This window comes from Cygnus atratus, chromosome 6 (genome assembly GCF_013377495.2).
Source record: "Cygnus atratus isolate AKBS03 ecotype Queensland, Australia chromosome 6, CAtr_DNAZoo_HiC_assembly, whole genome shotgun sequence".
NCBI lineage: Eukaryota > Metazoa > Chordata > Aves > Anseriformes > Anatidae > Cygnus > Cygnus atratus.
This window is the reverse complement of record NC_066367.1, coordinates 29,592,115-29,664,203: the sequence shown is the minus strand read 5'-3', so window position 1 is coordinate 29,664,203 and position 72,089 is coordinate 29,592,115.

Sequence of the window (72,089 nt, the reverse complement as noted above, 5' to 3'; positions counted from 1 at the left end):
AGAGGAGAGGAGAGGAGAGGAGAGGAGAGGAGAGAAGAGAAGAGAAGAGAAGAGAAGAGAAGAGAAGAGAAGAGAAGAGAAGAGAAGAGAAGAGAAGAGAAAGAGAAGAGAAGAGAAGAGAAGAGAAGAGAAGAGAAGAGAAGAGAAGAGAAGAGAAGAGAAGAGAAGAGAAGAGAAGATGCCACAGAAAGTTTGCAGACCCCAAATAATAGCCAGTTATGCAGTGAAACAAGCCATTTGCATTACTTGTGGCTGGAAGAGCTGTTATTTTTGCATATAGCAAATAGGTTACCAGACCTGGAGCTGAACACAGGCTTCTTGGATTCCAGGTTACTGCATGACTCACAGCCTCTCCCTCTATCTGGTGTGAGTGCAGAAGAAACCCAGCTGCAATCATACAGTGCTGTGCCCAAGGCACTTCCATTCTAAAGGAAAAACAGGGTTTTACACCTTTGGATGCATTGATTCAGCCATGCTGCTCTCAGACCAGGAAGCCTGACCCCTTGATACTGCCTGTTGCTCTGTGAACTTACTGCCTTAATTAGGACTTGCTCAGAGATCTCTGGCCTGCCTTTCTGTTGCTGGGTGGAGACATGCTGTGAGCTGAGGCTTTTTTGGGGTCTGAATTTTTTCCCTCTTTCCTTCCAGCAAATTGCAGCAATGCCTGTTTCATGTGGTTCCATGGGGCTTCCCTTTATAAAGAAAACTCATCAGCATTGCTAATATAATCATTCAGCAGTGCCATGTCAAAATGAGAGTAAATGAATAACCACAGTCTTTTAAACACATCTTTCTGTGCAAACAGATGTTTAGAAAGAATGCAATATGCTGCAGGAAAAAGCGTCAGCAAGCGATAATGTCTAAGTAGTTGAGGTCTGGAGCCTTACGCTAAGGGTATAGCCACTGCAGCCAATGGGGAGAAACGGAGAAAAACAAACTTCCTGAAAACTGAAGTTCTAAATTGTCAGCATCATTAATTTTTAGATCCTGCCCAGTTTCCATTTCACTGCCACCTCATCACCCCTCCTACAGTAGTGAAGTGCCTTTCAGTTTGTGGATTCTTTTATGGGTTTTCCAATGAAGGCATTGACTTCGTTAGAAATGTCGCATGAGAAATTTTTGTTTTTGTTTCTGGTTTTGTTTTGTTTTGTGTTGTTTTATGGCAGAGATGAACTATGTCATTGTACTCATCACTCATGTCCCTCTTAGGAGTAATCCACTGAACCAGACTGAAAATCACATACCTTTACTTGCAGCACTGTGCTTCAGAGCTTCTGCATAGTCTGAGTGTTTGTTGTGAAATAACCATCATGACGCCTTCCAGAGGACGGAATGTAGTGCTTCTATAAGTGGCATCATACCTTTTGGGTATGAATGACTTAATTTAAAAGCACCATAGAGAGAAAGAGGAAATGAAATGTAGCGCTGTCAATCTATTGCAACTACTTCTGTGGCCTCAGTGTCTGAAGTACTTGAGGATTTCAGGTTTGTAAGATATTTCGTCTCCTAGTAAGCATTGCTGTTAATTTCCCATTTTGTGGAGTACAATTAAAGTATAACTCTCACACTTCAGTCTTTCCTCCTACCCTAATTTTAGTTGTCTGCAAGGAAGATATTGCAGGTTAAGCAAGTTTTCCAAACTTGTTTACAAGGAGTGGAGAGAAGTCACTTTCAGAAGGTGATTCCCCTGTCTAAACATACATGTCTAACCCATTCCAAAATATTTCCCTGGAGATTCCTTTATTGGCCCTGTCATGATCTTTAACACCTTATTGTTAATGCACCTTCCTGTTCAAAGAGCTGATATTTGCTAATGGAATGTGGGAGTCCTCTGATATAGTATTTGTTGCTCCTATTAAAACAAGCAAACAAACGAACAAACACACACTCACACACACATACACATGAGAAAAAAACCACCACCACAACAGATGGATTGTGTCTAGGACATAAGAATCTTTTGGGATGGTTGATTGACATTCTAGATACGTAAGGTAATTGTGAGGATGATTACTAATGAACCCAATGAAGTTTTAAGAAAAAAAAATATAAGACAAAAGGGTGTTTGTTTATTCCCAGCTGGGCTTCCATAGGGTCAAAGTATTACACCCATGAATCCCTAGTGTGTTCATATGGCTCTACATTAGTGTAGAAAAAGATAAGGTGGTGCCAACATTTCCATTATGCTGCTTCATTTGCAAAGTTTTGAAAGTCAGCCATAAATTAAAGCATTCTGGAAGACACTTTGGCAGATGGCATCCTGACTTGTGAGTAAATCTGGTAGATTTTGCTTTCCATTTACGTTTTTTGACATTTTTTTCTTAAAATGAAGATGAGAAAATGACTCTAGATAAACACAGGACCCAAAACATTATGACACAAAAGCATTACTATGGGCTAAAAGACCACTTAGCAGGAGAGAAAAATAATGATGTGCAAATATCTGAAGATCATCCAAGAAGAAAGATCAGTCATTCAGGGAGGTCCAGGGTGGAGGGGGGTTAACGCAAGATGTAGAGAATTAAGAGCAGTGGGTTGAGGCTGAGCAAAGGAAAAATTAGCTTGAGGAAAACTTTCCTAAGATTGGACTGGTCTCCCAGGGGAGGTGATGGAAACCTGATTGTTTGAGTCACACAGCCCTGGACTGGCCCTGTTTCTGAAGAACATGTTGCGGTGAGCTATCCCACACGGGCAGGGAGAAGGCCTGTGTACCTTGGAGATTTCCATTCCCCACTTGGATGACTCACTTCAAAGTGCAGGATGAATTTTAAGCTGGTGGGTTAACTGCCTGAGCAATGCCTGCCAGGACACGTGTCTCTCTCTGCTAGGAAGGGAAGACTTCATTGCATAGAGAGTACTGTTGTTTCACCTGCTCCACAAGCATACAAGGAATCATCAGTTGTTAAGCCACCCCTACCCAGCAACACAAAAGGTACATGGAAAACATTACCTTCCCTCCTTCTGGCCCTGAGAGCTGATGGTGTAAAAGAGGCCTTCTGTTTGAAGTCATAAAATAAGTAGGAATGGAGGGGAGGAAGCTAGTTCAGTGCTTACGAAGACTGGGGATGTAACTTTTAGCAGTATTAAAAGCATTTGTAAGAACTCCAAGAACCATTTTCAAAAGCTGTTCCATTCAGCAGACTGAGTCACACCAATAGTTCATAGGTCTTCCTTTCTGTCTCTCTACAGTTGCCTCGTGTTGTTCAGGAGAGGAATCATCTCTGCTTATGCAACCCAGATGAACCCCATCTTTTGATTGACCCTTAGCTACTAGATCACATACTGCTTTTGACAATTTAATCCAAACCTGATTCTATCCCTGGACTGTGATTTTTTCTAGGTGGAAGGCAGAATCTCCTTTCTTTGAAGACTCTACTGTTATTCAGGCAACATAAAAACTGTTTCAACTACAGGACCCTCACTTTTCTCTTCCCTTTTCTTTACAGCATCTTGGAAGGCATTTCTCCAATTGCTCACTTTCTCCTACTGGTGCTGGGAACCATTGGAAGCAATTGTTTGTGTTTGCAGTGGGTGGACCTACTTATTAATTCCAGCACTAAACACAGAAAGGCCGAACTCTTCGTGAAATGAAAACCAACTCTATGACACCTCTTACCTATTCTTCCATACAAATATAACACTTTGAGGTCTAAATGTGATTTGTGTCCCAATACACTGGAACATGTCCCAGTATCCTCAGAGCCTTAGGAGCCTGCTGGTATGGTATTAGCCATCTTATTAGGCTAGTGGACATCTCCAGAGAAACTGCTATAGGTGTGGAAGACAGGTAAGTTACACAGTGTGTCATGATCATAGCTGTTGCTGTGGTCCAGGTTGGAAGGTTGGGTCTCAAACAACCTACCCTTCAAACCAAAGGGGTAACCTGAATTTTTCCACACAGAGGACTTAGCACAGGGCTGACAAGGCTGAGTGAGATTTCTCCAGGCCTTCTCTGAAATCCAACTCAAATGGCGTATTTCTTTCCCTGAGGAGACTATTTGCACGACTTTTCACAAATCTCCCAGCAACAATGACATAAATAAAACCCAATACAACTGTAGACTACAGAACAGTCTTGACAACTTGTCCTGCCCTTTCCTACAGGGGGGGCTTGTTCCATGCGATGCTACTTATATCGACATGGAAACTTTGGAGGTGTTTTTTTTGTTTTGTTTTTTTTTTTTTTTATCTTGGCAAGGAAGCAGGAAAAGCTCTACCAAGTTAATGATTAATGCAAGGAATCACATCCTCACATATTGAACAAATAAATACAAGCTAATATAAATAGGAAAATACTCTTGGAATTTGTCAGTCAGTGGTCTTATTATCTTGAGCTCCAAAGCCAAAATTGCAGACTATGGTTTACAGATGCGTTTTCACCCTCCTCCTCCTTTTTCTTTTCATTTTTTTTTTTCATGGCAGCTCAAAGGGGCTTGTGGCTTCCTTGCTAGGAATTGCTCCTCTGACAGAAAATTTGGAATTTGGTCCCCTTTTCAAATGAGTTTGGCAAATGTTAGTGAAAAGGTTGCTAGTAAATATTCTTTGAAAACATTTATAGGTTTCTGAGGGTGCATGAAAACAGTTTGGGCTGCAGTTCACAAAACTTCCACCCCACCAGAGACTTGGGAAATTCTTCACGATGTATTTTGCCCCAACTACTCCTCCGTTCCCAGAACACTTTCTCTTGAAAAGTCCCACATGTGAAAAAAGAAAGGAAGGAAGCAATAAGGGTAAAAGAATGTAAAAGGGATACAAGTTTTTACCTTTTTTTTTTTTTTTTTTTTTTTTTTTTAATCTGCGTATTTGAGTTTGGAGGAAATTACAACCAGTGTTCCTACACATTTAGGTTCTCAGATCTCAGAGACAAGTTGTTATGGGCTTTTGTCTGGGATCACTGATAAAGTAGATTAAGAAGGTTCTTTCCTATGTACTATGTTTTGTTAGTTTGGGCGGCCTTTTTCTGGTTTTGTTTTGGTTTTGTTTTGCTTTTGTTGTTTTTGTTGTTGTTGTTTGTAGCCCACTAGAAAGACTCTTAATTTCCTTGAAGCATTTATCCTTAATGCATCTTTTTCCTAGCTTTTAAATGATGACAGCCTGATTTAGGTGAGTTTGGAACTACTCTGGGTCTTCACTGTGGCTCCAAGTTAGAAAAGTTACTAGGTATGTAGGCATATTTGTCAGAATGACTATTCTCAGGATCAGGTTTGAATCGGTGCTATAGAAGCAGAAGTTTCTGTGGCAGCCATCAGTATTCCTTCCGTACTCTGTGGCCATTAAGAAGGGAGAAGCTGGTGAACCTGTTCCTACTTTAGGGTTCATGAGGCTGAACTTGTGTGCCAAAATCTGTGTTTTGCATTATTAGAAAATTTTCCTCTAGATAATAGCCATTATCCCAACATTACACATTAAAGAGAAAAGAAAGAAAGAAAGAAAGAAAGAAAGAAAGAAAGAAAGAAAGAAAAGGAAAGAAAGAAAGAAAGAAAGAAAGAAAGAAAGAAAGAAAGAAAGAAAGGAAGGAAGGAAGGAAGGAAGGAAGGAAGGAAGGAAGGAAGGAAGGAAGGAAGAAAAGAAAGAAATCCAACATACTACTGATTGTTCAGCAGAGAAATATTATCCAAGAGCTCCTCTACATAAGATGTTTTTATTGAGTTCCTCTCCTTCCTTTGCTGCTTTGCATCTCTGAGTTGCACTTTGGTAAGACGAACCTTTGGTTGTAAGTCCCTCCAGGATCTCATGAAATGAGCATGATGGGTCTCAGTGCCCTTCTTTCGGGGCCAATTGTTAGGGTCACAGAAAACCCTCAGTACAATTGGCAATCTCCTATTAGAAATCTCAGCTGGGAGGCCATGTGAACCACTGGCCAAAGCTGCAACAAGATTTGAGCCTGTTTCAAAGTTCAAAGGGGAAGAAAAACAAAAAAACTTTGCTAATTCCCAACATTTCTGCTGACTCAGCATCCAAACAACTGGAAATTTCTTCTTGACTGGGAGAGATGTGTCCAAACATAAAGCCTGGATCTGGCCACACTTCTGTGTTGTAAGAAAGTTTGTAACCAGACCTCCACTCTAAACTTGGCTCTCCGCCAATACTCACAAAGCAAAATGAAACCCCTGTTTGATTGTTTAATGCAGCCCAGGAGCTAGACACAGCCATGGTTTCAGATGGGAGAATGGGGCTGGGAATATCATGGGCCAAAGAGTACACACTGCAATAATGCCAAGGGGTAGCAAACAACAGTTCAGGGCCATAATAATTCACATTCAGGAAAAACCCAAGGGTCTGCTTCAGCCAGGGACTCACCTTTCTATTCATCCAAAAGAATCAAAGTCTCCCCACAAGACCCAAGTCTTCCCAAATTCTGATGTGAATGTTGTGGATTCAGCAGAACTGCGCTGAAACTTTGAACTCTGGGAGATTTCCATGTCAATAGTTTTGCTAGCTCTGTCCTTTTTCTACACTTCCCTCAGGGCCCTCTCCAACATGTGCTCCAACTGTTTTAAGAGCCTGGGTTGCTGGGGTTTGCCACGTAATCAATTTACCATCCCCAAGCTTGGCTGACTTTGATAAAGATGATTTAGGGGGTTAATTTGAGCCCTCATATTTTTGAGGGGACGCTATACTTAGGAAACTTTCTGCATTGCACTTCAGCATGGATTAGTTGTTCTGCTTCCCATAAAACCTTATGTCTGCCAGCTCGCCTAGGATTAGAACTAAAATGAAGTGTGTAGATCCCATTGCCACAAATAGAGCTTCTGCAATAGGGCTGCTTGGCTTGGGATATGAGCCAACGTTATAAATATTGACGGCCTGAATTTTCAGCCCATCACAGTTGCAATATATATATGTATGTATATATGTGTATATATATATATATACATACATAGATATGTGCTTATGTGTGTGATACTTCATACCCATGGTCACCCTCAATGCACACAAGCAAACTTATCAGGCTGTCCTTCAAACCTTCAAATGCCAGGACAGAGACTTGCTACTATTAGAAATGTTTTGGGACAAAAAATAAACTGGAATTTTTTTGTCCTCAGTGAGACGGACTTGATGTTTTTACCTCTCTAAGGACACATCTCTCTGTGACATTGCTTTGTGTGGCATTCAGAAGCAAAGACCACCTGGAGACCTGCTTGAAAACAGTGGCTTTTCCACTTTATGGTTTCAAGTAAAATCTCCAGCTCCGAGTAGCTGTGCCTGTCTGCTTTCCTGAGGGAAGGGTCTTCCTTGGGAGTACAGAAGGAAAATGTCAGAGCCTAGTCAGCTTGTTACTCAAAGGCTGTTGTCTCTTCTTCTGGCTTGTTTGTAGACCTTGATTAAATCTTGAAAAGGGCACAGCTGTTCCTGGTACTAACTGCCAACCTCCTCTTTAAATGAGCAACATTAATTCTCTGTGTTGGTTATGTTACCACTCATGAAAGATGGTGAATGGGCTGCTTGCCAGTGGAGGTCCACAGACGTGAAGGCTGGTGGTGCAAACATTCTGCAGTGTGTCTCGAAGAACCAGTCTGCAAGGGAGAAGAGCTGTCAGGGCCTTGAGGTGCTGCTGGTCATGGACTGATTGTGATGTGGCTAACTCAGCTGGAAAATGTCCTAAAGGACACAGCATTGAAGGCAGAAGTGGGAGGACCAGTGTAGTGAAGTTTAAAACTTCATTTCTGACAACCTACCGGCCTCGCAGTTGCTCTGAATCGCTGTTGGGGCTGCATAGGCATGCAGGTACTGCTGAGAAACATAATTAATCCCCACCTCTCTGAATTCCCACTGTCCCAAACAGGACTGAGAAGCAAGAGCATCTCCCACTTTCCTGCTCCTGAAGCCTTGGAAGGAAGGAAGTGGAGGCAGTGCATGTGAAAAAGTACCCAAAGCACAAACCTCAATGTCATCACAGGCAGAAGCAGGGAATCCTCTCCCTTCCCAGCCTAATCTCACCTTTTCTTGCAGACCATGGTAGTCCAAAAACCCTGCTAATGCAAAATCCCAGGTATAGGTGAAAGGGCACAAAGACAGATTGTTTTCCCTTTATAAATCCAAGGTGGTAACACCTGAAAACCCCAGTCTGAGCTCAGAACCTTCCTGTGGAGGCTATTATGCAGATGGGTCAATGTGAAAACAACTAAGCATGACGCTAAAGGTTTATGAATTTGAAAGGATATTCCATGCATCTGTCTTAAATCTGCCCGTTTCTTGCTGTGTGGGTCACCCTCATGCCAAGTTTTCCTTGTAAATCAGGAGCAAAAAATATACTCCAGGCTTAGTGCCATGCAGTGAAAACACATGTCTTGTCTGTACATAATTGTACAGAAACTGGAGCCTTTTATTTTCCGTGAGAACAGACCCCTGACAATCAAATCCTGTCTTTCTGAGACACTTATCTGGCGTCTCGTCACATAGTTCCAGAGGATTTCATAGGTCTGCCTGCATTTACCTTCCCCAAACTCCTGCAAGGTTAGGAGGTTAGGAGGTGCTGTTGGTTTTGCAGTGATAAATTATTATCAGTATATATAATTCTTTATTAATTTTCTCTAGTTCCATTTTGCCATGCTGCCAATGTGGAATTTTGCAGGTTAATAAATAAATAAATAAATAAATAAAGTCTCACATCTCAAAATCATTTCTACTTTTATCTTCCACTTTTTCTTTTTTATTTTTATATTTACCTAAAATTAACTTTTCTTAAATAAAGATAGTACCTTTCTCCCCACCTCTTTCTAGACCTTGAAAATTAAACAAAACCTCTTATATTGGGCTGGATTAAATATTTATATTTGACCTCCAAATAAAACAAACTGCTTTTTGTTGTTGTTGCTTTAATGGAAATATTTTAGATGAGTCCCAGTCTACCTGTTTTTAATGTTGATCTTTTAAGCTTGGCTAATAAATCAAAACCCTTTTGTCATCCAGTTATCACCTACTGTATCAACGAAGGTTGTGGCATAGGTGATTTAAATTCCTTACTTAAGGTCATGCAGGACACTGGTGACAGAGAACAGCATGGAGATCTTCCAGTCCTAGGCCACTAAAGTGCACGAACCAGGACAGACCCTTCTCTTCAAAGCCTCTCCAATTATCTCCTCACTCTGCAAACAAAGTGAAATTCTTTTCAGAACTCACTCAACGGACTGGTCTGTAAGAACTGGTGCCAGGGATTTTTCATGTTCTGAGGTTTACTCCTCTCCTCTCCTCTCCTCTCCTCTCCTCTCCTCTTTCTCTGAAATTATTTTTCATGGAGTTAGGACACACTTTTTCCCTCACCCCTGCATATTTTCTGTGTTTTTTTTTTATTATTTTTTTTTATTTTTTTTAACTGCAAATCTGGAAGATTTCTGATTTGAAAAGCATGTTTTCTCTTCTGTTAGAAATTGGTAGAGGTCTGGCAAGCTTAGCCTTGCCATCTGCCCTGTTAGTGAAAGCTCTTGTGCTTCCAGCATAACCCGTGAAGATGACCTTCTCCCACCCTCTCCTTCCTTAGCATGAGATCTGGGGGATGTTGTTGCACATAAAGTATACAGACATGACTCCACCTCTGTCAAGATGAGATCCACAAAGGTGAAACCCACAGAAGTCAGGAACCGAAGTACACTTAGCGTGCCTAAATATCTGGCATGGCTGCACCCAACTCATCTGCTACAAGTGGGAGACCCTGCTTCCACTCCGTAGCTACTTGGTTCAGTATCCTGAGCAATCCCCTGCTGAATTTTCCCACCCTGTGGAGGGGAATTAAATTCTCTCTTGGAGCAGGGAAATCCCCAGAATGGCCTTAAACCATGCTCTTCAAAATGCAATCGACACTTTGCAATTTGCTCTGTTCATGCCCGCACGTGCATGTGCACACAGCCACTTGCTTTGCAGCCCTCCACTCAGTCTTCCCCAGGGACAGCCGTGAGAGTTTATTCTACAACAACTCCCATACAGTGATAAAAAAAAAAAAAAAAAAAAAAAGATCTCCCAGCCCCTATTGTGTTTCATATCCCTCCTCTGGTCTGATGCCAGCATTCTGAAAGCAGCAAGAGGTATACATATCCTTGGTCAAAGCCATTGCCTTGGTGCAATCTTCTACCCTGCTTATTCACTGCAGCTCTGTATTGGACACACCAAGTAGGCTGGGAGGACCAGGCAGATAACCCAGCTCCTCTCTTCTCCACTGTTTTTGCCAGAAAACAATGGTTCCCAAGTGGTCCACCCTCCTGACACCACCAGCCACTTCCACCAGGTACTTCAGGGGTCTGGATGACAGAGGTGCCTGAAAAAAAAAAAAATCACAAGCTGACCATAGTTCCTCAGGAGTGTGGTGCTGGGTCCCAAAGTGACCTGGTACTGCTCCCTTCAGCTGGGCTGTGTGGCTTGCTTCCCACTCGCAGGAAGGGCTGAGAGCTGCCCCACACCTCTGCCAAACCTCGGGTATAACCATGGCGCGGGACCAGCTTGTGAGCCTTTTTGTCTCTCTCCCCATCCTCCTCCTGCTGGGACAGCATGGGTGTTGTGCCATCACAGTGAGCTGGGGGATGCACAGGTGGGGCCTGCACCACACCAGCGACCATAGTCCCTTCTCCTGTCCCCGTGTGGGAGCCAAGCACAAGAGCTGGGTGCTGACCACAGGTGGAGCTGTTTGCCTGCTCAGGCTGTGAGCTTCCAGCTGATGCTGGGAGATGTCTGTGGGGCACTAAATCACCTGGCTGGGCTAAGAAACAGATGGGATCCATGTGGCCTTTAAGGAACGTAATGGTGCTTTGAGGGTTTCCACACAAAGTCAGGGACGGGACCCTGTGCACCACTAGTTCTGGCTGGCAAAAATATTTCAGGTGCTCTGACAGGTTCCATAGGAAGCACAGGCTCCACAAAATGCTGTTGACTGTAAATTCTGGCCTTCTATAATTCAGTACAGGCTTTCCCTGCACTAACCACTTTGCAGACCTCCTCTGGTTTTGCTCTAAGTGTGTGTCCCAAAAAAAGGATTTGGGGAGGCAGTTTTACAAAAAGGACTTATCTGAAGTGGTGCAGTAGAGTGGGGAAAGGGGTGGCATTTTAGCAGAGACAAGGGGCAAAGCTTCCCCCAGCGAAAGGCTGGCTGGGAAGCCATGCCGTATGCATCCTCGAGATGTATGAAAGTGCTTTCCCAGCTGTGCTCACCTGGATGTTGCCTAAAGATCCAGCTGAGGAGAGAGCCAAAGTTTAATGAGAAGAGCATGCGGGCTGCCAGCTGGGTCAGCAACCGTTCCCATGGTCACACAGAGTTTACAGGACAAAGCAAGAGACATGCATTTGCCGCAAATATCTGAGAAGAGGAAACAAGTCCAACGAGGAAGAGGAGGAGGAGAGAGAAATGGCAGCCAGTGGTGAGGTTTGGCTTTGGGTAGAGGTACCACAACCTCTGAGAGAAAGGTAGTGAACTGGGGCTTGCAATAGCACGAGCAGGTAGGACTGCTTTCACCTCTCCAGCCTGGAGTAGGGGTGAAAATACAAGTGATGGTGCCTACGAGAATAACATTGAGGGCATTTAAGCTTCAAAACTCTTCGCAGGGGCAGGTGAAGGCACTCAACACCCTGCAGAAGCCTGAAGGAAGGCTCTTCAATAACGCACCAAGTGCTGGCACAAAATGCCCCTGTTCCCATTACTAGGGTAGAGGAGCTCAGAGCAGAGGGCAGTGCATTGTCCAAAGGCATGCAGCAAGTAGACCTCCTATGAGAACTGCTTACTTTAAAATAGCAAAAACAAAAACAAAAGAACACCAAACACCCCACATTTTAATGGCAAAACTGTGCTCTGCAACAATGCCACCACTCCTCGCTAATTCACATCACTGAGGCTGCTTGTCCCGGTTTGTCCCAGGTCTGTCCCGGTTTGTCCTCTTCCCTCCAGAGACCTCTTCACAGGTAGTTGCAGAGATATTCTAGTCTTATACTCCATGGGGATTTCTCCTGAAACTAAAGTTTCAAGGATTCACTTGCCCTCTGGCCTGAAGGTTTGGACACCTGCCTGCAACATTAAGAGGCGCTGGCTGGGATTTCCCCATCGGCCTGCAGGAGTCAGGTGCCTGGGCTGCCCGCAACAGAGGAGTGCGTCAGTTCCTCGGGCTCCCTTCAATTCCCCCGGGAAGAAGACAAAGGCTTCTGGGACCAGGTGTTGTGCTGGCTCCAGTGCCCCCAAATCCAGCCCCTGCCTCCTGAGGGGATGGAGAAGTCGTCGGTCAGTGCTGTCGGCAGCCAGCTGAAAACCACTGATGTCCCCAGCCTGTCTGCAGATGTGCCTTCCTCTCACTCCCGGACCTCTCCAGACTGGTTGAGTTTGTGGGGTTTTGGTGTGGTTTACACAGATTCTTTAGGAAAGTTTCTCACACCAACTTGCCCCTAAGTTCCCATACTAAAATAAGTAAATAAATAAATAAATCCTGGCATTACACTTGCCAGAAACTTTCAGCTAAAGTAAAAGCCAGTAGCTGTTGCCTTTTTTTTTTTTTTAAGTGGTTGTTTTAATTTTAAAAAGATAAATAAATTCAAAGGCACCAGTCCAGGCACTGGTTTTAATTTCTGGGAGGAGAAAAAAAGCATCTAAAATCACTAGCAGTTTTCTTTTTTCTTTTTTTTTTCTTTTTTTTTTTTCTTTTTTTTTTTTCTTTTTTTCCTGAGACTTGTAACTTAGAGTGACCAAGAGTGACTAATTTTTTTTTGACAATGATCAGAAATATGTCCTCCAGGCATTCAGATCAGAAACCTTTATGGACCATCCTGCTTGCAGATGTGAATTTGGTGCTGAGCTATTGAGTACATTGCACCTTCACCTGCACCCTCTCTCTCCCCCTATTTTTTCCCACCAGATTTTACTGGAAATAGACAGAATCCCCTCCTCCAATCATTCTTTGGGCTCTGAGGGAGAACAGACTTATTTCACCCATCTCTAAAGTTAAATGGCAAAAACTGCTGACATGTCTGGAAGACATTACATCCACAAGCTTTTTTTTTTTTTTTTTTCCCAGAATGTTGTATTTTTCTGTTTAATTGTTTTTATTCTATTTCACTATTTTGAAGTGGCTTGCAGCTGATACATTTCTGCCAGTAACTGAGTTCAGCCTGAGTCACTGTTTTATATAGATCTGTCCATAAAGCCATGGAAATGACTCTTGACATTTCTTGCCAAAGAGGAGGAAAGTTCAAGGCAGGGTAGGAGGAGCTGATGGAGAAAAAGGGCACAGGACCCTCCAGCCTTTCTGACCCATTTTCTGTGACGTTTACATCCCTGTTTTTAGAATATTGACTGGATGGGTGACCTCATGGAGCTGTTGTGACAAGTGGCACTGGAGGGGCTGTAACTAGTAGAGGATTACAACGGTCATGCTGCATGCAGCATCAGAATGGAAGCTTTAGTCATTTTTGTACTGTCTGATATGATGTTGCCTACAGCCAGCCTGGGAGGGAGAGGTTTGACTCCTGTGGGAATACTGCCAGCTCTCTGCCCTTCACCTGCTTGTTGTGCTCCAGCTCTAAACACAGCCACTGAACACATTGTGCCATCTCTAGTGATGAGCAAGTACCTAGCTGCTCTTTAAATGAAGATTCTCAGGCCTTGTATTTTCCAATGAGGGATTTCCTAAAATTTCAAAGCAAGGAACTAAGTGGAAGCCTTTCCGAGCTTTGCAGCTCTGGCCACCTGCAGCTCCTGGGCTTTGCCCCACATTGCCTCATGGAGGAAGGGGGCTGGCTAAGGAACATGTTTTTTACTCATGTTTGGCCCCAAATCAGGATTTCTTCAGCTCCCAGAGTCAGATTCAAGTCCATTTCTCAGAAAGATTTGTTCAATTACAAATACAAACATTTGACTGGCCAGGTTGTACTCGACAGAGGTAAAAAGCAAAGCAGAAAGGCCAGTGGCTTGGCCAGCAATTTCCTGTGGCCCCAACAGTCTAAATCTGCACCTGATGAAGCAACATTGACAAGGGCACATATTTGCAGAAGTTGTAATGTTACATCAGCTTCCAGACTTGTCTTTTCCCTGAGCTTTACAAGGCATGTTCAACTCACCAGAAGGAGTTTCAGAACACTGGTAGTGTGGTAAGGCAGGACTTTCTCTTGCCTTTCTTTTTCTCTTCTCTTCTCTTCTCTTCTCTTCTCTTCTCTTCTCTTCTCTTCTCTTCTCTTCTCTTCTCTTCTCTTCTCTTCTCTTCTCTTTTCTTTTTTCTTTTCTTTTCTTTTCTTTTCTCTTCTCTTCTCTTCTCTTCTCTTCTCTTCTCTTCTCTTTTTTCTTTTCTTTTCTTTTCTTTTCTTTTCTTTTCTTTTCTTTTCTTTTCTTTTCTTTTCTTTTCTTTTCTTTTCTTTTCTTTTCTTTTTTCTTTTCTTTTCTTTTCTTTTCTTTTTCTTTTCCTGAATTATTTTTTAGGGCTGAGTGGAGATGTTTAAGGCGGGACTCAATCAACTCAGAACAAGGTCTCATCAGAGATGGGCACATCTACCAGGAGACATGAGAAAGATGATGTGGAAATGCTTCTTATCACCTCTAGCAACACACCTTCTAATTTGTTGGAGGCTGAAATGCCCTTTCAAGTCCTTTGTGTTAAAGAAAAAGAGCAATAGGAGTGCTAAAGAAAACCCTATTACGACCAGGTCCCTGCTGATGTTCTAACTGGGGTAAAAGGGTTATCCCTGCTGACTGCCCACTACTGAAAAGGTCTGGTCTTGGGGGAGGTGGCACTCTCTAACTAAGCTGGGCAGCATCTGGGGCTGCCCCGTGTGACGTGTTCTCCGAGGACTGGGAAAGCTGGAGGCTTGCATGCTGCCGGCCCCCGATGTACTTCAGGAGGAGGCAGGCAGACGATGACCTACGCAAAAAGCCACAGCCTTTGGAGATGGGCTAGACACATGCTGTGGGCCTTTTCCCATCCTCCTGTGTTCCCCTCAGTGGTTTGCTTGCAAACTGCTTCATAAGACAGAGGACATGGAGGTAGATCTAAAACTAAATCCATTTCCCTGTCCTGAAAAGAGAGGGAAGCTTTTGCTTGTGTGTTACCAAAGTAACCAAGAAAGCAACCTCTTGACACTGCCGTTTGAGTCCTCAGCTGGTTTAATAGCCTTTTGGCAAGGTTCTTCCCACCAAATGATATTACCAGAGCCCGCAAGCAGAGCCGCTCTAATGAGGAAAACTCCTGCCTTCTGCAACTGCTAATGTCATAAGTGGCAATTTTATGGCTAAATCAGAAGACAAAAAAACAAGGGGAGAGAGGGAGAAGAAAACCTCTCCGTTTTAAAATGCAGCCAAAGAAATCTGCAGGAATCTACTGCTGCCAATTATTTTAACAGCTCCAACCTGTTTCCCCAGCAGAAGGAAAAAAATAAAAATACCCCCCCCCCAGCCCCTCCTTCCCTGTCCTTTGGGAAGAGAGGGGTTTGGATTAGCTCTTCAGAATGAAAACAAACACATCGGGTCTTTTATAGAGCCAAGCTGTTCCTGTGCCTTGAGAGCGAAGCGAGAAAAGATCTAACAGGTGCTGCGTGATTTTATATGGCAGCGTCGCAAGAGGCGCTGGTTCTCGCTTGTGAAAGGAGTCTTTCTTTGCCCTTCAGCTGGTGCCCTCCTCTATCCCTGGAGCTGATGGTTTTAGTTTAATGACCTATGATGGTTATTTAAGCTTGAAGCAGCCCCAGAATGCTAAGCTTGTGTCCGTCACGTTCCTTCCCCACTGCCAAAGGCAGCTCCTGGGGTGAGGGACCCCCTTGACGGCTGGTGGGACTCCTGGTCTGCTCCATACCCCACCACGGGTTCTCCAGGGGAGCCTGGGCATAGTTAATGTAAAGGCTAGAAAATCTGATTTACCAAACAATCCAGCTCTACCAACCCCCCAAGCTGAGGTCTGCATGAAGGTAATCCTACAAAACCTAAAAAAACAGCCCTTAACAAAGCCTCATTTTGTGTCATTACACAGCAATAGCCTTGCATCCTACAGGAACAAATGTCTCTGGAACACCCATGAGCCCTGAGCAGCCTTGGGACATTAGATGCAGGAAGACCCTGGATAGAAAGGGCCAACCAGCAGCAAAGCGGAAAAGTTTTCAAAATCTATTAGCATATAGATGTAAGCAGTGACATAACTTCCAGGGAGTCCCCAGATGAACCCTACAGGCCCTGACCACTCCTTGCAATTTGCTAAGCAAGGAGCTGCAGAGGTCTCCACATCCTTTGGAGAGGCCTAGCGTGTGGTCACACACATCCCCATGACACACGGCTACCAGGCAGAGGTGACGCAATGGGAATGGAGGAGGTCGGATCACGACTATTTTAGAGGGTCTGTTGGGGCAAGCGCTTGAACTGAGCCACATTTGGGGCTGGCCTTTTATTGTCTTGTAGCTTTTGCCATAAAAATAACCACCAAATTAGCCCCAGGTGTTAGCAGGTTTCATCATTAAAATTTTGTTTGGTATCTGAGAGGAAATGAGCCACTTGAAGAATGATATTGCACTTTTTTCTCTTTCCTCCCTCTCTTTCACACCCCCCCCCCCCCCACATATGCCATGCCATGTAGACCTGGGTGTCTCCACTGGGGCTGATGAGCTACTGTAGATAAAACAGCAGACATCATTCCACAGACTGTTTGATTTCTTTTAGGATTCATTCCCTTCCTTCTTGACACGCATTCTCATGCACACAAGTGAAAGAACAAATGCACTGGGGGAAAATTCAAGCTATAAACAAACCTTCAAAGTTTTAGTTGCATTTTTATTTGTCTGGAAATGTGGCAATACCACGCAAGGCTGGCTATTGTTGTGCAGATCGGCTAAACAGACTAATAGAGTACAGATCAGCAGCAGGGAACATATGCAAGACACTCAGCTATGCGTCCAGATAAATATGGAAGCCCTTCAGCGCCTGGCTTTCTTGCAGCCTCAAGAGCCTCTTCAGCTGCACCATACTTGGGAGAGTAGAGAAGCCCTGTGCACAGGCAGGAGCATTTCTGTTTGATTAAACTAGTAATCCACAATGTTCTGCTTTTCCCTTGTGCCTCTTGGCACCAGGGGGGAGAGATGAGAGCGTGTGTATCTGGGTAACTTAACACAAAAGCAGGTTGCACTGTGCTCTGTTGCAAGTTTGTCTCCTGCCCAAAAAAAAAAAAAAAAAAAAAAAAAAAAAAAGTAAGTTTTGAGGACCATCTGAAGGAGTACATGAAGAAACAGGAGGTACTGAGAGGGACATCCAAGTCTCGGAGCAGTACAGCTGGGGGTTTTCTGCATGTCCCCTGGAAGGTTATTAGCTTTATAAATGGCTGTTGTGTTAGGCTGAGTTGCATCTCAGTCCAGTTCTTTGCACTGGGGCCCAAGTGGCTTTGTAGCTAACTAATCATCAGGGAGGGTATTTCCTAGCAGCATGAAAGCAATTTCCATGGAAGTGGTGGACACATCTTGCCATGATTGACAGTGGACTTTGTTTGGGATCTTGCGACAGTTTTGTTGTTGTTTTCTGTTATGAAAACAGAAAGCGTTTGTGGAAATGTACTGATCTAAGGGGAAAAATAATGTCTTTCACACACAGTGGCAGCTGTAGTCTAGAAAGGAGAGACAGTAGGTGCTCATTTGAAGTGGGGAGGTTCAACCTCAGATTCTGGCTGTATTTCACTTGTTTTCTGTGTGCAAACCAGGGTCACTTACCTTGGTGCTCTCAGAAGAAGACCCTGTTCACTGATGGGTTCTGCTAGACAGCACTGCCACCTCAGCTGAACAAGACCACATAAAACATAAACACAGCTGAAGAGGCAGAAGTCTATGGTAGAGTCACTGCAGGATGAGTTATAGGAGCCAGAGACAGCTAAAGCAGCTGGTAACTTCCTTGGGGACAATCCACTGGTGCCCCTGTCCCAGGGGTGTCTCACTCCTGTTACCAAAGGAAAGCTGTATCTTTACTAGAATGTGAGAAATAATATATTTTATTCCCTCTGCTCCACAGTCCAATGAATTCTGGGTCATGCAGACTTTATACATGAGCAGGAACCCACTCCGGAGCTGTGTTTTCTATAACTGCGGATTGGTTTTCTGCTCTCCAGGAGGAAGGTGGGGAATTCAGCAAGGGGCAGGAGGCAGGAAGGGCACTCACTGCCTCTTGACAGTGTTTAAAACATCCCAGCTTCATTCCACATTGCAGTGAAACCTTGTTTCTGAAACCTCAGCACTTCTTTGTGAAATGACATTCTTGGTCCAGAGCCAGCCAGAAAAGACAGTCTCTGAGGTTATCAGTTCAGCTTCAGCCCGGGAATGATCAGGGAAAGGAAAAAAAAAAAATCTATTACTGCTTGACAGCTGGTTTTGACTCTCTCTGGAATGGGTTGGTGGGCTAAGGCCAAGTGGAGCAAAGTAAAACATTTTTGTGTGTGTGTGTGTGTGGTTTTTTTTTTCCTAAATGACAGTAGTTGGCAGAGGCCAAATGCTGAAAAAAGCACAGAACCTGCATCACCTCAGAAAAATGGGCCCTCCAGTTACAAAAGGTTTTGAAATATATGTCTATCCCCAGGGACAAGTCCCATGTCACTCCCCAGTAAATCCCATGCATGTTGAATGGATATCTCTGACTACAAATATAATAGGTAAGGAAATTCCTTAGCTGGGTTTAAATAAAGAAGCGAAGACTAAAAGAGCCTGTTTGTCACTGAAGCCTAGTCTCCTGCTATTCCCAGAAACTACTGCGTATCACCATTTCCACAGGTGGATCTAGCAGCCAGAGCTATAGTTTCTCGGATATCGCAGTAGTGAGTCCATGAGAATACCAAGATAACAAAACCCTGTAGAAGGCCATGTTTTTTTTTGTTTTTCGCCTAACCCTAAATACATCCATTTAGAGGAAGTTAGTTTTCCCTTACTGGGAAGTTAGTTTCCCAGTTTCCATTTTGAACTGGACTAGAATCAGAATCTCTGAGTATACCAAGTTAGAAGGGACCACAAGGATCATGAATTCAGACTCCTGAAAGTTGGACTCCAACTTCCAACTTGAATCAATCTTCTTCCAAGACAATATTTTGAAGGTAAAACAAAAAATTCATTTTTCTTTTCCTCCCCACTTTTCTCCAATATCCAGAGAAAGTAGAGCTGGGAAAACCTCACTAAATATTTAGCCCATGCAATCAAAGTACCTGATTTGTAGTGCGGGTTCATCCCTGAAATGATATCCAGTCTGTTGTTGTTAGGTAAGAAGATGAGCCATCTCTCCCAGCACACTCCCTCTCATCAGCCTGTCTCCAATGTGACCCATGGTGTATGGGTAAAGGCAAAGCATAAAACCAGGTCAGATATAATGTCAACTTTCCCCACAATATCCTCTCAGCAATCACTTGTTTAGAAAGCTTTTGAGCTGGAAGCTGGATCCAGACTGTTTTATTTTTTAGTTACCAATGGACATGTTCTCCATGAACAGATCTCATTCGTTTTTTAATCCACTTCTACCTTTGATTTCCACAGTAACTGGTGGCAGTGAGTCCCACAACAATCATTTTCGGCATCTTTTTTTTAGAAAGTGAGCAGATTGGAAAAAACATTAAAAAAAAAGTTGTTTTGGTGGTGCCCACTGCTCATAAACTATCAAGTATCTATCTTTTCAGGGCTTCAGTTACAAAGAAGACACACCAGCCTTTTTCTCCACCATTTTTATTTTTTTTAAAGCATTGGTATGTAATGTTTTTACTTTCTGTGTACAGCAGCTCTAATTCTCTAAGGACCCTAATTTTGAAGGAGACAAACAGGCATTTTAGTTTTAGTGTTTTTCTATTCTGCTGTCATATTTTGCCAAGTCTTTTTTTGGGGAAGAGAAGTGCTGACTTTTTTGTTCATCTGAAATCAGACTTTTTCAGGTTGAAATTGTCTCTTCTGTTTGCAAGCAGAAAAATGGAAACATTTGTATCTTTCTATGCACAAGAAAGATTATGCTTATATATACACATCTGAACATTGTATAATCTGAGCATTTCATCTTTTTTTTCTGAAGTAAGAAGTTTTTTTCTTAGCCAAACCATCCCTGCCTCAGACTTCTCCTCCTTGAGAAGATTTGAATATTTTCAGACTCTTCCATATTTATTCTTGTAGACTGAACTGAGCCAATAACCAATAGTGATTACGGTTAAATTTCAGCTGATTTTCACTCCAGGATATGACACCAAATAACCCTGATCTCTTTTAAAGAGCAGCCACCACCTCCATGCAGTACAAGTGGAATCTGAAGCTTGCAGGTCCCTTGTACTTTTTCTTTTTAGCTTGCAAAAAAGAAATCCGAAACAATTATAGGAGAACAAATTATACTGAAGCATAGTCCTACCTGTCTAGTTTAACTGTGCAGTAAGTCTTTAAATTTCTATTTCTTCCATGTGTTTATTCACCCCCCACCCTCCATCCCCCAATTAGATTTGTGCTAATCTGAATTAACCCCACCTGTCTGCAGGGGATGAATGAATTTCCAGCACACTCACTCAGCACTCTACGCTTGCCACTGAAAAAGCCCCTGAGATTTAGTGACCGAACAGTCAACACTACTAAAACATATAAAATATCTGTAAAACATTCTCCTTCTAGGAGCTGACAAGGTGGGTTTGCCTCCTCATAGCCTCTTTCAGGTCATGTTGAGGTACAATATTAGCCCTGGAGAGTGGGTCTCTGAGGTACTTTAAACTTAATATCTAATCTATTTGGGCTCAGATATAACCTGGGATAGATACGTTCAGACAACCCGAGGTTGGGCTGACACTCAGCACAATTGGGAAATGCATTCACTCTTTAGCTTTAGGATTTTGGTGGTTCTGGTTAACCAAGTTGTCAGTACTTTGCGACATGTAATGTGTTTTCTTACACATTAACTCCATTTTATGGGTGGAAAAAATGATAGGCAGCTCCTTATGACTGCTATTGGAAGCAAGATCCTTGCCTGAAGGGCCTTTGATCTTTCATTAGTCCTGCTGCTGAGAGCTCACAGTATGTGGTGGTGGCTGGTGAGGTCAAAGCAGGCTGCAGATACTGGATGAGCAGTGGGATGTTTGCATGGGTTTGTCTTGTAGAATTGTAGCCTCCTCTTTCCCCCCCCCATCCCACCAAACCAGTGTTCATTTCCTAGTGTCACTTTTCTAGTGGCTCCAGTTGACACAGCTACAAGGGTAGAGGGGAGGTAATTCTGAGTGCTGAGGACTGGAAAGAGAAATAAGAACTGGACAGTGGTGCTTCTATCAAGAGAAGACTCATGGGTAGTAGGGAAACTGACTATAACAAGAAAGAGTAAGTGTACACTGGGGTATCTCCTTTGATTCCTCCATAACTTACATCAGGAGAGGACTAGGGGGAGAGGACTGTGGGGAGAGAGAAGGAAGGAGCAGGCATGACTGAGTCCTTATTCATGGCTGAGAGGGAGACGTAGAACCCAGGGCTCCCGATCATGTCAGCCCCCCACTGCCTTCCCTTGAATTATTGCCTTGATTAGCATGATGTCTTGCCCCCGGCAACCATGTGCCATTGAGTCTATGGAAGAAAATATATGAGTGTTGAGAATAATTGGTTCTTTGATATCAGATTGCACAAAGGTCAAAGAGTACCGGGGAGAGTGAGACAGCTGAAAAGTCACATTCCCTGCAGGCGCTGTGGCACTGACCTCTTGTGCCTGCAAAAACTGGGAATCACAGATAATCTGTTGCAATGTCATGGCTTCCTGCACTGGGGAACTGCAAGATCTCAGTGCAAACACTGTGGTTTCTCAGCTGGCAACACTGGACCTCTTTGTAACTCCAGGTCAGGTTGTGTGCAGGGGGAGTTAGATAAGATTTTCATGTTACATGATCTGTCTTGTTGCATTAGTCTAACAAACGGGACACTGGAAAGCTGCTCAGCTATCTGAGCATATCTCTGCATATCTCTATGTACTGCCCCAAGGACATCTTTCTCTTTACCTGAACTCTGGCAGCTCAAATTTACTGGGGACAAATCTGGTATCTGTGAAAGATCTTGCTGACTATGTTTATGGGCTCTGTGGAAGCCCTATGGGTCAGTGTGGCTCATGTCTCTGTCAACAATGATAGAATTTCCTAAAAAGCTGAAGACCTTTTCAAGCTGCTGTCCCCAGACCCCTCAATGTGAAGCTTCCTGCCATCATCCAACATGACAAAGTTTGCCTCTGCAATCTCCCTTATTTAGTAGCACCTCCCATCTTCAGAAGTGTTCAAGTCTTCAAGATAGGGCCTCTTTTCTGGAGTGACCAGAACAAGGTACAATAACAAAACAACAAGAATTCAGATGAATGACCCTGTGCCCAGAACACACTGAATTTCCATGAAGAGTGCACAGAAGAGGTGTTCAGGATCCATCCAGGAGGAGGTAGTGCTACATACAACACCTGCCATGCTGTAGCCAGTTTCAGAGTAATAAGTAACTGATGTCCTTTCTAATAGGAGAACCTGTAGGGGAAAGCCTTACAGCTGGCTGGCAGACAGAATCTGCTTTGCTTTATAATGCTCAACAAACTTCTTTGCAGACATTGGATAGTTCATTTTTGTTCTTAGTGTATTTGCCCATTTTGTGCTGTGTTGATAGTGAAGTGGGAGGTGGCTGGTGGAGATATATTGCTCATCCATCAAAAAGACAATGGAAATTGGTATTCAGGCATTCAGATCCTACAAAGCAATGGCTGAAAAACTAGCCATGTTTTCTAGTGAGATACAGAGCCTCATATTTAACCCTCTTCTTGTGCAGACCTGCTATGTCCCAAAGCCTTCTTACAATTCCTGTAACACTTTTATTCACACACAGACTCAGAGATCATGGATTTACAGCACTGTTGCACAACCCCTGTATATTGGCCCTGGCTGACTTGCTTCAGTTTTAAGATAAAAACCTGCCATGAATGTTAGACGGGATATCAAAGCAGGGAGGAGACTGGGGAATGTATTGTCATTTCCTCCTAGCCTAGGTTAGCCTAATTCCTTTATTGTACTCTGCTCCTTGAATCAATGCCTAGACATATTGGGGAATAGATAAACTTCATGATGATTTGAGCTAAAGTCAGGTTCTACATTGAGAAGTGTCTTTATTTCTTTCCTCCCTTCCTTGACTCTCTTCTCACACAGCTGGAGTACTGACCTTATCCCACCTCTTCTTTAGGTTCTACAGGTCATTTTTGTAGTGTTTTGACTTAAGCTGAAATTTTACAAAGAATTGTTTATGGAAGAGATTGGGGTTTGAAAGGAAAATGTTTTTTACTAAAAAAGATATCCTTGACTTTGGTTGCATCTAGTAGTGGAGCTCAGGCTGATTTCATAATCAATCCCCATATTCTAGTCATCACAAGTGTTATGTGGAGGCATCAAGGGTATGAGTTTCCTGGAAGTAGTTGTTTCTTCACAAAAAGGAACCTGTAGAGGAAACTAAAGGCATGCTGGCTGTTCTTCCTGATGTTTTCCATGACAATGCCACACAACACGCCAGGGAATGCCTTCTTGCAAGTCTTGCTTTCCAAGGCCATCAGTTGGTTGATGGCTCGCTCAGGGCTGAATGGGAAAACCTGGACATGAGGAGTCATTTCCTCCTGCTGCACTGATCTCTGTTCAGGTCCGCTGGCCACCGACGCATTAAAGTCAAGACCGTGCAAAACTTCTCCTGGTGTAGTGTGAAATTTTCTCCAGAAGAGCAGAAACATCTGGCTAGAGCCAGGAAGTGGTTGCTGGCTGGGTTTGGCAACAAGGGAACGTGTAGTTAATACACTCTTACCTCATCAGTAGGTGTCACTGCAGCAAAAGACAGGGTCCAGTGGAAAGTTTCAGAGGGGAATAGAGAGGAGTACTTCGGCCAACCAACCAGATGCAGAGTCGGTTCAGTGCTTCCTGACTACAGCCAGAGAACAGCTATGGATCTGGGTTTATGAATTGCTTGTAATAAGGCTATAGGAAATGAGAGATTAAGGAAATGAGTCATTAAGTGATTACAAAGACATGTGGAGTGCACACAGTTGTGGCCGCCAGTAACAGAGCATTGAGCAACCGTAAATTTCTTCTACGGGGGTTTTGGGAATGTTCCTGCTGAACTTGTATGCAGTAGTGAGTTATGGTTCGGTGGATAGGGTTGAAATAAACCAGTAGCAAGTTTCAGTCACTGTTAGCACAGAACCCACAAAAGAGTTTTCTTCAGCTCAAAATCACCCTTTTGATGCCAGGCCTGGTGACCAGTCACAGGAGGAATATTGCGAGCAATTAATAGACAGCCACCATCTGACACTGTGGGGTTGAGGTCTAGGTTTCAGAATGAATGCAGAAGCTTTAACCAATGCTCAGGTAAAACCTCTTCATCAGGGCAAATATCCGAAAGATATCTATCCCTGTGCTAGACTGGCTTCTCACCCCATTGTCACATTGCTGACAACAGAGCCCCCGCAGCCGCTTTGCCTCCTGCCAGGTGCTCTGCTGGGACTGGCGCTCAGCAAGGTTAGCACAGGGAAGGATGGGGAGCCTGGCCTTGGGTCAGCAGCGAGCAGGGCTGGGCTGGGGAACAGCACGGCTGCACTTGTTCAGCAGGTGCACTACCATCAGCTGGCGAGCAGATGCTCTCTGGTGTGCCTGCAGGCCTTTGTTCACACCACAGTGAACCTGCTTCCTTTCCCAGCCTCTTGGACAGCAACCTTTCTGGAGAGGCAGCCCCCTCCCTCTTCCCCCGCAAAGCCAGTGCTGAAGATCCATAAATGAGCTCTGTTCATTTTAAGAGTCCGGCGCTTCCGAGGCAATATGGGAAGAAGGATTCAGAAGCCGCTGCTCCAGGCAGCTGGGATAAGTCACAGAACCCATTGAAATGGACCCTCCATGTGGTTTAGCACCAAAAACCATCCTTTTAATCTTGTTTTCTGAGAAGCAGTCAGGAAAAAAAAGCCTGAGACTCAGGGCAGGTCAACCCTGCTGCCTGCTATCAAACACAGACTCTCCTGCTCTGCAAAAACTTCTTGCAGGTTCTTGCTAAGGCATCCTGATTTAGAGTGTGTTATGCAGCAGGTCCAAGCCCCTTCTGCAAACACATTGACAAGTCATACAGTCCAGAGGGGAGAGATGAGGCAGTCAGGCATCTTTTGAAGCTATCCTAAAGCTAAGTGTTTTTTAATGTTGGTTCCCTTTCCCATGTATCTCACTCTCCAACCTTGACAATAGCCATATATATATATGGAGAAAGACTCAAGTCCAAAAAAACGCAGGTAGTCCCTCTCTCCACTCAGAGATATGCTATTATGTGGTAAGGCCTCTCAAAACCAGCATCCTGGAGAAGAAGGAGAAAAAAAAAAAAAAGCCCATTTTTATTCCCATTCTCTCAGTTTTATTTCTCATATTTACACCCAGCCCCCTCAGATCCTTGCTGGTCTTGCTTGCAACCAGCATTTTGGATGTATATAGTTTCAGGTCTTCTATCCCATGAATAAATTAATCACATGTGAGCAAAGATTGGCTGCAGTGCTTATGGTCACAGTTTGATTTCACACACGCTCTCCAGACAATGTAATCTCTGCATGCAGAGTGCAAGCAAAAAACTTTCCTATTTGACTTCATTTCCCTGTTTTAGCTTCTACCATGTAGCTAGCTGTCTTATGAGGTGGAGACACTTCCAAGTTCCCTGCAACGGGCTGGTAGATGGGAGAACATGGAGCAAAAAAAGCCACTGCTTGTGGCTAAAAGCAGTAATCCAAGCACTGGTGTGTAAATAAGAGACTCGGTATATGAGAGCTCCTGACCCTACTACTTTAAATCTAACTAGATAAGAGAGCCAGAGAGTGGGAGGTGAAACAGAAGCCCAGAGAGTTGAAAAGATTTGTCATAGCAGATCTGGGACTGGTGCCCAGGCCTTCTAAGCACAGCTGGGTGATGATATTATTGTTATTATTATTAATAATAATAGTGAATATGCCAAAAGACAGTGTTAGAGTAGGACTAAAAGAGATCACCAAAATGGGCAGAGTGTGGTGAATATTTCTGACCAAGGAACATATCAATGTTGACATCTTTCAAGATTTCTCAGCCATTTTCAGAAGAAAACTTTCAGAGAGTTTTTAAAATGTGACTCTACAATTAATAATAGGCATTGCATTTAAAAGCAACAAAGGAAAAACTTTAAAAGATCTAAGTTACTAAGAAGTGTAAAAAGCCTTTCATTTTCAGTGCAATGAAACATTTAGTCAGATCCAAAATCAACCCTTTCTTCTCAACCAAAACCTCAGAAGATTATTGTTTTGGTTGAGACTGTTTTTTCCCTTCTGATTTTCCATTTTGGTGACCAGACCAAAATATGTATCACTCACCAAGTTCCACTCATAAATCCTAAGAAAAAAAATGTGTCCCATGGACTGCATTAAACTTTATTATGTAGAGTTTTCGACAATGAAAATCTCTCTCCCAGGCATTTTAACTACATCACCACAGTAACTATCCTACCATGCTACAACTTCTACTACAATATTTCTTTGTTGCATAGATAACTGTGACCAAGCCCTTGCAAACGTAGTTCATGAGAGGGAGCAGCATGATTGAAACAATACTCACGCTTCAGGGTTGACCTCTAAACCTATCATAAGTCACAAGTGTCAAAATCAAGCAAGGTTATACAGGGGAGGTTATGAAATTTCATCACTTGTACAGACGTCAGATTTTCTATGCCATAATGACAGTCAGGCAACTTACTTGATTGTGTATGTCCCGATGAAAAAGAACAGATTGATTTTGTTTTCTTTATATTCTTTGTTTTTCGTTTTTAGATGATGCTCACAATTTCTGCGGTAGTAGTTTTTTGTTTTTGTTGTGATTTTCTTTCCCTATGCTGCTTTTTACAGTTTATTTTTGTTTTCTTTGTTAGTATTGCTTGGTATGAGACAATGTATCAACACCTTTGACTCTGAGAAAATGCAGCCAAGAGCCATATCAGGGAGATATTTGCTCCCTGATGAAATTTAGGGAGGAGTAGAAGTAGCTGTTTCACCGCAAGTGTTTCCAAAAGATCAGGAAAGGAAGGAGAAAATTCATGTGCCTGCTGCTGACAGTGAAAGCAGAAAATTAAAGCAGAATCAAAGTAACTGATCTAACAAGAATCTTACCCAGACAGTGATCATCTACTTCTCTTGCAGAAAATGTCAACTGATCCTAAATGATCAGGAGCAACTGGAGCTGCAGTTGAATCTCTTCGCAAAAGCTCCCTCAGTGCTCTCTGCTGAACCTCCCTTTCTGTTTTGGGAATACTTTCTGTTCTCACAAACAGATCGACAAGTAGGATGGTTTAAAGCCCTGTTTTGTCTGATGTTGACTGAGAGAAAGGTACTCCCTGCTAATGGCTAAACCTCTTCTGTTGGCCCTTCCTTGCCCTGCAAACAGTGTATTCAAACTGCCAGGCCTGCAAAACAGAAGGGTAGGTATGCATTTTCGGATGTATCCAAACCCAGGTTAGAAGAACACAACTGGACAGCCCCAGCAGAGTTCTCTACCTCCTTGGATTTTCCTGGAGTCATCTAATTACTTCCAGGGGTTTTGAGAAATATCCAGAGTTTCCAAACAGAGTGGCCATTGAGAAGCTGCATTACGTGGGACTCAAACCAGGAGCCCATTAATTCTGTCCCGTATGAAGTCAAGTTGTCCACAGAGTGATAACACACTGAAGGGATAAATCACTTTGGTGGAGTTTTGCCTTCAGCTTGCACAAACTACGGTACAATCCTGGGATTTCTCAGAAAAAAAAACACATTTATATTGAAGGTAGGGTTTTTTTGTTTGTTTGTTTGTTTGTTTGTTTGTTTTCCAAGGAGAATTAAAATGAATATCAATAAATTTGGGTGTGAGAACACAGAGGGAAATAGAAAGCAATAAAGGTGAAAGCAAAGGTTCAGTGGACGATATACTTATGGCTCCAGAGATCTACCAGAGGAATAAAGACCAAGAGCTGTCTGCCATAGATGCACTAACATACAGGCAGCAGTTACTTTTCTCCATTGATTCCAGAGGGAGCCAGGCTCTGACAGTCCGTCACTCCAGTTCCCTAAACATGATCCCAAACTGACTGATGATAAAGCTGCCTGCAATGTTTGCCATCTACGAGTGGCAGTGTGGCATGTATGAGATAGGATGGATGGTCGCTCTTACAGTACTTTGATCCTGAGATGCCAATAAGACCTATGAAGATTGACTTTCCCCTGCAGCACATACAGTTCTTACCAGGACAGTGTGGGACCACACCAGAGCAGCAGGGAAAGGGAATCAGCAGCTTAAGTGAAATAAAGAACCACACAAAGCACTTGGTTTCTCACTTCCTGGCTACATTTCTGGAACAAAATATTCAGGCTCAGTAATAAGCTGAAGTTTGATGGTCTACATTTTTACAGGAGGTGAAATCCTATATTCAGATGTCTTCTTCTGGCTTTACAAATCTGGATGATCTGCAGAAGATTTCCATGCACAGGGCTGACATTCTAACAAATGGCAGAAATATTCTCTCCTCTACACAAAGAAATGTCATGCAAGGGTCAGTAGATGATGTGCTACTAACTCATTCATCACTCCTGGCACTGCATACAGTGCCAGACTTCATGTCTCATCTCTGGCCACACCATTCTAGTCCACTCCTCTCTAGCTAAGCATTTGAATGTTTCCAAATCTTGTAGAATAGAAGATATGAATGACATTTCAAAGTAATTCTGGAACTGTAAATAAAATGAACAAACATGATTGGGATTTGCAGCCTTTGAAGGCTTCAGTTCAAATCCTTTTTCACTTCATTTTTCATATCCTTTCCAAGGCTCTACATGGGCATTTGGGTGATATTTAACACTAGCTGTACTGAACAGTGTTTGTTGCTGCTGTGGATTCAACAGGCACCAGCTGAAATCAGGGGTCAATTATATGTATGTGGAATGGCCCTCAGCTTGGAAAAACACCAGGATGGTGTCACAAGGCCCTAGAGGGACAGCTAAACACACCACTCTAGGTGCAACAGGTAAGCCTGGGGAATGCCTACGCTTCTCAGATGGAAGCAGCCTTAACAGCACACAATGAACAGGTTGTGAGGGGACAGAAGGGGACGAGAAGTATCTTACCATACATTCCACCTCACTCTCACAATGGCTGCATTAAAAAAAAAAAAAAAAAAAGGGGGGGGGGTGGAGGGAAGGAACCTTAAAGGGCATGTGGCATGTTCCTACCCAAAGACAAGATCAGATTTACTGTACAGACATTCTTAAAATTATCCAGTGATGAAGACTCCATAGCCTCCCTAAGAAAATCTGTCTCAGAGTTGCAGTGCTCTTACTGTTTAGATCTTCTTTCTTTTTTTTCTGATCATGGGACAATCCATTAAGAGCAGGGACAAGAAGTGATCCTCTACCACACTGCAGCTGTCTTCCTAATAGTGGAAGATCCCATTCTGTTGCGATGCAATCCAAAGTGATTCCACAACAATCAGAAATTTGCTTTGAAAGTTACTAACTTTGGTGCATCAAAGATAAAAATAAGCAAGTAATCCCATCATGAAACAAGTGCCTGTGTTTAGAAGCATTTGTGAAAGAGGACACAAGAAAAGTGGCCAGTGGTGTGGAGGAACAAAGAAGCTTCTCTGGCCATTGCCAGGATTAATGAAAGACTAGTCCTAGGAGTTTGCTCCAGCAGTTTTAGAAAAAATAACAACAGTCCTCCCCCTCCCAACATGCTAAATCTGATCCTTGCTAATGTGAATTAATACCAGGTTTCAGTGCAGCCACTGGGGTAATGTGATGCTCTGGAGTGCTGTAATCCTAAACAGAGCATTAGGAGAGCAGCTCCCACTGCAGCTGTGTCTCCTTGCAGGTGTTTCTTCCCCAGTCAGCCCCTTCAGCAGCACGTCAGTGACTGCTTGAGAGACAGGCAGGGGTAAACTCTATCACGTTCAGACAATAGGCTTCCCTGGAAGTCTTGGGCTGATCCAGTGCAGACAGTACCAGGAGGGGTGGGGAGGGAGAAGTCTGAATTGATATGGGTCTCCATTTGCTACACACAAAAGGAGAGAGGGGAAAAAAAAAAAAAAGGCAGGTGAATTAAGGAAACGTGTCTCTGCTTTATCCCTTTCCCGCGTGGGCTGGGCACAGAGTGTCTGTGTACACATGCACTCTTTGTTCATTTGAGTGGTGTTACCATTGCCCCTCTCCCTGCCCCACTGCTTTCCCTTATCCTCCCCCCTCAAACAAGCCCTGGCTCATGCATTTCATCAACAATCCCCACTATTATTTTTTCAGGGGCACCAAAGAGAACCAGAAGTCTCCTAAGCTAAGTTCTGCATCCCTTGGGACTGCCCCGTTTTCCCTCCACCCATCCTTCACCACCCTCCTCCCCCAAGCCTTGCACAGTGCCTGTCTGCAGTCACAACTCGATATTGGGTTACAGCAGGCCTCCAGCTGACCCAGTGGGTTCATCCTGTAAAAATACCGCTTGTGCTGTTCGTCTCTCTGATTACTCCTGGCTCATAACAGGTGGGGCTGCCAGCTTGAAGGGGGAGGGCAGGATGGAAGAGCTGCTCTTTAGCTGTATGCCCTCTTCAGAGGAGGGCACAAAAAAGACCCGTTTATTCACTCTCCTGGCATTGTCACTGAGGTCCTGGGTTATTGAGTAAAGAGTTTTGTGTTGGTCCATTTTTTAAAGTTCAATGCCAATGAAGTCAACAGAGGGACACTAACAGCAGTTGTCTAGCTTCATTTCTGGCATAGCCTCTTTCTGTTTAAATGCAGGTCCCTGTCAAAGTCCCAGCTGACTTCTGAGATCCTCTCACCACTGTAGAACAGGTTGGAAATTTAATTAGACTTGTGACAAATTTGGCTCTTCCTGATTGTCAGTTGGGCCAAAAACTGACCTTTTGGGCTGTTGGCTCTTGGGCTTTCAGTCTTGGTTGCACTCGGAGAGTGGAGAAAGAGGACAGAAACAACTACAGACTAACAAAATACTTTGAGTTCCAGAAACAGGTATTGGAGGGAGTGACTTCTATTTATCTCTGAGTTGTAGGTCAGATTTGAACAATTTGCACTGTGGGCATGGTTTAGATGTAGATCTTAACTCAGTGGCTTTTTCCAGTTCTGTGGTGATGTCACACAGGCAGTATTGTTCAAAAGTGTGAAAGGGTTTCCTCTCACTTTTGATAGAAACTTTTCATTTCTTCTATATTCAGATAGTCATGAACTGCTTGGCGGCCCAGGTTTGCCTAGGTAAATAAGGAACTGCGTAAAAGCCCTCTATGTGAAACAGGAGGGATTTCACAGCACAAAGCTCAGAGAAGTTCTTGAAGAAACAAGAATGGAGAAGCTCCAGGAATGGAAAATGGTCACAGTCTTTCTGAAGAGCAGTCAGTAACATAAGAATTAATTTTAGAGTTACATTGAAGGACAGCTCAACAGAATGCTGGATCTGAAACTATCAAATTGATTACCAGGTTCCCTTCCCATCTACCAAAAGCAAAAGCTTTGAAAGGAAGCATGCATACAAGAAAAGTGATTGTTTCTGGGGGGTTTCCACCTTTATCAGCTCCAATCAATATCCAGTAGAGGAATAGGCAGTCTATACAGAAGATTATGCCAAATGAAAATAGCCTGACCTTTGTTTCCTTCCTTCTACATACTTCTTACTTCCTTATGCATTCTTCCAGGCAAGACTTACCCACTGTAGGAACACTGGGTTCATCAAAATGATCAGAGATTAACAGATACTTGGCTGGTAATTTTCTAACCCCCTAATCACCTGCATTATATCTGATCTACAAGATCCAAAAGACCTTGGATGGAGATTTTCAGAGCCAGATTTTTCTCTTTCTTCCTTGCAAAACTGCAATGAATAATTATTTAAGGATGCTGCCACCAGGCTGGATGTATCCTCCTCAACACAGGGAAAATGATGATAAGCATTGACCATCTCCCAGAAGATGAACAGCAATACTCAAAGCCAACAAGACCAAAGTGACATAGGAAGGGAGAGAGATCACTACACCAGATAGATTGAAGGGGGACTTCTGAGTCATTTGTTCAAAAGGGGACAATTTTATGTCTGCATAAAACAACTGAAGTACTGATATTTTCACTTTTCTGCTAACAGTGATCTCTGCCTTCCTTTCTGCGTTTTGCTGTATTTCACAATGAAAACCAAGAAGCCAATTTAACTTCCCAGTTCTCATTTTTCTGTTCAAGTAGTTCTATTTGGGAACTGTGGGCAATAGGAATTCATGTATTTTTCAAGAAATGAAGAGTTGCTGATGATGTCTGAAATATAATTCTATGTCATTTCTACAGATGGATAGCTGCAGAATCTTTTGGAAGAAGAAACTCCTTTCTTGTCTTACACTTTTTCATGTTTCCACCAGTGTCCTTTAAGTTGCACTGTACCTTAAAAAAAAAAAAGCCTGCAAATTAAAAAAGGACAATGAAAGGACAATGGTTTGTCTGTCTTTAATTCTATAGTGGCAAAATGAAGCACAAGTATAATATATTGTATTGTATGGTATTTGTTTCACTTTACAGACTCAGGAACACTGTTTCTTTATTCTTTTATGTCTCTCTTCCCTGTATTTCTTGGAAAAGAGTTTTGGAGTTATTGCTGAGAATTTAATAAGTTTTGTGTTTAAAATGGACACATTTTCACCAAATTTAATCAGTCCAAAGATATCAAAGGAGCTGAAAGTAAATATATTTTCCCTTCTTCAGTAGGCGTCATTTTCTTGATACCTTCATTTTCATAATCTTGCCATAATCTTGCTTTCTTGAGAGGAAAATAGACCAGAAAGAGCATGTGTTTGGGAAGTATAAGCATGCCAATAAACAAAACTTCTTCAAAAAGAAACAACTAAGGCTGTTTCTCCGTGTATGAACAAAATCAATGATTTTTTTCTTTGCAAGTCATTTTTAAAGGGTAAATTACTGTACTTCAGCTAGAAGCATCATCATCATGACTACCTTAAAATCATACAGCAGGTGACATGACTTACTGTGTTTGTCCTTGCTGTGCTACAGTGCCTGATTGGCATGAGGTTCCTAAAAGCCTCAGGAGCTGCTCTAGGGATGAATTTGGCCTGCAGGGGTGTTCCATTTACTTTGATTTATTGTGATCATTCAAAGTTGTATTCTCATTTGGATGGTCAGGGATTTACACACATAGCTTCCATTAACACTAGAGGGTGATACCATTAAGACAAATGTACAGTTAATCTCTGGCACTGTAGAGCTAAAAATATACCTTGGAAAGTGCTCTGACTGGGCTGGAAAGGTTCATTATCTGAGCTTCATTTCACAGCAGAGAGCAACTTTAAAATGAAGCTTTGTTCATGGGAGAACTGAAGATGAGATCCCTTCCTTCAAGCCACAGCATGTAAACAGTGCTTGACATGAATAGCAAGGAGGATCAGATGTTTTCTGATCTCCCCCCTGGATCACCATCACTGCAAGATTGCTTTTGAAACCAGAGTACTTTTTGCTGTTATTTTGGCAATGTCACGTGAACTCTTTGGAGAGGGGCCTTCCTAAACTTTCCCCAAATTCATGCAAACCAATAGACCTATGAGAACCAGGAGAAGATCCATGTCCAGAAGAGCTAACCATAGACAAACAAGTAGGGTCAGACGGGAATACAAATCTTAACAGTCAGGAAACATCATTTCATTGCTGGGATAAACTTCACTGATGTTGTGGTATGTTTTTTTCCAATAAAATGTCTAAACAAAGAAAGAGCAGGGAGGTGGAAATGCCCCAGAAGAGTTTTGCAGAAAAATCCTGAATATTCAGATAAATATCACATTAAGTCAAATAAGAGAGGAAGGAAAACCGTTAGGGGTATTAAGCCTGATATCTTGTTTCTTATTTGCTAAGGCTTGAGCACAAGACTTGAATGCAAGCCTCTTCTGAAAGGGCATCTGACAGTGACAAAGTCTATGCCAGCCTTTGTCCCATGATGACAAGCCTTTCAAGAGGAAACACACTGACTGGCTTGTGGAGAGAAAACCCTGACTCGTGCTAAGACATCTTTGTCTCAGAATCTCTGTCACCAACTGAAATGGCTCACCAAGCCTCTAGCATGGTATAAACGGAATTTGAAAAGCACATCCTTAATCCAGCTCCAATCACAGAAGCGAAGGGTCTGTCTAACACCTCTTTTCTCCAAGTCCTAACAGGAGTCCCTATGTGATGCAGTCCCTTTCCACACTCTTCTAGCTGAGGACAAGCTATCTCTGATCTGTGGACTATATCCTGCTTCAGAGAACTTACAGCATGTCAAGATACCCGAAGTAATCTGTCAGGTGGACATCATCCTGTTAGATCATTACAAGCAATGAGAAACTGATGCTCTGAGGTAGCGCAAGCCAGTGGACATAGCACTGAATAGTGGCTTAATCCCAGATCTTGAGCTAGGTATTTCATCTTTCTATACCTTCCTCTTTCTCCTCTCACACTTTCTCTGCATCTCTTTTATAGCTTCATTGAAGCAAACCATGGGAAAATAACTTGTACATGTCTACATTAGAGATTGGCACTAATTGTTATCTCAGTTGCTTTAGTGAAACAACTGAAAAAGCATTATATATTGCCAAGATAGACTGAGAGATACTTTGTTTTGGGCAGGGACTGTACCTTTGGGTTTATTCTGTCTGCAACTTTATTATTGTATTGGATATCATGACACATTTTAAGTAGTTCCCTGTCTTCAGCTGTAAATGAATATTGTTTTTTGATAACTCATTAGGCTCTCTTGCTATGATAATATGGATTCTATATTTTAAATACCACTAAACTACTTTCCACTCCTGTAGGTGAATCCAAGTTTGCAAATTTTGCTTTGCTGTACAGCACCATTCAATAGCCTGACCCAGCAAAACTCCTACAGATCTCACAAGACCCCTGGCAAAATGCAGAACAGAAAATGTTCTGTGTAAACAGCAAATGCAAGCAGTGAGGAGGAGGAAGGGAAAGAATGCACTTCTCATTTATTTGCTTTTAAAGCTTTTTGTCTTCTTTTCCTCATCTTCCCTGTCCACCTCCCAGCCCCCTGCACCCAAGACCAGAATAACATGCATGTAACAGAATCTGTTCCGATTAGAAGGTTTTGTTACAGCTGTAATAAGCTTTCACACAGGGAGAGTCCCCTGAGACCTATATTTCATCTCAACTTTCCCCACCGCATTAAACAGAGGGTTTGATTCTGGAAAACAGAGACTGAAATTCTCTCCTCCCGCACTCAACACTGGCAAGTAATGAGAACTGACAATTCCAAGGCTTGATGTGAAACTAGCATGGTCTGGGCTGAAACTGCTTGTGTGATAACAGGTTTTGGGAATGTTTCCACTTTGATCTGTTTATTTATTATTCTTATTAATTATTCTTAAGCGTGTGATTTGGTGCAGAGAGGTGGGAGGAGGAAAAGAGGAAGAAAAAAGGGAGTCAGTAGCTTGGCAGCACACAGCCTAAATCTAAACACCACACATGCTCGCTATACCCTGGAAAAACCTGGATCTTATACAACAATTTCTGTAACAGCATCACTTGGATAAACCAGCAACTTACTTGGAAGGAATCTTTGCTTTCCTAGAATTCATGTAACTAAGAGATAAAATGACCTTGAGGGATGGCAGCTTTCCTTGTAAAATACATTAACTCTTTCAGAGCAAGCCTTGCTGAAGATCCTCCTTTATCCATACTGTGGCAAATCAGACAGGCAAATCAAGCCTTAGAATGAGTCTTTTTACACTAACATCATCAGGCTGCTTATGTACCTTCAGTTCTGATGATTTAAAAGGGAGATTTTAAAACTATCCAGTCAGCATCACCTGTATGTGCTGACAAATTTAATGCAAACAAATGACTTGACCCATCTTTACTCCTTCCCATTCAAATGACCTCAGAGCTGATGACTTGACTCACTTCATTGTTTCCTTAAATGAGCTGCCAGCCAGGTTAACACAAGGTCTCTCCCAAAGTGGTAGTCCCTTGGATTGCTCTCTTGGACTACTTCTGTTCTCCCTGGTCCTACAAAAGTGATTTTTAGAAGGAAGATGAGGAACGAGACAGGCAGCAACCAGTCAAATCTGCCGTGCAACTGATTCAGAAACAATCAGTCCTGTGAAGAGCAGAACAGACTGAGTGTGGACTCTGGGGCATAATGTTATTTGGCTGGATTTTCTGGTGTTTAAAAATAGTGTTTTCCCTGCTGTAACTTTCCTCTTCAGAGGGTTTCTCTTCCCTCTGCCCTAGTTGCCTATTTTCACAATACCAGTAGGAATGCAATACTGCTTTTCACCCTCTGTCAAACTTGATCAGCAGACAGATTCAAGGTTACTAGTGGGTAGCTGACAGCCAGGGTGGATGGTTTTTGCTTGAAAAATGGGAAAGAAGAAAATTCAAAGTGATCATGGAAGCAGCTTGCTCAGATCATTTAGAGGGGATAGATAAAAGGGGCCACTCATGAGAGAGAAGCAAAAGGAGCTATGGGCTGGATACTTTTTACTGGTTACTCTACACCAAGATGTTGTGTCTGTAAGAAAGCCTGTTTCATACTGCAGAATATTTCCACAAAGAGAGATTCTGACAGCTTCCACTTTTCTTACATTTTAGATGATGCTCTCAGACCAGGTGCTGCACACTTTTTGGAATTAAAGACCTCCACAGAGGCCTCTTTCTGAGTGAAGAAGGAGCCCAGCTGTGCTCAGACAACACTGACATTCACCTTCCCTTAAATTTGCTACTAGTTTTTCTTCACAATGAGGACTCTCCTCCCTCTCTGGTCCACAGTGCTGTGTTTTCACCACAGAGGTGGCTGTATTTCACTGCCAATTGAGCTGATCATAAGGGATGAATACTCCTTTCTGTTTCAGCAAGAAAAAGGGACTTAAGCCTTTAGAAGCTGGCTGCAGAAGAACTCTGTCTTTTCTGTGTGTTCCTCAGCTGTCATCACTCTGCAAAAGAACATTTAACCAAGCTCCAGCAAGATGTTTGAAATTACAGAAAAGAAGGATATACCTGCTCAGACATTATCCCCTGCTGAGCCCATGGCCATTGGTGCACAGTTCCCCAAGATGCTGCAACTTCATGCACTTCTCTGGAAAGACAGAGCAGTGTTAAAAACAGAGCTGCTGATGGAAAAGCATAAAAGAGCTAGCTGTGCAGGGAACAGGAGACATATGTGGCTGTCCCATCACTTCATCCATGTTAGGGGTTTGCATGTCTGGGAAATGGAGAAAGAGACAGATGGACAGTATACCCCTTTTCCCATGACCCCAGGTCCCCAGGTCCTAGCAGAAAGGTGAAGGAAAGGGGTCTACAAAGCAATGAAGTGGTAATTTATCCAGGCCAGAAGTTTGTGCAGCAATTCGGTAAGGGCTCATACAAACACATATACCTCTGGCTGCTTGAATCTGTTTGTCTGCCAGGGGGGACACAAGCCAGAAGACCAGGTCACTCAAAAAAAAAAAAAAAAAAAAAAAAAAAAAGAACCCCAAACCAACAACAACAAAAAGAAAGAAATAGCACACAGCCCTTCTCCAAAATACCAACACAATCATTTCCAACACAGCTCCACTGAAGCTAAGGGAGCCTCCACCAGGGATGAACTTGTCCTGGTCTAATTAATTCCCCTTTGGAATAGCTGCCAGCAGGGATATCTGATTAAAATCTCTCTCTCCTCCAATGGGAAGCACCTCCAGAATTGCAGCACCTCCCTTCCCCTCCCCACAGCAGGAAGCACTAGTCCAAGTCCCAGTGTGAGACTTGAACCTACAGTGACCTCCTGAGCCCTGCAGTGAAGGATGTATTAGCCAATGAGTCATGTTGACACTGGCTTGAATCTTAATGGGCCTCTTCTTCCATACCAGAGAAAACACGTTCACACAGCTACGGACCTTTCTCGTATCGGATGACCCTTCACGCATGACCTGAGTGGTGCTTGCTGCTGTCTTCCTTGCCTGGAGGAAAGGGGTGAGCAGTGGGGTGGGGATGTCAAAATCCAGTTCCTCCAGAACTTACATCCTCTCTGTAATTTAGGATGCAGAAGAAATTGTCATCCAATTTGAACATTAGAGACTAAACTAGCACTCTGGTTAATGGAAATGATGCCTTCTGTTTCTCTGTGGGTGACCTTTTCTTTGTAGGGATTCTTGCTCATGTGAAAAAACCTACATCATTTTGAGGGGTGCCTTTTTACTTCCCTGCATGCCTATCCTGTACAGAGTCAACTCATCATCTGTTTTTTGACATTTCAACATGAAAGTACCATTTGGCCTTCCAAATCACCTGCTGTGGATGAGCTAGTAGAGCTGGTGGCCACTCTTGGCTCACCTTCTCTGTGATCCTTGCAGAGACACCAGCCACTTGGGATCTTGTCAAATTCCCTCTGCTAGTATAGGCTGAGTGAAGCTGGGGCAAGGTGTGAGCAAACAACCAGACAACCCTTCGTGGAAAACCTAGACAGTGAGAATAGGAGCTTATGACATCCCTAGACCAGCAGTGGCTGACGGTAGTTTTCAGATGAGAAGCAAGACCCAGCAAGCCTCCCAGCCATAAATGCTGAGAGAGGGTCTGTGACTCGCTCAGCAAAAGGAGGGATGGTCATCTTCAGCTTCCTGGCAGGATGCCTACCTGACATTATGCAGAGGAGATTGTACCCACTACTGAAAAGCAGCTTACTCTCAGCTGGACAGAGCAGCTGGTCAGCAGGACACTTAATCACACTTCACTTGAGGTACTCAGGTGGTTAAGAGTTTAATGCAAGACTACACTCTGTGTCTGGGTAGGACTTTCTGTATCCGTTTCTGAGTGCAGGCTGATGAACTTGAGTTACTTCTGTTGATATTTGCCAGGACACTGACTATTTCAGACAGAGGTTATCCTCTGCCTGATTCTCTCTATCAGCCTGATAACCAGCAGGATATTTGTGCTAGAATATTTTGCTTCTGCTTGCTTGTCTTTCTTTTGCAGCTGAACAAAGAGAGCATTGTTTCCAGGATATCAAAACTGAGTTCACTTTGATGGGCTTAAATTACCAGCTATATATCAAGGGAAAGATATCAGCCAGACCAACACCTCCTCTCCCAGCTCCTGCACCCCCCAGCTCCTGCCCCCCAAGAAATATGTCAGCGTCTATTCACAAACCCTCATGCAATTCTGAACCCTCACTGATGCTGTCTGTTACTTACTGACATAACTAACGGTCTGCAAAGAAATGCAAATTGGCTTTGATAGGAAGCCTGAGAAAGCAACAGAGAGATTTACTGGTCAGGAAAACACTAGTTTTTCCTTTCTTTATTCATATTGCGGTTCACTGGGCTGTCATGCAAATAACATTCATGGCATTAGCCTGTACTTAAAATAAATGCTTCCTGTGGTTCTTAGATATCTTTATTTCATCATATAGCACCTGAAAGGAAAAAAAAGAAATAAAAAAAAAAAAGGAAGGAAAAAAGTTATTCATTGCCTTCTGTACTTTACTGATGCACATGTTTGTCCTGCAGACATGACTGCATGGGCTGCACAGCTCTAATTCGAGTTTCTGAGTGCTGTGCCTTTAAATATGAGCAGGCAGCCTGCCTGCAGGGGTGGGAGGGTGCAAATCTGGAAAGGCATTTAAGAAAAAGAGGTACCATTTGCAGTGCTATTCATGTAGAAAAGCACAAGACAGAACAAATTTAATGGGAAACACATCATCCAACCTGAAATCTGGGTTCAGTGATTATCCAGAGCAAGCAGTATCAGATAGACTTCGCTAGCCAGGGTTGCTCTCCGAGGAAACCTCTGCTCCAAGAGCTGGCCGTGCTGAACAGCCAGTTGGATGACCCTGCCTTAAGGCCAGCTGTTTCTGCAGCCAGCAGCTCCACAGTGCAACAAACCCCATGAACAAACCCTTCAGATCCTTCTGTTCCTTCCAACCGGTCACTGACAGCCTGGCTGGTGGGCCTCCAACGCGTTGCAGCCACAGTCCCCGTGCTGACCTGAAGGAAGCACCAGTCTGGCCAGGCTTGCTCTGCTGCTCCCCTGCTATACACACACCTTGTGTTTCGAAAATTCTTCAGCCCATCAGTGCCCAGGAGTCTCCTGCAGATGCTCTGAGACAACAGCCTGTAAGCAGGTTAGGGCTACACCACAGCGGGAAGACAGTTTGAGAAGAGAATTAAGCAGTCTATAGCTTATAGCTTCACCACGCTCTTGGCTGCAGGTCAAGATTGAAATGCCCATGCTTGGGTTTAGGAAGGGCTAAACCTGGAATAGTGGAATATACCCATAGAATGTTTCCTGTGCACATAACAACATTTTGTGTCACGTCTTCTTCAGAGAAATTTGTCATAGTATTGAGACAGAAAGAGGTAGGATGTCCCTGCCATGGTCCTCAGCAGGCTCCTGAGCTGCCCAGAAGCAGGTGAATTCATGTTAGCACCACTTCCTCCAAAACAACTGTCTCAGCCATTAGGGGACATTTAGCCATTAGCCATTGGGGACACAAATGCAGGTGTGATTTAGGCTCTGTCAATAATGGTGACTTTGCAGAAGCTGCAACAGTTTTGGGGGAAAGGCAGTTAAAGACTTAGAGGTCTTCTCTCTACCTCTCAGCTACTAGATCACACATGGGCAAGGACTGAGTCTCCTTATGTTTTCATGGTTTTATGACTCCGTTTGCTATTTGTTAACATACATAAACAGAGAACCACACTTGTACTTGTCTCCTGGCAGTGCTGAATACCACATATCCACCTCATGACTTACAGACAGGTGGGGTTTTTTACACTTATCCTCCAGGGCTGGCAGTGCTCTATAGGTGCTCCAATGTACCTCCCTAGAGAAGTATGCTTTAGGTGTCTACCTTTGTTTCCCTGCTGAGAGGGCTCAAAGGCCAGCACGTTTCACATGCAAGTAAGTGATAAGAGCTCCAAGCAATTGTTTTGCTTGTGAATTCACCCTCTTCAATCAATTTTCCCAACTGGCTCATTTATTTACTCTAAGCCACACTGGAGCCCCCTCTAGTTCAACACTAGGCTTTGATTTCAGTCTTGTAATCACTGAATGGAAATTTTGTGAAAGATTTTTATTTATCCACTGTAAAGAAAGCACATCATCACCTCTGTTGGTGCCTGGAGTCTAATTTTCCTCTTGACAAGGGCAAGAAGAAATCACATTGAAAAATCTACCCTGTATGGCACCTGCCCTAGAAAGGAATACTGCTTATAAAAGCATGCCCAAATAAGAGCACCAATGTTTTTTTTTCAAATTCATAAAAAGACATTTGCCAGACTACAGTGAGGAGACTGGGGAGAGAGAGAAGAGAGAAATGACACATTTGTTTCACATGTTTTCATAGACAAGGTTCTTGTGGATGAAAAAATTTGCCCCCAGGATAAATCTGGGAGAGAGGGAAAGCACTTAGACATCCTTTTTGCTAGTCCCTCGTCAAGTTAATGGAGTCAGTCCAAGAACATGGCACTATCATACTTGTCATGAAACAACAGCCCCTTCTTGCATGTCACAGGCTTGGTCCCTCATGCTGGGCTGCACCTCCAGTTACTATTTATTGATGAGATTGTGAAGAGAGGAGGTAATGGGTTTTGGAGTGCCTTACTTCAGAAATTGCCAGACTAAATCCAGCTCATGCCTAGAGGTGTTGAAAGTGGTTAGCATCTGAGGGCTTCTTGGCAAATCACTGGTCTCTGGTCCCCTTCCTTTGAGACGTATGTCCAAAAAAACACCATTGTTTCTGGCACGAATTCAGATCTTTTCTGCCAGTGTCAGGCCTCGTCTGCACTACCTGTTATGCCAGTAAAAGCTGCCTTCTGTCAGCACAGCCTATGTCCACACCCAATGCTGAGGCCTGAGAAAGGGGTAAAACTTTGTCTTTCCCTTAGGTGCCACCCCAAAAAACCTTTCTTGGCACCATGCCACCAGTGCAGATGGCAGGTGCTGCGTTTCCCTTGCCAGAGCAAACAGTACAGGGGCAAGTCTCCCAGAATCCCATTGGGTCCCAAACATTTGCAAGATCTGATCACATTTTTAAACATCACTGGTTGGACCAAATGGAAGCCTAGCTGCCAGGCTCTCATCCGTGCAGAGCCTGGTCCCGGGTTCTGCTGTGCATTAACACGTGCCTGTGCTTCCGCAGCAGGCGAAGCATTTAGTATAACCCAGAGGGGTCCCAACTAAAATGTCTGCATCATGGACAGAGTTCTACCCACTTGGCATGTCCCAGTGTGAGTACAGAAATAAATGCCTTCAAAGAAACGGGCTGATCGGGTGATGGAGACAGAACTCCAGAGCAGGGCTGTGTAGGTGGAGAGCAGGCCCTGCTAACGACTGTACTCTGTCAGCCTGGTGAGGAAAGACAAGCCTTCTCTCTTTAACACTCTTGTTAACCTATTGCCAGAGGCACTCACTGACACTGAAATTCAGGAACTATTTGCAAGCCTTCAGAAACACCTTGTGCAAAATTAATCCCCAGTTGAGTTCACAGAAGGCAATTGTTCTAGCTGCTTGTGGAACTGTGAAGTCCTGCATGTGCTAGAAGCTGAGGAAAAAATACAGCCTTGGGATAGTCTGTTATTCCTTCATTCCTCCTGCACCCTCCAATGAAAAAAAAAATTATAGGTGAATAGGGGGAAAAATAGTCTGCCAAAGCTTCTGGTGTCGGGGCCTGGACCAGTGGGAAATGCTGTAAAGGGGAGAATAGAAGCCCGCTTCCTGAGATACTGAATAAAATGACCAGGCAATGTACAACAGTGCTTATTTAGGAACAAGCTTTCATTGGGGTAATATGGCTTAACATGAGCTTTGGGTTTCATCAGACCTTTTTCACCTTTAAAGAATGCTGTCTAAATGAATGGGGCTGAAACTCACTTAGAAGCAGATGTCCAAGGCCAGATCTAAAACAAAAGGCCAGCCAATTTATCAAATTAGAACTAAACTCTGAGGTAAACGTCCCAAAGGCTCCAGAATATAGGTATTGACCCATCTTGAGAGCATCAGCCTTTCCTCTTAAACATTTTCCACATCCTGGTGTAATCCCAAAAGCCCAGCTCATGAAAGGAATATCTTAAAAAAATACAGCCATACTTTCCCCTGCCCATCACACTGGAAGACATTTCCTTTTCTTGAATACTCCCCACATCAGAGAATGGGAGCATGTATACTCACAGGTAGGCTAGCAAATCCTCTTAACAATCTTTCATATTTCCAAGGGGGCTGTAGGTATTAGCATGTCATTTATTTTTTTCACTTCCCTCTAACTTTGGGTGCTTGCTCATTTTTTCCCTTCATTACCGTTACCCCATTTTGTGTCTGTAGGTTGTGCACAGGAAGGCAGGGAAAATGTGGTAGCAAAAAGGTGGGTGAAATGTTTAGATTTCTGTGTAAAGAGCCAATTTTTCTCACCAGTGTCATGTTTTCTTCTCTGACAGGGTCTGTCAAGAACCTCTGAGGTCTCACCATGGTACCAAGCTTGTTTAAACACACATGCATGAGGCGATTCCTTCAGCATGAGTATGTGTGCATGTGCATAACCAAATGTTTAGAAGAGAGGCCATGAAGTGAGCACCATTTCAAAGGCCCCTGTTTGTCTTGGCATCTTTCTCCTCTCAATTTTTGTTAATTATTTGACGAACTCTTGCTTTGCCTGATGTCCTTCCAAACTAGAGGAACCTTCAGCCAACTGCGCGCCATTATTCAAACCTTCAGTTATTGCTCTGCAAAAGCCTCTTCAAAGCCCAGCCTGCTGCCCCTGTTTCTGTTTATCAAACAGCTGTGTTGAGGTTGGCTGCGTTTGGTCAAGTTCAAGGAGCAGAGCTGCCAAAATTATGAGAGAGGGAGCAGGGGAGAGTGAAAATGCCTCTCACCTCACAGGGAGTGAGAAAAGGGAAAATGGCAGCCTCTGGTCCAGGATGCTATAAATAACTGCTTTGGCACTGCTGCACAAGAAACAGCTTGACTAGCCTTCTCTTCTCTTCTCCTTCCCCACTGGGTTTATTATGCATTTAACCCTTTACAGCATTTGCAGAGGGAGGAGTTTGCATCAGCCAAAGACCTCTCTCTAGGTAACCCTTTGCACACCACGTAGGTCTCCACCATGAGTAAAAAGGGCAAAGGACCAAGCCTGGGTCAAAGCTCCTTGGTTCGCCTTTACTCATGCAACAAGCTCTCAAACAGCAAGTGCAAAATTAAGTAAAAGTCGAAAAGGCATATGTTTCAGTCCCTTCATAACAATAAACCTACTGAGATAACTCAGAGAAGGGGAGAAAAAAAGCCATTTTGTTTCCACTGAAGGAGGCATTTATTTCCAAGTCTGATGGGCAAGAGGCATGAAGGTATTCCCTCTGGTTAGTTACTGCTCAGGAACTGTGCAAGAATTTGGAAGAGATAAAACATTCTGAGTAGATCTTTCTCAAATGCAAATTTGCCAAGGGATGCATTTGACAAAACCATTTCCTTTTAAACCACTTTTTTTTTTTTTTTTCCCCTGAGAAAGCTTTTTCACAGTTCTCTTCTCCCCTCCAAAAGGGTTTCTTGCATCTCTTAAAATAACCTGGACATCATTTGTATTCCTTGTTGTGGAGTCCAAGGCAAGACTCCCTGTAGTGTCTCCCTGAATTACTGACCTCTCTGCCTTCTTGTCAGTGATTTGGAGGGGTCTCCCTTAGACCCTTTGTTCCAGGTCTCTCTGATCTTGGCAACCTTTTAACAAAGCCCTTGGATCATCAGTAGCACACTCTCTCTCTTACTTGATTTGGCTGTCTCTCTTGTTTTCCATTCCCTCTGGTATCCTTGTCAGTCTCCCAGATAGCGCTTTTCCCCACTCCATTTGTCTTCATTTGGAGCCTTTAGTGATACCTCTTTCCTAATCTCTCCAAAATTCCTTTCACTCTGTTATTCTGTTTTGTGCAAGATCTAAGACACCATTGGAAATAATCATCTGCTCAGCTTTCACTTGCATTGCTCCTAGAAAAGCCTCCAGACAAGTGATCGTATTTATTCTGGATGTGAATACTTTCCAGCAGAGGAAATTGGTCTGAAATTTTAGGCACTACCTTAGGTGCAGGGTGAAGGATAGACATTTCAGGGAATCTTTCAAACAATACCTATGCAAAAACACCTTGATTACATTCAAATATTTCAGAAATCCCAGCAGAAGAGCTGTCTTTCTCTGTCATCCTGCAGAGAAATATATCATTCATAAAAACATAGAAATGGCCAGGTTAAAGGTCCAGGACTCCTAAATCCCATCTCTGAATTTGGCCATAATCTGAGTTTATGAAAGGAGTTAAAACATAGAGATGCTACATGGAGTGTTTCTGTCTTTGGTTGTGTGCCCTTTCAGCCACTGACACCAATGGGACTGATGAAATAGTGATCTTGACAAGCCAGCTTCACTGGACTAATTGTAAATTCTAAATAGTAAGAAGCAACCAACCACCAAAAATGCTCTCAGAATAAATACTGCGCCCCTAAATTAAGGAAAGAACCTTCTCTTTTTGCATCTTTCGATAGCAATTCTTGAAGATAAATGTATCTGAAAAAGCGCCTGGCAGAAAAGGGGTCATATATCTCTATTTGGGAGACTCAAAGCAGACATATTCATCTGGTGCAGGATGAGATATTCATGCTAGCTTAGGTGCCTCAGAAAAAGAGTGTGAATTATCACAAGGAATTTCTTACAACCCCTGCAATAATTCTCCCAGTATCTGATCAGGTTCACTCAGAAACAACTCTGGAAGCAGAGATGGTGAGAGTTGATCATTTAGGGAAATAAACTTATAAAAACAGAAAAAGTGTCTAAAGAACACTCTTTCTTGACTAAGCCATTTGATTCTTAGAAGTTTTTTTCATGTCCTTAGTTTGGCCTAACTGGCTAAACTCAGTAATTCAGAACTGAAATTTGCCCTAGAGCAGAAAATCAGAAGAAGGCCATGCAAGGGGCAGATTTTGTGCTGTCCTCAAGCTGAAGACAGCTTTTCACACCAGAGCATCCAGTCTTTTCCTTGTAGGATATTCCCTCAGTTTCAGGTTTCATTGCGAGTTTTCAGTAGCAAGCAGACTGTCTTATTTCAGATGTTTGTGGAATTGAACAGCAGAGAGAAAAATGCCAGGGCTCAGACCTTTCGCTTGAGAAACGTGAAACTTCCTTTTGATATATTTCCCCTCAAAACATGGTATTTATTTAACAGGCACCCTGACTGACTCTGGAAACCTGCTATTTTGACTCAAGAATTTTTCTCAGTGAATTATATTAGATAAATATAACCAAAGTGTGTGATTATGCTGGGTCGATTAACTCCTGATGTAGAAACAGAACCATTCCTTTGGCTCTGTTCTCACTAGCAATTTGTCACTGGTTTATGTTAGAAAAACCTCCCTATGACTGAGTGATGGAAACTTTAAAAAGCCATTAAATCTTGCCCCTGCAGCTAATTGTTCCTGATTTTGTGTATTACACCTATTCACAATTATGTTTTTTCCTCTACAGTCAAGATGCTGGCACTCTCTGCAAGACCTAGAATTAACATAGCATGGCAGTGTCCTCTGCACTTTTCCTGCAGTGGTAAAACATGTATTACAAATTTCATATTCAATCCCCTTTACTTTTCTGGAAGACAGAGTCTGAGCTAAATCCTGCAATATGCTGACTATCTTCAACTCCTGCTGTTGGCCGGAGATCCCAGAGGAAGAGTACATATGTGGATCATGCCTTTTCCTATATTTCATGAGCTCTAACTGTGATTTCTAAGCCCCATTTCAGACATCTTATATCACATTCCTGTCTTGTTTGCCTTTCTGTGAGATGAAAATAACATTTTTGCCTCTATTCTCCCACCCCTGCTTCCCCCAGCATGTCTAGTAAGACAACATCTCCTGCACAGTGAAAAGTTACTTACTCTAATTACTTACTAATACCACAGTGGGATAGCCTTCATACAGAGTCTTCCTTATACCAAGTTGCTTGCAAGCACCGCTAAGTACCACTACTGCCAAAACCATGTAAAATTGCTGAATACCACCACACCTAAACTGATACATTCCATATTTGGAGGAGAAGTAAAATGCAATTTTGTGCTTTTAAGTATTATTATTATTATTGTTATTGTTATTATTATTATTATTATTATTATTATTATTATTATTGGAAAAACTATAGGGCTAAAGAAGTATTTGCAACAAGAAAAGAATATGAAGGGCTAGGAAGGGTAGGAAATCCCTGACTCCGTATTGTGGCAACCAGGAAGTACCAAACAACAGTGGAATGAACTTAATAATCACTGTGGCTCTATTTACTTCTAATCATTAATTGGCTCTGATCCCTATAGCTTTGGCTTGATGACAAAAGTACACCTAAGCAACAATTAATTTTATTTGAGGAAGGTTCCTGGAAAAGGAGCAGGACATGGGTTAGCTGTTGGAGACTTGCCAGGCATGAACCAAACAACCTGCAGTGTCTGTAGGCATTTTATTAGACAAAGAAACTGTCTCAAAATGTTTATATCAGGTAACAGAGGAATGACAGCAGTAATACAAGATCGTGCCAAAGCCAAAAGAATTAAATGCACTTGGGCAAACAAATTCTGAAGAAACCATTTGCTTACCCAAATTCCATAAGCTTCCCATGGGCTGTGGGGTCCCAGCAGTAGACAGACACAACCTTCTGGGGGAAAGTTAAGGGTCTATGAAAGACCCTTAACAGTGTCACTTTTTGACACTGGCTAATGGAGACAGAGAAAGAAGATTGTAACAAAAGGGGGTGAGAAACTATTAATATTTTGCCTCAGTCCTTTGACCTCAGAGATTTCCATGTACTTAAACATGAACATGGTTCCCAGGGATTTGGGGAAATGAATGGTTGTCAAAACAAATACCACCCCCATGACACCCCCCCTCCTTCATTGTAACAGTCTTTAATCGCTTCATAATAGTCTGCACCGATGGGAAATTGTGATTAATGTTGTTTACCACTAAGAAACTCCCATTGCTTTTTTACCAAGGAGTCATTAGAGTTGGGTTGTAGTATGAACGTAGGGCTACCTTCCTTTGAAATAACAACACAGGGAGCATACTGCCCACAGTTATTGCTCTATGATGGGATCCAGATGAATGGAATGAGGAAGAAGAGGTCTGCTCACTGTGGCCCTTCCCAGTGCAGTTCCACAAGCTCCTTAGATGTTAGTAAACATTCATGGCCTCATTTTCAGAAACAGAAGCACAGCACAGACAGTGATCAGTGCTTACCACTGAATGGCCCATATCCTCTGTTGTCTATTGAAAACAATGACCCGAAGTATTTCTTGAAGTGACATAGCAAGCTGGGTGGATGGTTCTAAAAAACACTTCTTTGAACTCTTTTTCCTTCTTTTGAGTTCAAAATGTGAAATATTTGAATTCTAAAATTTAATTGATTTATTATTTTTTGTTTGTTTGTTTGTTTGTTTTTCTGGTGGGATTACATCCAGGTTAACTGGGCAATTTAGAGGACTTGACAGAAGCCCCATGAAGCATAATCACAGTGCCCTGAACAGATAGAAGGCAAATTTGCTGAAAGATCTCGTATGGTGCCAATGCTTCTCCAGGCATGCAAACTCCTGTTCCTGTGTGTCATATCAGTACTTATAAAACACTCCCAAGCTGGGCCATTTGTTCTGGCTCATTTTTCCAAATCACCAGTATGTGGGCTGAACTCATGGAGAGAACCAAAAAAATGTGTTGTTGGAAACAACACTGCAGACTCAAGCTGGTTCTAGTCTGAACTGGGAATCAGAGGCCCAAATCTTTATTTTCACTCAAGCAAATGTGAGGCCAGTGGAAATTATCCAGCTGCCAGAACGTAGGTTGGAGTGGCCTGCTCAGTAAAACTCCTATGTGTGTATCTTGCAAGCATGCTGAAATGTCTTTAAAGCTTTCAGTGACCATTAAAACTCATAGGGTCTTACTTCCTGCATAACACAAGCCACAGAATTTCATTGGGAAATCCCCTCTTTGGGCCCATAACTTCTGGCTGAGAATGAATAGTTCTTAAGAAGGCAGCATTTTTTCACCCTTGCAGCAACACAGCTTGGTTGAAAGTGGTTCACATGATATCACATACTGCCTCCTCCCTCTTTCTCTCTTTCTTTTCTTTACCCTCTTATTTTTATTTTTTTTTTTGGGATGGGGGGGGAGGAGGGGGAGGATGTTTGTAGAGAGTGTGGACGGAAAATGTTTTTTTTCCCCACACTTTCCTTAAATGATGCAATTGACCTGAGCCACAATTGGGAACCAGTGGTGTGCAACTTGATGAAATATACACAAGATCAAAGCTGAGATGGTTCCGAGCCAGGGAGTGGGAATGTGGGTCTGAACTTTCCCAGAGTCTGAAGGAGCTGGTTCAGCCCATTGTGAAAGCCCTGGGTAGATTCCAGGTGCACATTTTCCTAAAATGTGGAGGTATTTAGATCATTATCTCTCATTTGAGCTTATTACAATGAATTGGCTTCTCTGTTCACTACCTTTATAACTGGTTTGATGATTATTTTTTTAAGAAATTTTTAAAGCAGTATGGTATTTGCTTGACTATGAACAGGAACATCATGTTTAAAGATTGATGATGCATAACGCAAGGTGAAAAGGGGTTCATAACCTTACATGGGATCTTACTCCTTTCTTACAGTTCCAAACAACACAGCAGTGTCTGCCCAGCAGATAGCATTTCTTCCAGCAGCTGCTGTAAGACAGTGAATTCCTAAGGGGCATTAAGTGCAGTACTGGCCAAACACACCTCTGTGAATAACAACCTCTACCCATTTATTAATGCATTATGTAATTAACTCTGAGAATAACAATATGGGTGTTAAACTTTTCTTAACACTCTCCAGTGTAAGGTCTTCTTTTCATGGATTTATTACTTTGTCAAATTTTAATCATTTGGACTGAAACTTCCCATGTTTATATGTTTATGCTGTGACTCAGGCTGGTTTTCCTTTGGTTTTCCTTTTTTTTTTTTTTTTTTTAATTAATGTTTTAACATTATGTCTGGCCATTTCTGAAAATGAAATGGAGGAAAATAAATTACTCTTCTAAACCAGACATTTTTTCCCTAACTGTTTTTCTTGAAACAGTCTGAAATCTTAATGCTTTCAGGAAGAAACTTGAGAGGGAATGAGCTGGGGAAGAGGAAGGTGCTGTTATGTTAGGGTTAAACCCCTGGACATGGCAATGTCCTTATGGTCCTTAAAGTTTATAAAAATTGAATGTCACCCAGGCATTAAAATCTCTGAACATTGTGTCTGAAATGTTTCAGTCTCTACTGTAAATTTTTTATGTGGCAGGCAGATAAGTTGAAACCCTAAACAGAAAGACATAACTGCAAACAACAGCAATATAGGTGGTCACAGAAGTGTTTGTTCTCTGAGATACAAAAAAAGTGCAGTGAGCTGCTAGCCTAAGTGAAGGTCATGGTTATTTGTCTCAACTCTTCATTTTTGCAGTTTTCTATTTAAGGCAGCCCTATATCACTGCCTGAGGGGGCAGATAAGAACCCATTTATACATTTTAAAAATAAGTTTATGGAAAGGTTTTATAAGAGATGTATATACAGAGCTAAGATCCCTTTTATAACAATCTGCCTTTTAGAAAGATTACATACTAAATCTAAGTGATTGATCATGTTGAGTGTACTGGCTTAGGCCATGTTTCCTCCCAGAACCAGGAAGAAGAGCCAGGATTTTGAATATCCGTATATTTTTGCTGGCAAGCAAAGAGATGTAAATGTATCACATCTCTCTTTAACCATCTGTTCTTGTACAGTAACAGCATGCTACCTCTGCCAGTTGCACCTCCAATTCACGCAGCGGATATGCAATGTACATTCAAAGGTAGTGGGCTCTCTGACTGATGCAGGAGACTCATGCGCACCCTTCCCACCCCCAACAGCATGTACTTACCTAGAGGAATTAAAGACCTAAGTCTACTGCAGCCTGTTGAGTCTGCCAGCCAGTATAGGAGAGGAAGCTCTGAATGTGTTCTCACATCCATTCTGGATTAGTTCCTCAGCATGTTAACCAGAGACTCTTCTATTTCAAGCTACTGCTTCCCCACAGCCACCGTCTGAATACCATGAGGAAGCCACTCCCAATATAGGCTTGTTCCCTCTGGTGTAGTTTCTCATAGGGAGGCATGAAAGAGGAGAGGATAGAAGGTAATCCAGACTACTTCAAGAGAACTTTTGTTAGGAAGATGTTTATTTTAGAAATGTCTCTTCCCTCAAACATCCTGAATCCATCAAATCCCACCCTCCACTGAAGCAAATGTTTGGAGTAGCTGAAGTTCTTAGCACTACACGGAGTTCGAAGATCAAAGCTAGAAAGAATGACACCTGATTCTTCTCATTTTTTTATTTTTTATTATTATTTTTTTTTCTGTCTCAGTACCCAGTTTGTAGAGCTAGAAACCTCATGAAAGACCTTGTCTTTCTGCAGATCTCCAGTGACAAATGACTGAGGGCAGCTCTGGAGACATGGCTGAACATTCAAGATGTTTCCTTTCCCCATGAACTTCAAGACCTCTCTTTGTTTTCAACTAAATCATGGCCTCTTAGTGACCAGGATGTCGTAGTCCAACTGGTGGGTGAGCAAAACAGGTGCAGCTTTTTGTTTTTCAAAATTGATTACCCCAATTATTTCACTTTATTATATGAAGCCTGAGGAAAAGCTGAAGTGCACTAATTCCTGGCCATCTGCCAGTTGCAGCTCAATCATTAGAAATTATAAATTGATGCTGGTTGTTTTGTACTGTTCCATAAGAAGATTTATGTCTTTATGTAGCCAGTGCTGATGGAATAAATTAAGCTGGGCATAAAAAAGGAATAAAGATTTACTCAGCATTTGGAAGCCTGGCTTCAATGCCTCATAGAAGAGGGTGGCAAATATTCCGTAGACACGCAAATATATCAGATATCCCTAACAAAGAAAACCTGGGTAACTTACCATGAAATCTGTGACAATTCAACCCAACACCCTCTCATTCCCAGAAAAATCCTCAAGCTATTGGGAAAAAAAACAGATTGCATTTTCCCAGTGCAAAAAAATAAATAAATGTATACTGGGCTCCCCAGTGACCATGAGATTTTAGAAATGGACCTGAAACGACACCCAGCCTCAACCCTAACCTTCCTTCAAGATGATCAAGGTTGCCCATGAGAGACAGATCACTTTCTAAAAGTGGACTAAAAAGGAGAAACTGGTTTTGAATGGCTCCTTCCTTTGCTTTCTTGGGAGAAATGTGTTTGGTTGAAATCTAAACTGGAGGTTTTCAGGTCATTAGGGCCATTCCTACTGGAGCACAAGAGACTGTGGAAGTACAGAGACTCTAGAAGAGGAGTGTGCAGGGAGAGCAAGGTTTTGGAATAGCCTGCCATGGCTCTGAGTGCAGACTCTGGCACATAGTCACCTGGACCGCACAGTGCTTGCGCCATGCAGGGTTCTTCAGTAAACATATTGGCAATGTGACATTATTTTAATTTTTTTTATTTTGAACAAGGGACTGCCCAAGGAAAGAGACTAGACTTAAACAGATCATCTTTCCTCCAAGCTTGCTGCCAACAGGAACTGAAGTTGGTTTTCATTTGTGTCCTTTTGGCAAACCAGCTCAGTGACTTAGAGTCTAGTTTATGTGTTCAGAGCCATGTACAGGATTTTAGTCATTCTGCTTGCACTTCTTGGACTGCATCAGCCATTGCTGCCCAGGCCTTTCCCAAGGAGAAAAAAGGACATTGTTTTTGCAAAAGTGCCAACGTTTCAAAAAAATCACCAGAGAGATCATGTAAAGGAATGAGTTAATACCTGAGTTTTTCCCAAAATACAATGCAGCTAAAAGGTATGGGAGAGGCTTTTTTTCTATGTTTTAGGTTCATGGTCCATTCAGAAGCCTTGGTCTCATGTAAGATTTGAATCTACAACACACTGCCTAGTGCAAAAATTTTGCTATTTGAAACTCTTTGTTGCAAATACATTTCTTTGTCAATGATTCATAGCAGGTTGTTTCTTGGATGACTTGTATTTCATTTTTGCCTTTAAATATACATATTGTGTGAGTCCAGCTGTGAAGTCATTCAAATAAATGGCCCTTTTCCCTAGCCTGTTCATGGGCTATTTGTTGCTGGGACTTATCCATTCTGATTGGGCAGCTCGGCCACATGGTTCATTTTAAATTCAGTCTTCATAAGCATTCTCTCTAAATTAACTTGTTTGCAGCCTGAAATGGGTTTCATCTTTTCACCATTTAAGAGAATGCCAAAATTTGTGGGATTGGATAAGCACAGGATTGAACCCAAAGTCATTTGCTAGAATGTTTAATGAAGAGAGAACAGAAAGAGAGTCAGTCAAAGTGAAATTGCTGATTAATCCAAAACTGTATGCAAAAAAAATCCATGTGTATGACTCATCCAAGAGAGAGAGGCCCTGGATAAATCCAACTTGCTCACTGTAAACTGAAAATAAGGAGGAATCTCTTGGAAAATAAAATGACAATCATCTTTTTCTTGATGCATCGAGAGCAACCTGACTCCTGCCATCTGCTGAGGCTTTGTGGGAAATGTTGGGAACTCTCCTTTATGCTATTTCATTTTAAAACCTTTCTGTTCACACAGCTACTCTAGTTTAGGTATGTCGAAAGAATATAACCTGCAGAGTGCTCAGAAAATAGGACCTGGCAATACCCAGATCACCCCTTCTGTGTCCTTGCTGAAACAATAACAAGGACAAGCTAACAAGAGACAGACTTTAGATAACAAGGTTTTCACACATTGATGAATATGCCTCATTTGGACCTGTCTTTTCATAAGCACAGTCCTGAGTGGACTTATAGAACTACAGTTGTTAGGGGTATGTATTTGAATGAAAGATTTACATGGAGGCTTGATCTCCTGTTATGACAGAGTATAGAAAAATCTGGTCTGGTCATGTACTTATCTCAGAACAACTTGAAATAACACATAGCATAAATGGCAAACAGCAGGTTTTGATGTTTGTCTCAAGGATAAGCCTCACATTGCTACTAAGTGTCACTCTTCCTGTAATTTGCTTAATTTTGACATTATTGTTTCCCGATTAGCCATTCTTGAGCTGACATTAAAGGGACACATTTCATTAACCTCAACAAAATGAGTCAAGGACTTCAGAGCTCCTAGTCTTACAGAATTATCCTTTACTCCAGGATACAAGTCAGCTTTATCACAGTAGGACTGCAGGCCCTGTAATGTAAGCCTGGAAGGGTTAAAAATGCATATAAAATCTATATGAAATAGAAGGGTGATTTTTTCCACTGAAGGAAAGAAAATGCTTTATTGGTTAAACACTCCGATGTTCCTTCAGAAAGGCAGTGGTTTTTCCTTTTTTTTTTTTTTTTTTTAGAAGGGGAAAAAAGTATAAATTACTTCTGCTAGGAAATGCCAGCCAGTAACTGGTAGATGTAATTCTGCAAAGTGTTAGTGGTGAAATCTTTGTGCGAGAAGCACAGGGCCAGTTTTGAGGCCAATTCCTTCTGGGTAACCCCACCAAATCCTACAGCATAATGCTACAAACGATCCAACCCATCTCCTGACTTCTGCCTCAGGGGCTGACTTTCATAGGAAAGTGTCTTATTTCTCACACCCACCCCAGAAACTCAGCTTCTGCTATTAAATAGCTGAGATGTTTTTGAGACATTCCGATAAGGCCCCAAGCCACCAACCTCAATGCTACCAAATTTCAGGCAAGATGTCCCTTCTTGCTTCATTTCTCTTGAGTGGCCTGAGGTCAGAGGCTGTAATTGTGGGTTACGAGCACAGAAGCAGAGAGAGCAAGGCTAGGTCCTTGTGCAAGGGAGGCCTTGAATGTGATAGGAAGGGAAATATCTGGATGCAACTGACCTTTATTTTTTATAGTTGGCATCAAAGGATATTGGGATTCTTTCCTTCTCTTTTACAGACTCTTATTTGACCACTGAGAGAGAAAAAAAAAGAGATAATGAGTGACCCTGGAATATCAGCACTAGAAGGCGGAGTGGTTTCCAGCCCTTTTAGAATAATATTTCTCTGAAGAAATGCTGGAGTGCATTGGCTTTGATATTTCAGACTGCAAGGGAGGAAACAAAATTTGCATTAGAAGGAAAGACATAAGGGGTTGCCCCAAGTACCACTGATGGGTTTAATGTTAACATTATGAGTCGTCCCAAAGATTTTCAATTCCACAGAAACCCAGCAGTGGGGATAGGTAAGATGCCAGGGAAGTGGCACTGAAAATATGAACTGGAGTCCAGATGGCTCTCCTGAAAGAGAAACTGAGAAATCTTGCTGGCAAAAAACAATCACTGTCTTTGCTGCCTCTTTACAAACAGGGCCACAGTTTAAAATTAATGCAATTAGCTGGATGACCTAGAAAAAGGCAGAGAGAGTCTCTTTTTTCAGAGAGTTTCTTGTGGTTGGACCAAAGTCCCATTCATGAGAAGAATCCAGCAAGAATTTCACAGCTTACTGAAAAGTGGTTCATTGCAATCTGGCTGAATTGAATGCAATGTTTCACATTAGTCCCATGCCCAGTGTAAGCCCATAGCATTTCCACCCAAGGACTCCAGGGAGTCCTCAGCATAACGAGGTAGTGAGTCTTGATTGGGTTCGTAAGGGATGGCTAACCACATGAATGACGCAAAGTGTCATTCAACAGCCTCCATTTCTTAAAATCTGGGTCATTAATGTCACACTATGACAGAATAATTTTCCAACACCTGCAGTCACAGAGAGCAAGACCTACACTTCAATTAGGTGCTTCCAGTGATGACAGGATCCACAGGGTTAACACACAAGTCCTTCTTGAGTTATTTGTAGCCCTAATTCATTTCCCTCTTTTAAGAACTATTCTTTCTCTCCCATAGTCTGGCATAAAATGCCCAACGTCTAGAGCCTAATCCCTACTGCCCAGCATAAAACCTAGTTTCTTGCCCTTATTTTCCTTCATGGCCCAATCCACTCATGCCATTCCCCATAGCCAGAAAGGCAGACAAATGAGTCACAAGGGAGCCTACTGTAACAAGACTTCATGAATCTCCTTGCCCTGAAGATCTTTACAGGCATTTTCCCCCCCTCAAGGGACTCAAGCGCAGCATCTCCAAATGCACTTACCCTCTGCCAGCCTAGGTCCTGGGAACTTGAGTTTATTTCCAAACTTAGTTTTTCCAGTTGACAGCATTAAGTAGTGGCTGCCAAGCCAACAGGACAGCAAGTGAATGGGTTTTATTAAAATATTTTTTAAGCAAAGCTGGATCAACTTTATCTTCACCTTTGCAACAGAGTGAATATCAAGTCTCTGGCTTGGACATCACTCTTTACCTGTTGGCACTTCCAGAATTGACATTAAGTCACCACTCTGCTTTGATTTTTTGGATGTTTTTTGATTTTTCTCTCCTAATTGGTGGGAGTTTTGTTGTTGTTGTTTGTTTTGTTTGTTTGTTTTCTTTTACATGGACTCTAGGGAATTGTTTTTAAGCATGAGTACATAGCTTTTGAGATGTGTGTTTCAAGTAGGCATTCATGTTCATATTTGAATGCCTACAGAAGGTGGCCTGACTTACAAAGATCCAACACCTACTGATGTATGTACTGAATGTGTTCAGTATGAATCTAGAAATCAAGCTGCAAGCATTTTGTTGTGAACCTTTGGACAAAATGTAAAGACCTGATATTTAAGTTCTAATGAAGACAGTTTTTACTCATTTTTTTAATACTTTTGTTTATTAAGACATTAAGAATGCTCTTAATTTGACAATAAAAAATGCTCATTGATCTGATCAGGGATTTGCAGTGGTACCGTAAGAGTCCAAATCAACTTCACTAGAAGATGAGGAAAAGTAATAGGTTTTGCTTGAATGAAGGTTTTCTGATTACACTCAAAATTTGAACAAAAAGGTCAGCATTGTTCCTAAAAAAAAAAAATAATAATAACAAAAAAATCCATTATTAATTATTACTTTGAATTATTTGAAAAATACTTTAAGAGTAGTTTCTGTTCATTCAAAATATCTTACTTAAAAATCATCTGAAATGTTTTGTTTTAATTTTAAGCCAAGCAGGTACCCAATGAGAAGGGATGTCTGCCTGTCTCTACTAAGCACTTTATAACCCAAAGGACACGATTTTTCCTTCCTGTAAATTTCTAGCCCAAGCCTTCCAGAACCAGAGATATTTAATATCTGAGAAAGAGGCATTCCTCGTAGGGGCAGGGAGAAGAGGAAAATCTTTTTTAAAGTTTCTGTAATCTTGTCTTGCTGACTGTTTCTAATGTGACAGAATTTTTAAATGGTTTTTAAAGGGAGTTGTACAGCCAGCTTTGCTGTGTCAATTTTGTACTTCATGGGATTTTTATAAACATCTGGGAACAGCTCTGGAAAATGTAGGATTGAGCCCTGAGGGATGCATAATGGACTACCGGAAGAAAAACACTTTGCCATCCATTTCTGAACTCAGAATTTACCCAATCTCATCCTGTTCAGCAGTTTTCAGGCCAGGTGTAAACACGGCCAAGTTTCACCTGCAAAGCCCTGATAGGTCCAGGTCACAATAATCTCTGCATCCTGTTCCACTGCAAAACTAAACACCTCTCACACATCCAGCATCCTGGCATAACTTCCAGAAGGCTAGGAATAAGTATCACAGATGGGGAAAGAGATCCTTGCAGATTAAATGATTTTTCTGAGGTTGTTCAGGAAAACTGAGGTGGAGCCAGAGACAGATGTAGGATTTCTCAAAGCCTGGGGCCAAGCTTAATGGGCAAAGTCATCTGTGCCGGAGAAAACATGCTTGAACTGATGTTGTCAAGAAGCAACAGTTGTTCTGTAGTATAACTGCTGGTAGGTAGCTGGATGTATTGTGTGGAGGGGTATGCAATTGTATGAACTTAATAATGCAATGCATACATATGATGGTTTTCTACTGATCAGTTTCTCCATTAATTTCAAATAGTCTAGGACAATTCACTGTGAAGAAGAGGGACAGACTCATGCTACTCCAGGTTCATAACAGTTCTTCATATATGTGCCAAGTACAGTGGAGACTTTACCTTACATGACACCAGTCTTTGGGGTCAGTTGTTATGAAATGATAAATAGGACAGAAGTTGTTAGGTGGCTGAGATCACAGCTTTAGTTCTCCATAGGTATTTGAAGACAGTTCATAAAAGCATAGAGGATTCTTGCTCCTTTGACCTATAGTTGCCCCTCTGACCCATACTTCTGTGATTAGGAGTAAATGTGGAAATTGCAAGCAAGCTGATTTTAGAACTGTGAGATGCTTTTGGCCATCAGATGGTTACCCACTGAACACAACAAACCCATTTAGTTGGGACAGCTCAAAGCATTCTACTTCCACCCTGCTCACCACAAACAGTGACACTAGAAGGAGCAGTATATTCTGCTATACTATAGCAGATTACCTAACATTGTCTATTTGTCTCTCTATTTGTCTATATCCCTCCTTCCGCTTACCCCATATCTTTCAGATCTTGCTGTTTCTGCCTCATTTTATCCACTGGAGTCCTTTAGATTCACAACATCAGCTTCCAGCTCCTCTTTTCTGCTGCATTTCCTCTTGTAATCATTCCAGGGTTACATCTTGAACCAAACACTGCTTAATGTCATGGACATCCCATGACTCTTTGATACTCCAAAACACAGAGATGAAAAGACAAACGAGGGACACTATGGACCCCAGATATCACCCTCAGCCATAGATTCCTGAGTTGTTTGGGTGAGAGTGATATAGACACCCTCTTCCTGGATAGAGATGGTACAAGTAAGAATTTCATCAACCCTACAGTCAATGTACTAACAAAAAGGTGTAAAAGTGAATGCTTTCCTAGAAGCCTCTGTGACATGTGGATGATACTCAATTAAAAAATTCAAGCCCATTCAATTAAAAAATTCAAGGAGAGTATTTTGTTACACTCTGGAAGTCATTGTCTGAACTAGGGCAAACCTTGGTAAGAGTTATAACTGTATGAAGCCAAGTTAGGTCTTCTGCTGCAGAAGCCAATATGACTATGTAAGGTTTTCTAGCTACAGAGCTGGGGTAATGTCCAGAAGTCACACAAACAGCGTGGAACCAAATATAGGAGACATATTACAAGAGTACTTGGAAAGAAATAATACTGCCAAGGTGAAAGGAGGTTATTTCTTTTCCACGTGTATCATGCATATGATAACAGAATGGAAAATTCTTCCCTCTGATGTGTTGGTTTGGTTGTTCTTTTGTTTGTTTCTTTGTCTGTTTATTGTTTTTTGAAGGGATGTATGAGGGACAGGTTATCTTTATGCAAAGAAGAGCCTTTTGAAAGCATTGTGGAAGGGACTGATTTCTCTCTTGTTCTTTCTGTTCCTTTTCACCACCCATATGCCCATTTATTCATTCATCCATATTCAGTCCCTGTCTCTCTACCTAAGGCTATGTCTGTCACAGAAAATGTCCTGTCCTGGCCCCAGTAATAAAAGCAGAAAAACAGATGATCCTAGTGACCCTGTGAGAGCCATTAAGCGAGTCATTAGGGGTAGATGGTAAATTGATCAATGTTTTTGCTAATTAGCCAGAGAACCTATATGTCTCTTGTCAGATAGGAGATAAAAACTGGTGCTAATTTCAACTGTGTCAGGTCAGACAGCTTAAGTCTGACTATCTTCAAATACGCTTTGGCTTTCCAAGTAAATACTGTCTAGTCTCTGCAGCTTCTGAGGATTGTTTGACTCAGATTCTGACCTAAGGCTACGTTCTCTTTGGTGACAACAGTCCTGTTCCAAAATAATTCTGCCGATTTCAGTGAATTGACTCTGGATTTGTGCCACTCTGTGCAAAACAGGAGTTTGTCTTCTCAGAAACTAGCTGTCCCAGCAGAGTTATGTGTGGTGCTCATTCAAGTCACTAAGAATAAAGTACAGCATGTTGGGGATGCAGTGACCTCCTTGCTGCCTCTCTTGTGTCACCAAAGAACAAGACAGGTCCTGCAAAGTCAGCCATCCAAAGCACAAAGTTGGCTATAAACAATCCAAAGGGCCCAGTTTTCCCAATGCAGGGAAAATAGCTCATTGGGCAGCCCTGAAATGTATGGATTGTGTTTAGTCTACATGCTTAAAAATAATAATAATGTTCAGGCCAAATGGAATTTACAGGCTTAGAGCACCATGGAAAGCAACTACCTTAGTCTGCAGACTGAAATATTCCAGAGAGACTCAACTAAGCTCCTCCTCATCCTATTAATTCATCAGACTTGGCCATGCATCATTGGCCCAACACAACACCCTTTCCTAGGCAATAATCTTCCTCTTCAGAATCAGTCATGAGCTGTGCCAGATTCCTCCCAGCCTGTCCAAACTTGATTGGCATTGGATATCAGCCAAACAGACAACTTTTCCTCATGAGATCCAAGTTCTCAGAGACCAAAGAGCCTCTTCCAACAGCATTAGGCATAGGACACTGCACTGTTATTTATATGAGGCTCAGATCCTCAGTACTCTTTTTATGGGGAAGGGGATATGTCTGAGATCACACCCTTTAGAGGATCACATCACTCTGGAGCTAGGAATGTTGGCCTCAAGATAATTAGCCCAGACACATTTCAATGGCAAATCGTATTTTTCACAGTCCAACCAGCCAGACGTGTTTACCTCAATTCCCAGGATAAGCAGAAGTTAGAACATTGAGGCACTCACCATCATTCAGCTTAGAGGCTTAACTTCTTTGCTGGGAGCTGATTTGGGAACACTAAGCAGCACATCAAGGCTGTCTCAGCAATGCCATGTGCAGCTGCAAAAAAAAGCCATTCAGACTCACAGCTGGATGCCTTTTGCCTTATCTTAACAACTGCCATAAATATTCCAACACACTTCCCTCATGTTCGGACAGGAGGCTGGAGATTTAACAACATTGATGGCAAGATATGATCTAGAATGACAGATAATAATAATTATAAGAATAATAACTTTGCTTGTCTTTTATTTATCTATTGAATTTTGGTTTTGTTTGGAAAATGAAATACCTGGATGGAAACTTCAGTCTGTGATTCCAAATAACCTTACCGTTTGACAGCATCTGTTACAGTTGTTACTAGGCAGACATCGTTGAGCTCTTGTAAGGTCTTTGGTTCCTTTGGGTGAAAGGAGCTAATTATTTATTCTGGACAGGAAAATGCACTGACTCCTCTTAAGTTCCCTTTACGGATGTTCATTTAAGTGCAGTGAAAGTCAAGGTGAATTCAGGCCACTCTGAGGTTTGTAACTCTATATGCATAGAAAGAGAGCCAAATTCACTGCTGAAATAAATGGGAAAAACTCCACTGAGGTCAATGGTTCCACCATCACTGATGCTAGCAATGGAGCCAGTGGTATATGTGTAGAGAAAGTGTCGGCCATTTTCATCCTAGAAACCTATCTTCATTCCATAGCCCAAAGGTACAAAGTCTATGATTCTATGGTTCTAAGTCAGCCAAAAGCAATCCTGCACCTCATTGAGGGTCGGTTAAATGGCTTTGCCAAAGAAGAAAGCAAGGTTTCTAAGACAAAGTTCATTACCTTTAATGAACATAGGGCTTTCATGTAAATGGATATATGTTCATGAACAGTATAGATTGTCATACAGCTTTGTGAAGCACATGGAATGGGAACAAAGACCCCATAAAGTAGGGTCTGGTTGTCATCTCATTGGTCACACTTTGTCTAAGACTCACAGCTATGACTAATGAACAGGATGGGGTTTGATTTCATTTTACCACATTAAGTATTTGACCTAGGCACTTAATGAGGGGATGTTTCTGAGAATCTCTAGAATTGCTGCACAATCCTGGGCTAAGCAAGGCATGGATCATGCACATAGGAACTGGAGTCATTTTCTTAGAAAATATGAATTTGTTTTTAACTTCTTTTAGAAGAAGAGGACAGAACACTAGCTCTGACTGACTTGTGCCAGAAAAAATTTAAAAAAAAAATAAATAAATTTTAAAAGGGTTGAGGACCAATGGCACATGGAGTCTTGATACTTTTAAACAGCAACATGATGTGAGGGTAGGCATTAGAAGAGTTTTCACCTGGAAAAGACTGTGTTCACTATAACACTGGGTGCAGGAAATGCTTCATATTTTATTCCTAAATCATCAGTGATACTGTGGTTCTAACCCACCATGATGCCTGGAGGTCATACCTCCTGTAACCTGAGCAATACAGCTCAAGTCAGGAATTAGACACTGCTGTGGAGCAGGAGACTCAGGAAGTCATAAAGAAGGCAGGGTTCCAGGAGACCTCACAAACCTGTGTCCAAAGCAGAGCTACAAAGATGATGAAGGGTCTGCAAGACAAGACATAAGAGGAGCGGCTGAGGTCGCTTGGTTTGTTCAGCCCAGGGAAGAGGAGATCTCCTCTTATATTTGCAGATATTTGTTGATAAAAAAAGTTTAGACGGGCTCCATGAGCCTCTGCAAAACCATGTTTCTATTGATGCCTCCTGTTGTCTGAGTCAGGCCTTCAAATGCAGGGACTTCAGCCTCCTGCCCTTCACAGTGTTCTGGACTGTCAGATAATAGGTTTCTTTAGAAATGCCAAAGAATCTGAAGGTCTCTAATTGTCTATGTTGGGGTAAAAGTAATCCCAACCACCCACCAAATCCAGTCTTCTGCCAGAAAACCTATCTCATCTTGTCCCAGATTTTGCTCCTCTGGAACTGAAACCCAAAATCATCTCCAAGGAAGGTGTGGGTGTGGTTGTAGATGTCTGAGAGTGGAGGGAGGTAGCCACAACTCAGAACTGTAATCTTAGTAAATAAGATACTGATTTTTTTGTTTACTGTGAGGCCTTGCATATACATATCAGAACCAGCTCAAGCAGTTTAACTTCAGTACACAGAGCTGCCAGGAGACTTGCTGTGACTAAGCCCATAAGATTATGCTCTAAGGACTTCTTCCGATCCTGGAATGATGGCAGAAGATTACTTTGGCCTCTTTGTTTGTCCCAGCCTTGATACTGTAGAGCACATAAGATAATCCTTTGCTACAGATTATAGTTTGTAGACTCCTGTTTATTAAACAGAAGTCTATTTTTAGGCAATAGATTTGCCTAGGGAAGTTGTGGAATCTCTATCACTGTACAGTTTTAATAGCAAGTTAGACAAATCATTTAGGTAAAGGCAATCCTGCCTTGAGGCAGGCACATTCTCCATCTCTGTTTTACATGACTCAGTATATCACAAAGAGAGAGGAAGAAAAGATACATAGGCATAAATTGTCAATGTTTGCATCTTTTTTTTTCTTTTTTTTTTTTTTTATCAGGCAAACAACAGTAGTGTTTGGGGACAGATGGTGAGAAAATAAATAGGAGGGGAGTTGAAGAGGAAGTGAGGCATCAGAGAAAAAGAAATGAGGAAGAAGAAACAGGTGGAAACTAGATTCCTGAGTAGTTCTTGGAATCAAAGCAGTGGTGCCTCTCCCTACAATGAAAGGACTCAGCAAAGCCAGGATCTAATGAATGCTGAATTCTAACACACTGATTTATAAACTTCTCAGATTCACCTCCTTTGAGTCAGCAACTTCCATGGAAGGGTCTGTAAACAGCTAATGCTGAGTTGGCACAGACAGTGCCTCTTTACCAGGTAATTCATGCTCATTTTCCCCATACTGAGAGTTTATGCTCTCTCCTCCATCCCCATTTCAGTGCACTTAAACTTTTCATTACAGTTGAATTTCAGTACAATCAGGGCTACAGAACAAGAAACTATCCTTGTGTCCTTTTGTTACTATATACACCTGTCCACTATGTCTAATACTTAGCTCTTTGGATAGGATGCCTTTTCTCACCTCTGTGTCTGTGCAGCCTTTAGCAAACAAGGAGGGGAGCCCTGTAAAGGGCTAATCATAACACAAAAGTCTTATTAACAATTCCTCTTTTTAAAGGTATCATTCACCTTGATCTGCAGCTCTTTGTATGTCACTTTTGCAGCCTCTTCTAGGTCATTTTCCAGGCTATGCGGGGAGCAAAAACAGAGGAGGGGGCAATTTTGATCCAGGGATTTCTCAGTCTTCTCCTAGCATGCTTGGTGGGGGGGGAGAAGACAAGACCTTGGTTTAGCTGCTTTTTGTTCCTCCAGGTTTGGCTGCATTGTCTGAGCTGTCTTTGGTGAGAGCTTTACCACCAGCCTCCTGTTCTGTCTCACGTTGTCGACAGACCCTGCTGCACTTAATTAAGAGCTGGATACTTCAGACAGCAACATAGCAGCCCCCAGCAGTATTACAAAGGAGCACATGTGTAAGGGAAAAGAGAGCATTTCCCATGCAAACCAGGGCTTGCATGCTCTGCCAGGTCAATTACAAGCTTTTGCAGCCACAGAGGAAACAGTTCTTTCTCCCTTTTATTAAAATGGCTGCTCCATCCCGTTGTGGATTGAAAGAGCTACTTGGCTGCCCTTGGATCCCAGCTGACCTTCAGCCACAAGCCTAAGCCTTTACCAGAAAGGAGGGGGAACTATCAATCTCTAAATGAAGACATTGTCCTCCTGATTATCTCTTTGTTTCCAGTGGTGTGTGAGGCTACAGAAAGGAAAAGAGAGCAGTTCCAAGATGGCTGCGGGTGGAGGAGCATGTCCCAGCCTTGATGAGGCTTTTATTCTATCTGGGGCGGCACAAACTGCTCTGTCAGCAAGAGATGTCTCTATACATTAGACATGAATTTTCTGGGAAAAACTAAGACTGTTCTCCCACATCTCCTCTCACCAATACTACTCAGCATAGCACACCCAAGTGTTAGGGCACCATATCGTGTCTGGAGGCACTACTATTTTCCTCCCTTGTCTGGGCTTGGATGAACCTGTCCATATATACCTAGAGAGACAGTTCAGAGAAGGTTCTGGCTGTTATGGGCAGGGAATTAGCATCAGAGCTCACTGGAGGAAGGAGCAGATAGGTCGGTCATTCATGCAATGGCCTGCAACGGACAAAAAAAAAAAAAAAAAAAAAAAAGAGATTAAAAGTTTGGCAGTGTAGTTTTCATGGAAAGGCTTTGGGTTGGAGATATGGAACAACTGCTGGAGTAAGGGGTTCGGACCCACAGCAAGAGTGAAAATCTTGCAACAGGGACGGCTACAGCAAAGCTCCAGCTGATTTCACTGTTGGCTGGGCATTATTTTAGGTCTTTCCTTGCACTTGGAAAAATAAGATACTTGTTTTATACAAGGCATGTTCAGTGTATTTTCATCTTCAGCCTTGTAATTTCTTATTTAGTGGCTCAGAGTCCACTACAGCTTGTGACTTTTTATATGGCTTGCTATTGCTCTTATATAAAACCTGGATCCTAAGAGGCTTATGAAGCTCTGCTGACTTTGGTGTCTTCATTGCAGTAGTCTATCCATTTAGCTCAGCACTCTCTTGAATGGGTAGTGCACCCATCTTCCTTCAGTGTGAAGCAGCCCGCAGAATGGGATGCTCAGTCCTGGCTCTCTGACCCAGGGGTCCCTGAGTTAGCAAATAATATTGTCCTCATGAAAGTGTACTGCAATGTTGGATTGTATCCCTTTGTCTGATGATGTATCATCGGTCTTCCAGATCTCTCATTCTATCATTTCTGACCTTCCTGAATTTGAGAATAGTTGGGGGAAGATATCACAGGCACAAATTCCTTTTTGCTGCCAAACTGCATACACTCTGCCAATGCATACTATCACTCACTATACAAGCATAGTGAATCATGCCTTGCAAAATGCCCCTTCAGTTTCTAATTAACATATCCTGGCTGAGCAGCCTCAAGTCTTTCAATGTTATCTACACAGAAAACAAACTAGTATTAATAAGGCAGATTGCTTTTAAAATGTATCTGGGGAACAAAGCTGCAGAAAAGGGCTTCCACTTTGCCAGCCACTGGGTAATGAGACCTGAAGAGGTGAGTTAACTGTTATTACTGCTTCTTTGATGATCTGGTTGTTTAGAGCTAGCCTGGAAAGTGTAATTTATAGTTTTGCTTGGATGTAATGCTTCGTCTCCTGCAGAAGTTTAAAATACTGTTCGGACCACCTTCCCTTCACTATATATTTCCTATAACCACTTCCACTGTCAGCCCTGTTTCACCTCCAGTGAAGTGGGGGTATCACAGCTGCATAGGTTTACCATAACCTGAGGAGAATTGTGCAGCAAACTCCTTGTCTCCAGCTCGGCATCAGATTGCTGAGGCATTTGAGCCTCATTTCTCTTCTACATCCCCCAAAAATCCAATCACTGCAGTAGTGTTTCACCAGTCTTGAGTGCCTGGGCATTGCCTGGCTCCTGAGGAAAGTATTTAGGCATTGGTGAAGATGCTGCTGTGGTCCACTGAAATCTTACAGGCTTTAACCCTGGAACTGTCACTGAGAAACGAGGTTATATGATGCAGACTGACTCCAAGCTAGACTGGTAGGGTGGGTGAATGCCGCTGCTGCAAGTGGTGGTTGTACACAATCACAAGACAGGAATTTTCCCTTGTGGTGTTGCGTCCTCACTCAGCATCCTTTTTTCCCAGATTGTCACTTTTGACAAAAGCAGGACATTTCTTAGGCAGTTACTCCATTCATTGCCCATCTGTTCTTCCTCATGATGAGCAGGAACGTTCCCTACTGCACCAAAATATAGGCTTGGCTTTTAGGACATCAGTCTGAGCCCAATATAATAAAGAATCATTTTTCCGTCCACTATTCCAAGACTATGTTGAAATGTAATTTGGGTTGGAGGACAATCTCTGAAGCAAACATTCCCCCGTGAGTATTTCCAAAGAAGCTTGGATGTACTCCTTTGAAGACATTGGTGGTTGCCCCAGGGCCCTCCAGCCTCTGCACTGCTCCGCACACAAGGCAACCAGCTCCAGGAACATGAGGTTAATTGAACATGTTGGTTTCCATATGTCCACAGCATGGAGGGCCCCAGTGTCTGTCATATCCATCATGCTGGAGAGTTTGCTTGTATTAAGCTCCTGTCATTAGAGACATAATCTTTTTATTCCATGTCACTTGAGGCTTCAACAGCTGCTCAATTTCCATTTGGGCAAGCTTGTCTACTGCTTTCCACTGCTATTTCATCTCCAGTCTTGCCCATGGGAGGGATGAGTAAGTGATGGGGAGGAGGTGGGCAGCGACGGCTCTGACAGAGGCGTGTTTATGCTGGACATTCATGTTGTTCCTCCATATCCAACAGAGAACAGTCCATCTCCCCCGCACAGTGGGAAAGCATCTCTGTGTGTTCAAAGGGAAGGGCTGAGTTGTGCTGGTGTTGCCTCTGGCTCCTCATGTGCAGTTGGGAGGCTCTGATGTAGTAATTCATTTCTACTCTCCTCACTGACTCAGGTCTCCTACTTGCTTCTGATGGGATTGAGCCATCTTGGCTCAGCTGTGACCCAGGAACCATCTGCAGGCCTGAATCTCCTCTTGTTAGTACTTCAGTACCTCCATGGTGTTGGCCATGTTATGACAGAGCACTGGCTCTATATAGGAAGAAATTCCTCCATTGAATTTATCTTCTTTCACTATGTCTAGTCAAATTGCTTCTTGTGACCGCCAGTGGGATCCATCAAAAGGAAAAAAAAAAAAAAAAAAAAAAAAAAGTGGTGCTGATACCCACTTTTCCAGATATACAAAGAAAGATTAAAACACTCTGTCCCCAACTCTTTTATTTTGAACTGTGGAAGTGTTGTAATTTTCTTTCCCCAGAGAAATGAAGACCCTCCTTTTTCACATGCTTTTTTTTTTCTTTTTTTTCAAGCTTACAGTCTTCTTTTGGCTTTACCACACTGCTCACTTGTGCCCACTGTGTATTATTGAAGAATCTGAGAAGATAAAAATGAGCGTTCTTTGAAACATTTAGATTCTCTTATTCAAAATAGCTCTTCATTTTGAATTTGCCTGTTTCTCTTACAATTTAAAGTACTCAGGAATTACTCAAGAATGACACAAGCTGGCCTGTATTGAAAGAGATAAAATAATTCATTGATACAAAGTGTGTGTTTTTTTTTTCCCTCACATTTTGTACAGAGACCTGTAAGCTGTTCTTCTTTGATTGCTTATTTATCTGTTTCTTGAAACCTCCAGGAAATAAGAAAATCCCCAGAATTCCTCATAGCCTTCTCCCTGACATGCACATTTACTAGATTGCAGTACATTTCAAGTTCAAATTGAAACTGTCTTTTTTTTTGAACAATTAATGGACACACTCCAGCCCACATCGTGACTTTTTCCCCATTTCTCCCACCCCAACTCGCCTTCAGTTGGCCTCTTCTCTACTGCTGTTGCCACTTTGAAAGCAAGCTGCCCAAAGGGCAGATTTTCTGTCCTTTCTCCACGTTGCTTTGCTTGGAGTTATACTCCAGCAGGGCTGCTGCTGGAGAGAGTTCCCAGTCCCTTTGGTTTCTTGGCTTTACCCACAATGGAGGGTGGAAAGTATCTTGTATTATGTTCAACAGGGTGTGGGGGAATAAAGGGAAGAAACCAGTCACTTCTAGTCACAAGGGAACATCTGATTTGCCAAAAACAACCAGCTCAGCTGGGATTCCCATTCCAAGCTGCATGTGATGACTCAGAATATCAAGTAGATAATGAGCTGTTTATGAGCAGGTCCTGTTTGTTTACTTTGCTGCAAAGATGTGAATGGCCTGTTCATGAGAAGCGTCCTGGACTCTAACCCCTTAGAGGGAACCTGTGTGAGACCATGGGCTGAGAACCCATACCTCCACCTCTGCAAAGGAAAATGCACTGTCTTCTAACAAGCAAGGTCATCTGAGAGCTGATCCTCCCTCAAGACTGCATAGGACACCACACAACAGTCAAATGAGCACATGTCCTTGTTGCTGGGTCAGTGCTCTAGGAGAACGTTACAAGGAGTACTACCAGTCCCAACACATCAACTGGCCCAACACTGAGCCTGATGAAAGGCAGAGCAGATATTTTCCTCAAAACCAGATTTCTAGCTAGAGTGAAAGAAAATAACACAATTTTCCTTTCATCCTCTGTCCTGGCATCTAGCCAGAGAGCAGTCAAAGAAAGTTGAAGGCCATGATGGGTTCTGGGAAATAGCAATACTTCTTACGTGAGATATTGAAATAGTGTCCTAACACAGCCTATAGGAGTCTACTCATTTAATTCCAGTTTGCAATACTTCCTTTTCTTCAGGCACATATCCAGCCTTGAATTACATGTTCCCAATGACACAGATACCATGCCCAGCCTTAATTGTTCCTTTGTTGTGAAAATGTTTAATCTTCTTTTTTTTTTTTAAATTATTCCCTATTACCTCCTACTTTATTATATCTTGTTATACTTCTGGCTACTTGACTGAAAAGTCCTCCATTACCCCATTAGCATATGGAGTTTATTGTCACAAAATACCAGAAAGGACAAGCACCCAGCAGGGTTCAAATGTAAGAAATATGGCAAGGGTTTGTGAATTTGTTTCCAGTGGTACATTCCAGGGAGCTCTTTCCATGAAGGGGCACAGTTCATCTTCAAAAGCTGGAGTCAAGGGAGTTCTGGCTTTTATAGAGGTTAATTCTGCAAAATGAATGTTCATCATTGCTGGAAAAAAAAAAAGGCAAGGGGAACTGTTTGTCTTTTATAACAAGAAAAAAGAAATGTTGGCAGATCTCAAAGTTTTGACATTGTTTGTGAGATTCTGCAGAAACATTTAGGGAGTTTTGCTCTTTGTTTGGGTATTGGAGAAAAGGAGGAGGAGAAAGGAACCAGCAGTAAAGCAGATAGGGGAAAAAAAAAAAAGAAAAAAAAAAGAAGAATTCTGGAGGAGATTCAAGTGAGGTTGGTTTAGTGGCAAAGCAAAGGGGGTTGGCTTTAAAGACTGAGGGTTCTGTTTTATACTTGTGAGTGCTGATGAAACAGAGCCCAATCCTGAGAGATTCTGGAACTCATTATTGCACTTACATAATCAAAGAGTGGATTTACAAGAAATTTTCCATCAGTTCTCATGTTCATAGGTGATACTTAAATGTACACCCACAATTTCTTGCAGGCAATATGTTTTACAATCATTACTTTTTGTTTGTTTTTATGCTGTAGGATTTGCATGTGAAAAAAAAATGGGTACAAGCTTTGTTTGCATACACAGTATATAGAATATTTAAACTTACTAAGTGTTTTGTTATTTGATTGTGCATGTGGCACTGCAGGCACTCCAATCCCTATACCAGGTACTATGCCAGGCACTCCAATCATTCAGGGATGTCAGGAAAACATCAGGCAAAACATATTCCTGCTATTTGGACCAACAGCTGGCATTTTTTAACTGTTAAACTTTGCTCATTTGTCACAACAGGAATGTTCTGTTCCTCTGCTGTTCCTAGGAATAATCTCTAAGATTGTACATTTGTGGATGCTTCCATGTATAACATGGAAACACAAGACATCAATTTATGTTAAAATATAGAGCATCCGTTGAGTGTTGCTCACAATGGAATATGCCATGTTTTTGTCAACACCGTTTTGTAAATGAATTGATAGGTCCTTGGAGGTGGACAAATGCCAAACAATTTGGACATTGGTTTGAACTCACCAAGAGGCAGATCTGAGATATTTACTCATTCTATTCCAGAGAAGCAGCTCAAGTACAAACTGTAGCTCAGGGTATAGACTCTGATGTCTGTAGGTAATGAATCACATCCACATACACACAGACAGTGCTATGGGAACAAAACCTGGCAGCCATGACAACAAAAACACAAGCCCTTGCTACATGAACTGAACCAGTAACTACATTAGCTGTGTGTATAAGGTTTTCTATTCCAGGGCAGGACAAAAGAGGAGAAAATGGTGCTATATAGTAAATCAGGGTGGTACAAGAACATCTCCAGGAATTCAAGCTTTCGAGTTTTCCTAAAATATGGGAAGTTGGTGATGATGAGAAACTGGAAATGACAGTGATGACAGAATAGTGAGCAGTCAGGTGTGCCTCTCCCACAGAAAGCATTGGCACAAAAGCTATTCCAAGATCTCTAAGTAAACCGAGACCATTCTTATCTTACCCCAAGCTCTTTCTGATGATAACAGTAGTGGACCACCACAATTGATAAGAAATGTGGAAGATTCATCACTTGAATTATTTGTATTTCAAGCCCTCTGACTTTCAATAAGAGATATTGTCACTTGTCAGAAAGACTGGGTGAAGTTCTTCAGTATAGGAAACACAGAAACTCCATTTGGACAGTTCCTGGCCAACAGGAAATAAAACTTCAGCACAAAGGATCCTAAGAATAAATGCCAAAATTACTTATTTTTTACATTTGCATTCCAGTGATACCTACAGGGTCATACTGGCATTAGCACCAACACACCAAATGACACAGAAACACGAACCAGAACATAATCATTGTATGAAAACAGGCACCATCTACGCAGCCTATGGCAGCACAACTTCATTTATGTGCCACCAGGAACTTCCTTAATGCTTTGTCATATTCTGGTCCAAATTCTTGGCCTGGAGTGATGCTTTTCAACAAAGGCAAATATCTCCCCATAGATCATTGGCATTACGGATCAGTTATGTCAACATTTCCCTATCAAAGTTCACAGTAAGAAGCTGCAAGAGACCTCAAAGCAACTCAGCTTTGACTCTTAAAAGACAGACAAACAAACGAGAAAGAGAAAGAGCATGAATACACTCATCATTTCCATCATTTCTTCTAAACCTCTTGAAGGGTTTAAACAGTAATCAAAGCAGGTGGATAACGTGACAGTTACAATGGAGCTTATTACAGGGTGTTGCATTTGCTGTTCAGCAGAAGCTGTATGATTCTGTGGTTTAGAAGATGAAGTAAGAAAGTGCTCAGGGTACAAAACTGGTGTAGACTGTTGACACACAGATGTGGTCACGGGACAATCACTTGACTCTGGAGTCTTTGTGCTGCTGTCACATTCAGCTTGGTAGTCAGATAATAGTAACAGAGAATTCTGTCAAGAGAAATTCTTCTCTCGGTTAGATAAGAGGAAAACTGCAGAAGAAAAAAAAAAGAGAGAGAGAGAGGGGGGAGGAGAAATTAATAACTATATTAATAATTATTTTCAGTCAAGTGAGATCTGCTTGGTGTGACCAAAATCCTCTCTGCAAGGGAGAAAGGCAGGATTCTTACAGTGACACAGAATGAGTCACAGATAACT